This window comes from Mirounga angustirostris, unplaced genomic scaffold (genome assembly GCF_029215605.1).
Source record: "Mirounga angustirostris isolate CCGP_5_RB_7025 unplaced genomic scaffold, mMirAng1.0.hap1 SCAF_3, whole genome shotgun sequence".
NCBI classification, from domain to species: domain Eukaryota; kingdom Metazoa; phylum Chordata; class Mammalia; order Carnivora; family Phocidae; genus Mirounga; species Mirounga angustirostris.
This window is the reverse complement of record NW_026991711.1, coordinates 43,802,001-43,874,089: the sequence shown is the minus strand read 5'-3', so window position 1 is coordinate 43,874,089 and position 72,089 is coordinate 43,802,001. Positions and strand designations below refer to the sequence as shown.

Sequence of the window (72,089 nt, the reverse complement as noted above, 5' to 3'; positions counted from 1 at the left end):
AGCTCATTTGCATTCAGGGTAACTATTGAAAGATATGAATTTAGTGCCATTGTATTGCCTGTAAGGTGTCTGTTACTGTATATTGTCTGTGTTCCTTTCTGGTCTATGTTGCTTTTAGGCTCTCTCTTTGCTTAGAGGACCCCTTTCAATATTTCTTGTAGGGCTGGTTTCGTGTTTGCAAATTCCTTTAGTTTTTGTTTGTCCTGGAAGCATTTTATCTCTCCTTCTATTTTCAGTGACAGCCTAGCTGTCACTGACAGCAGTATTCTTGGCTGCATATTTTTCTCATTTAGTGCTCTGAATATATCCTGCCAGTCCTTTCTGGCCTGCCAGGTCTCTGTGGATAGGTCTGTTGCCAATCTAATGTTTCTACCATTGTAGGTTACAGAACTCTTCTCCCGAGCTGCTTTCAGGATTTTCTCTTTGTCTATGAGACTCGTAAGTTTTACTATTAGATGTCGGGGTGTTGACCTATTTCTATTCATTTTGAGAGGGGTTCTCTGTGCCTCCTGGATTTTGATGCCTGTTTCCTTCCCCAAATTAGGGAAGTTCTCTGCTATAATTTGCTCCAGTATACCTTCTGCCCGTCTCTCTCTTTCTTCTTCTTCTGGGATCCCAATTATTCTAATGTTGTTTCGTCTTATGGTATCGCTTATCTCTCGAATTCTGCCCTCATGATCCAGTAGTTGTTTCTCTCTCTTTTTCTCAGCTTCTTTATTTTCCATCATTTGGTCTTCTGTATCACTGATTCTCTCTTCTGCCTCATTTATCCTAGCAGTGACCGCCCCCATTTTTGATTGCACCTCATTAATAGCCTTTTTGATTTCGACTTGGTTAGATTTTAGTTCTTTTATTTCTCCAGAAAGGGTTTCTCTCAATCTCCCGTGCTTTTTTCAAGCCCAGCTAGTATCTTTAAAGTGATGATTCTAAACTCTAGATCTGACATCGTACTAATGTCCTTATTGAGTAGGTCTTTGGCAATTGGTACTACCTCTTGTTCTTTTTGTTGAGGTGATTTTTTTCCATCTTGTCATTTTGTGCAGAGGAGAATCGATTAATGAGAGAACAAAATGCTAACAGGGTAACAACGTCCCCAGAAAATATACTCTAAACAAATCAGAAAAGATCTTAAGCTTGGGGAAAAGAAAGGGAAAGAAAGAAAAAAGAAAAAGAAAAAAACAAAAGAAGAAGATAAAAACAAACAAAAACAGAACAACAACAAAAAAATAGAATATGATCAAATATGATCAGGCTGGTGCATACATCAGTGCCACACACTAGATTTGGGGTGTATTTTGGTCTGTTAGAAAAAAGTGCCTCCCAAAATTTTAAAGAAAGAAAAGCTTATATATGTACAAAAATAAGGGTTGATATGATGAAGGGATGGAATATGACTGTAAAGATGAAAATTATAAAAAATTTTATTTTTTTATAAATAAGTAGTTGTTTGAAAAAAGAAAGAAGAATATTAAAAAAAAAAAAACGGAGAGAATGTGATCAGGCAGGAGAGTAGAACAAAACCATACACTAGAGATTTAGGGTATATTTTGATCTGTTAGAAGAAACTATCTCAAAATTTTAAAGAGAGAACAACTTATATATATATATGCCAAAAATATGGGTAACTACTATGAAGGGATAGAATATGACTCTAAAAATGAAAAATAAAAATGTTTTTTAAAAAAGGGATTGATAAGATGTTGGTTTAAAAAGGGAAAAAGAACAATTCAAAAAAAAAAGTTAAAAAAAATTAACTTTGAAAGACTAAAGAATCATGTTAAAAAAGCCATGGATTCTATGTGCATTATTCCCCTAGCGCTGGAGTTCTGTCGTTCTCATTGATCGGTAAACTTGGTCTTGGCTGGCTGTTCTCGCTGATCTTCTGGAGGAGGGGCCTGTTGCCGTGGTTCCCAAATGTCTTTGCCGGAGGCAGAATTGCCCTGCCCTTGCCCACTTACGGCTAAGTAATCTGTTCGGGTTTGCTCTCGGGAGCTTTTGTTCCCTGCAAGCTCTCCATGCAGCTTTGGAGGAGGAGAGTGAAAATGGCGGCCTCCCAATTTCCGCCTTGGAGGAGCTGAGAACTTGGGGCCCTGTTCCTCAGTGAGCCCCCAGAGAAAAGCAGTCAATCACTCCCGTCTCCCTGGTCTCCGGCCGCACTCTGTGCTCACCCGGCCTGTGACTGAGCGTTTCTATCTCTGACACATGACCCTGTGTGGAGTCTCCAAACCCAGCAGATCCCCTGCGGTGTCCTCCCGCGCCGCTCCTCCCGGGGGAGGAAGGGAAGTCTCCCTGGATCTGCCACTTGTTGGGTCCCTGCTGGAAGAGCAGTGGCCCTACTGTGCTGCAGACCACGGTTTATGGCAACCCCGAGCTGAGACCCCGCACCTCGGTTCCATCTCTGCAGCCGGCTTCCCTGCTCGGATACCTGGGAGCTCTGCCGCACTCAGGCACCCCCAGTCTTTCTGTGACCCTGAGGGTTCTGAGACCGCGCTGTCCCAGCGAGGGTTCCACCCCATGCTTAGCCACTGGAGCAATGTCCCTCAGCGGAGCCAACTTCTAAAAGTTCTGATTTTGTGCTCCGTGGCTCTATCACTTGTCAGAAGTGGCCGAAGGAGACCCCTCCCCCACCGTCTATCTTCCCGAATATCGCCTCGGATTCACTTCTCCACACGTCCTACCTTCCAGAAAGTGGTCGCTTTTCTGTTCAGAGAGTTGTTGCTATTCTTTTCTTTGATTTCCTGTTGAGTTTGTAGGTGTTCAGAATGGTTTGATGCCTATCCAGCTGATTTCCTGAGACCAGACGAAATCCAGGTCTCCTACTCCTCTGCCATCTTGCTCTGCTATGCACCTAGTATTGAGCTGGCTGCTTTATAGTATATTCTCTAGGTAAAAATTTAAAAATCAATTTTATAAGGAAGAAACTTGGAATACAGTTATGTAGATGAGAAATTCATATCTGACTGGAATAGTACTGATTTCTAAGCTGAAATACTAAAAGTGTTCTAGACCTTTTGGAGCTTTATCATTTCTGCTCTCTCATTTGAAATCATATCTTTGTGTAGTAACTAATAGAGATTTCAGTAGCCCCGAGTAATAGCTGAGACAACAAAGCTTTAAATAAGTTGTGATTTCCACTTTCTCTTAGTTACTGTTGGAGCTAGGACTTAAATTCAGCTGTTTTAACTTATTTTCCATTTTCTTTCACTCTACCATTCTTTTTCAGTGTGTTTATGATAACTTAGTTACATTAATAACTATAGAAATATCGTTTAAGGGTAATGTTGAATGATTTTTCTCTGTTTCTCTGGAGGTCAGGATAAGAGGGTACATTTATAAAGTAGTAGAGTTTGGGATAAAAATTTTGCTTAACGGCTGTGCAACATTGTAATGGAACCATTGAGGGTGATTTCCTGAAGATTTGGAAGTATGGAAAAGATATGACTATGTATGGACGAAGATGTGATAAGAATGGGCTAAAATATTCATTCAAGATATTTTTCTGGCTTGAGATGGTAGGATTTTACACCATGTATATTTACACTCTCCTATAAACTTCTCTCCATACCATGAAAACAGATTTTATTTGCCCTCTTTCCCCCACACACCACCCAAACTCAAGCACCTGCACACTACACCGCAGACACACACACACAGAGCCTTGTTTTCCTGGATAATGGTAAGCCATCGCAGCTCCTCGACTTTCAGTCCTGGGTTAGTGATATTTGTCTATTACTCGGAACAGTGCTCTCTGATGGAAAGATGATAAAACAGATGAGCAAAGTGGGTAGAAACAAACTGTACTGCTCAGGTACTTAGAGAATGAACTTAATAAACCCAGTACTTTTGTTGTTATTCTACAGACTATACTAGCAGCTGAAGCAGGAGCTGGCCATTTTGCTTTTCTCTTCAGTACCATCAGGTAGAGATTCTAACTTCTTGGCAAACACATACTGGGGAATTGAACCACTTGAGATTTTCACAGGTGAAATGGAATGGAAGCTTCTATCACTGTCATCCTTAGGTTGTCCTTTACTCTGCATGTTATGAACTGAAGCCAATAATTTTCTAAAAAAGTTGTGAGTGTAGTTATTATTCTCTTAATAACTTGTCTTATCTCTGGAATCAGTTAACTTAAACCTACCTTAAGCGTGATTGTTAAATTTTCCTATACTGATCAGTTTATTTGGAAGATACTGTTTGGGAGTTTAGAAAGGACTGTGGACTTTTTTTTTTTTAAGTAAGCTGTATGCCCAGTGTGGGGGCTTGAACTGACAATTCCAAGATCAGGAGTCGCATGCTTTACTGACTGAGCCAGCCAGGCACCCCAGGGCTGTGGGCATTTTAAAGGTGTTGTTTGACTACCTAGAAAAAATTTCCGTGTATTGGGATAATAGCATATTTATTATAAATATATTTATAAATATAAATATTATATAAATATTATAAATATTTATTATAACAAATGGAAACTATAAAATACAAAGAGGGGTGATTAATCTGGCAATATTGTACGTTAAGTGCTATTTTCTGTTCAGATGGCCATTAGTTAGAGACTAGGGTTGTGGTATTCTCAGTGCCTATAGGATCTGCTCAGATTCTCTAGTAAGTAGAAATTTATGGCATTTAACTATTACATGCCAAAAAGAGCTTTTGCAAAAATAAAAACTGAATATCTTTTGTTTCATAGATGTGTCTGTTCTTGAGCTGTGACTTTTCACAGGAAGGAATGTTCACATTACCTTTAGTTAACTGTACCTTTGAAATTTACTTATAATTCAGGGTATAATGCTTGGTAATGATTATGCCCAGAGTTTCCTGGAGCTTAATATGATTTTAAAAATGCTCCCTCCTACTCTTAATCTGAAGTATTTAATTGATCACTCATTCCTCCTTGTCAAACCTGATACAAATCCTATCTGATAGAGAGAAATCTGCATAATGATGATCTCAATAGACATTAAAGAATACAAATATCTTTCTGATTATTTTTCCCCTGGTAAAATCTGCTCTGTTCATTATAATTTCAATATGACAATTAATTTCTTTTTTGTTATTTTGTTTTATTGAGCTAAATGTATACACATGCCCTTTCTGTGTTTGTTCTTTTAGCCTTACTTTGTTCTCAGTTGCTTTTTGTTTATTGAGCATTTAATGTACTGCAGGTCAACATGATTTGTTTGCTTTCTGTAATTTTGAGCCTGATGAGATCCATACTTACATAAGGGAGTACAGTCTATGAAAAGGTATTGAGAGATTCTAACTTAGAGAAGACCTTAGATGACTTTTACCAACAAGGCTCTCAGCTACCACAAATGACTTCAACTCAAGTCACCTTAATTCACTCATTTAATTCACTTAATTTAACTCAAGACATAGTTGGATTCTATTGGATCCCTTAGAGGGAGTCTATAATATTTCAGTTTTTAAAGAAGGAATAACTGGGGGCGCCTGGGTGGCTCAGTCATTAAGTGTCTGCCTTCGGCTCAGGTCATGATCCCAGGGTCCTGGGATCGAGTCCCACATCGGGCTCCCTGCTTAGCGGGAAGCCTGCTTCTCCCTCTCCCACACCCCCTGCTTGTGTTCCTGCTCTTGCTATCTCTCTCTCTGTCAAATAAATAAAATGTTTAAAAAATAAATAAATAAAAAAGAAGGAATAATTGTCTTTAGATTAGATACCATTTTTTAAAGAATTGTAATGCATTTCCAAAGAGCCTCCATCATTCAGAGATTATTCACCCTGTGGTAGCTTACTGAAATCGTATGTCAGTGTCATATAGGTAACTTGGCATTAAAATGACAGCACTGCTGTTACCGCTGGGTATATGTATGCAGAGTGAATGTAACTAGGAAATGTGCACTCTAAGTGATGTTCTCAAATGCAGAACTAAGAAATATTGTCCTGCAAGCTTGTCAGTAGTGGGCAGGATGGAGTCTCATTTTTCTAATTTATGATGCTGGTCTACAGCTTACATTGACGTTGACAGTATATATTTAAGAGAGTAAAACATGAAACAGTAAGCTTTCTCTTTACAGAAACAATTTTATTCTGACTTTTTAGGTGGTATTAAGTCCTGAACAGGAACAGGACAAAATTACACATAGTCAAGCTGTGAAAATCTGAGATTTTGCCATACTTGTAAGCTAACAAGTTAGCCTGTCACAATTTCATGGACACTGACAGAAGACATGAGACTCCTTGGTCAGAGATAAAGGACTTCATTACTCACAGTAATAGCAGGGGTCAGAGTGTCAGCATTTTTTGTGCTACTCTGCTGAGACCCACTTTCCACAAGAAGATATGAAGAGGGCCAGGTGACACATGTACATGTAGTGTGTTGTGTTATGGGAGATAAATCCCAAACGTAGGGAATCCAGATATAAGGGTCGGAAGCACACCTTTTGCTATGGAAAGAGATACTCTTTCTACTTTCCAAGGCTGTTGGATATACACACACCCTTGAAAAAAAGTCTGGGATATAGGGCAGTCAGTGTCTCTGTTTTTAAGACATGTAGAAATGCAAGAGACCCATGGAGAATTGACACCTCCAAAGATAAGACCATGAGTCCTTATCCAGAAGAGTATCTAATTCTTGCCTTAGGTTTATTAATTCCGGTATCTCATCCGAGAAAAATATCTCTTCCTCTAAATGGCACCTGGTAAAAGAACCCCCTCTCATTTCCCCATTCCAGCTTCCTCCTTAACCCATTTCTGTCTGGAGCTAATTTTACTTACACCAGAAATTGCCTTTTTGAGGATGGACATGTCAAGTTTCATCTTTCTTGGTCTCTCAGCAGTTGATGCTACAAATTACGTCTTCCTTTTTAAAATGAAGTTGTTTTTTTGGCTTTTGTAAAACGATACCTACATCTCCACTGCCACCTCTCAATTGCCTCTGTGGTTATTTCTCCCCTTAAAAAATTGATGTCCTTTGAAGTTCTGTTCTTTTGTTTACACACTCCGTTTTTGTGACATCACAAACTCAATAGTGCTGGTTGCTGTCATATTTATGTCTCAAACCTAGACTGTTTTCTGAGCTCCTGACCCACATTACCACCTGCTTTTTGAATATCTTTATTCAGATGCCTTACTGGCATCTTCACTTATGAGTTTACAACACAACTTACCATTTTTCTTGGCCCCCTAAACCTACATGTTCTCTTGTGCTACTCTCTCATTAATTGATACCACCATTTTCCCAGCTTTCCAATTCAGGTGGGTGCCCTCTTTGCCTCCGCTTCTCCTGTATCTTCTGTGTATATATTTGTTCATGTCCTGCTGATCTTGCCATCCAGTTACCTCTCCATATATCTCTGTCATCCTTACCATAACTACTTTAGTTCAAGCCACCCTCATTTATTGATGCTAATTATGTATGTTGATTCCTCATACCTAATCTTTTTGACTCCAGAGTCACCTTCTTCAAATTTACTCTCTAACCAGAGGGATAAAATGCCAATTTGATCTTGTCAACCTGATTAGAATACTTTCTTGAGTCCACTAGCCCTTGAGAGAAAATTGAAACATCACATCATGGGGTAAAAGAACTTCAGATTTGGCCTGCTGCTCTGTTCTGCCTTGTTTCTGACCACATTTTAGTCTAGCCATATCTACATTTTCTCTCCGTTCCTAGAAGTCACTTTCTGTTTTACCTTGGGACTTTTTACACATGCTGATCATTTTGCTGGAAACTATCCCATTTGCCTTTTCAACCAGATATCAAATCCATAGGGAAATATTTTCAAATCTATCTTTATTTTGACCTAGGTGCTCCCTGAGCACCCTTTACTTCCCCTCTCTGAGCGATTATCCTCATGAACAGCAGTTGCTGATTTCATACTGACTCTCCCTTTGCACTGTTAGCTTTATGAAAGCAGGACTGTTTTTTGTCTTGTATATTGTATTCTCTAGGACTGCATGCTATTCTGTGCTGATCAGGGGTTTTCAATAACTATTTTTGAATATATGAATAAATGAAAGTAAGATCTAGGTCTCTTTGTGGTGAATTATATCTGTATCTTGACAGGCACAGATATCTCTTTTTAATATAATGAAATAATGATACCATTTATATAACAGGAATTACACACATATAATAATGGAGGGTATTTTTTCACAGAGTTTTATATATTTGTTATATATTTGTATGTGTAAGTGTTTTAGTCAGAGCTGAACAATACCAGTAATATATTCTGGCATCCTGGCACATGGAAGGTTCTCAGTAAATATAATTTTTAATGAATGAATGAAAATGAGAACTAGATCTGTCACAGTGAATTATGCCTTTTTTTTTAATGACAAAGCCAATTGTATCTATTTCTTACACAATGCAATAATAATAGCATTTCTAAAATAGGAGTTTCACACATATAACGATGGGAGCCATTTTCCCACAGGATTTTGTGTATGTGCCTATGCTTTCCTCAGAGCTGCATAGACCAGTGATAGAATTAGGAGTCATATAGATGGATAAGTGGATATTATCCAGGTTAGCCCAGGGGTGGGTATTAAAAAGGGCACGAATTAAATGGAGCATTGGGTGTTATATGCAAACAATGAATCATGGACCACTACATCAAACACTAATGATGTAATGTATGGTGACTCACATAACATAATAAAATAAAATTAATAATAATAAAAAAAGCATGTAACCTTTTTTTCTTTGAAGATATTCTTATACATTCTTAATGGAAGTTTGTTTCTTCAGGATGGACTCTGCTAGAATGGGTGCATTCCTAAGTAAAAGGCACATTTTCCTCTTAGGATACATTCTCAGTTCCTCACAGAATGGAGTGTAAGTCAGAGGTGTTAGGAATCTCATTTTACAGCTGCCAGTGCCTTCTCTGTCTGATGACTCAGTTGCTCTTACAGCATCCTTATGAGTAGGGTAGAGAAGTAGCAAGCTTTCATCGAAACTAATTAATACTTCTTTTTCTCCCTTGTTAAAGAGCAGCCATAGCTGGAGAGATGGAGGGGAGAAAGCGGGACTGCAAAACCTGTGGGAGTAGGAGGTGAGGTGTTCTCCTGAGAGGCAGCTCTTAATGCTCATAAGAAATTGCCCTATAGTAAATGAAATACTGATATAACAGGTTATCATTATGTCCATAGCACACTGGAGAAGTCCTTTGAGATTATACCAATTAAGTGAGCCCTTGGCTAGCTAGTCTCAGTGGTTGGAATAGATGTGATCTCTTTGTCATATTTTCTTGGGTGTATTTTATACTTTCTTGTGTATGTTGACTACTGTGTATTTCTTGGGAAGTGTGCCTTGCAGTTTCAGAGAATTTGTATATTTTGTTTGGTGCTATTCCACAGCACATGCTGTGCTTTCCTTTATAGACACAGTGACAGTGCTTGTTACATTTGATTATTACTGCTTTGTAGATGTGGTTGGTTCAAACTCTAAAAAATATATACTATTATTGGCTCCCAACTTTATTTTTAGCTTCTTAACAATGTGCCTGCATGTTGCTTAAAGCTGCTTTTCAGTGCACAGGCTTATATAATGTTAAAAGGCAAAAAAAGCCGAAAAGCTCCTCATGATACTCTTTTTTGTTTGTTTGTTTATATCTGCTATTAAAAGAATGTAATTGCTATTAAAGGAGTAAAGTATCTTTGGATAATGTGCATATAAGAAAACCTATTGATTATCTGAGGAGGCTATCACAGATAAGATTTTTAAATATCATTAAACAAATCTGTAGAGATTACATAAATAAAAATACTTTTCTTCATCCCTAAAACAGTTCTTGCTCTTTTTATTATAAAAATTACATTTTACCAAAAAATATGTATTTATTAAATTTTGCTTTTTGGGGCGCCTGGGTGGCTCAGTTGGTTAAGCGACTGCCTTCGGCTCAGGTCATGATCCTGGAGTCCCGGGATCGAGTCCCGCATCGGGCTCCCCGCTCTGCAGGGAGTCTGCTCCTCCCTCTGACCCTCCCCCCTCTCATGTGCTCTCTCTCTCTCTCTCTCAAATAAATAAATAAAAAAATCTTTAAAAAAAAATTTTTGCTTTTTATATATATATTTTTTCACCTGGACCTATCTTTTTCTTGGCTTCAAGCTAACTTTGTAGCTTGAAATTACTTGCTACTGTCCCTCTAGATTAGTGATTGTATATTTTGGCTTTAGAATCTGGATTAGACTGGTACAAAGGACAGACTGATTTTATCTGTCCATACCTCCAGTATGGAATCACTTCTGAAGATTGTTTTTATGGGAGGATGTTAACTTAAATTTTTATTTATTTTAAAAGTACCAGAGAATACAAAGTTTATTAAGAAGCAGTTTCTTTCTCATTTAGTTTTTTCTCTGCATTTTATTGAATTTATAATTGATAAGGAGCTTGCCTCTTGAGCTCTGGTTTATAATTATACTTATTCAGCTTGTATTCTCCAGAGTAGTAAAGAGTAGTCAGACAGCTACTCCTAATGATAAGTGAAGAAACAGCAAACAAATAGTAATATTAATAATAGCAGTACTTAAGCATGTAATATTCCCTGGCTTACATATATTATCTCAGACTTAAAAAGACAGGTATTATCTCCACTTCATAGACAAAGATACTGAGGTGCGGTGAAGTGACGTTCCTAAGTGCAGAGAGCTACTTGAGTGGTGGTATGAAGGATGGTGGAGACGATAACTAAAGCATCACACTTCTTGATCTAGCATGAGAGCTTGTCCACAGTCTAATGATAGTCTAGATTCTTTCTAAGGAGCAGAAATTACATAGTATCTATGTATGTATGTATTTATTTTTTAAAGATTTTATTTATTCATTTGAGACACAGAGATAGAGCATGAGCAGGGAGAGAGGCAGAGGGAGAAGAAGAAGCAGGCCCCCTGCTGAGCCAGGAGCCCAATGTGGGTCTCAATCCCAGTACCCTGGGATCATGACCTAAGCCAAAGGCAGATGCTTAACCATCTGAGCTACCCAGGCACCCCAGTATTTATTTTTTTTAAAAAAGGATGTGTAACTGCAAAATTTTCAGTTGTAATAGAAATAAATATGACCAGTTGTACCGAGTATGAAACTTAGCAAAATATCTTTGAATGATAGTGACACAACTAAAACATGAAGCAATCTTTTTGAGGGCAACTATTTAAATATTACAGAAGTTCAAAAATTTAAATGTGACATGCCTGGTTTCCTATACAAACTCAGAGCATCTTTCTGTTTGGCTTAAACTCTCAAATATGTTAATGCGTTTAACCCTCACGTGTGTTTTTCAGCCTATCCCATTCTCCATTCCCTACTAGCTTTAATTCATCCTTAACCTTCAGCACTCCTTTGTCTTTATTTCTCCTTCATTTACTTTGGTAACAAGAGGCCCGGTTGAAAAGACATTGCCTGACATCCTAGCACTCTCGTGCGGCTTTTTCCTTTATGCATTATGGAACAATTTTGATACTGGGGGGAAAAAAGGACACAATAACAAAGCCAGTTTGGATACCTTTGCACTTATTTATTGTAGTGATGCTTGTCTTATGAATTGGAAGACATCTTTGTTAATAAAATAAGAGAAACTACAGAAGTACTCTTGCAAATTTTGCCTTTTTAAATAACTGGAAAAGAGGGGTTTGGGAAGGAAGGTTGTTGTTATAATAGAGAACTAATACATTAGCTACTAGAGTGGCTTGGCTGGTCAATTTCTGATAATTGATTAGAGTAACAATGCTGGATTTAAAAACATAAACAATTGCATTAAACTGATCAAATAGACTAATTTTGGGAAGACACTTAGATTTAGCTATAGAGAGAGAAATAAAAAAATACCTAATCATATCATATCTTATATAGTATTTAGTCATATGTGCACTAACTCCCTAAGCAAATCATAATCCCCTCGAAGATAGGAATTATATTTCAGTGTCTATCAAGTATAGGTCTTTCATACAATATTCTCCCAATGCATGTACAATGAATAAATGAATTCTTGAATCTAGCCAGAAAACCTTCAACTTAAAAGCTGTTGGAATGATAGGATTAATCCTAAAGGATTCTGTTTAAAAAGATTTATCAAGTACCTAATAAACACCAGGTATAACACTAGGTATAGGCAGGATTTTCTATTTATTTTCTCCTTTGAATCTCACAATAACCCTACAGTGAAAGCACTGTTATCATCATTTTATATATTGGAACACTGAGGCTCAGAGAGGTTAAACAATCTGCCCAGGGCCAACACTTGAAAGGAAAAAAGCTGACATTTTTCCACAGGTCTTTGGCTCCAAAGCTCTGTCCTCTCAGTGAGTGAAAAAATAGTACAACAATATAGCCCTCTAGAGGCATTCTGTGTGTGTGTGTGTGTGTGTGTTTCTAATAAATGCTAATGACAAATTCACTTTGGCAGGTCAACAAAATCTAATTTAGTTGAGTCAATCAAGTATTATTCTCATTTGCTAATTAACAATTCCTTTGCTTTTTAGACAGCAGAGCCAAAGCAGTGACTAGAAAGTTATTGGTCTAGAATAGACCTGGGCATGGTTGTCAACAGCTTTCACTTTGAACACAAAGGACAATTATGGTGAATTTGTCCCTATCTAATTAACAAAGTTTTACAAAATGCATCCCTCTCAGTATTGCAGCATCAACAATCACTTCACGAAAGAATGAAAGTATTTCAAACACATTTAAAAAATTCTGAGTAGGTAAACAAAGTTTTATTTTTAACTTTCTGCATTACGTATTCATTTACTGCTAGACATTCATTCACTCATTGATTTATTCAGCAAATATTATTGTCTGCTTACTAAATATGTGTTTAATTTGCTACTTATTTGTTCAGAGGCTTGATTAGATAGAAAAAGAAAAAGTATAATAGTGAAGCAGATATAGTAAAAATTACTTCTCTAGAAAAGACTACTTTGAGGAAGATTACTAACTCCACAACAGAATTGAGGAAACTGAACAGTCATCAGTCTTTTCTTGATTTTAATTTATTTTCTATGAATTAATTCCTGCTTGCCAACGCATGCACACACACACACACATGCTTACCGTATCAAATTCTGATTGAGGCTGTTTTTATATGATTTTTTTCCCCTTCCTTTCCCCTGTCTTTTTTTTTTTTTTTACTCCCTCTGTGTGTCCTTTTCACTCTCCCCTCACATTACTAATGTTTATTCGGTGCTGCTCTTTCCTAGGCACTATGGTAAGTATTGGGGTCATACAAATGAATAATAATGCTCCTCTTGTCAAAGGGTTCAGCATTCCTTTGGAAAGACTGATGGGTGAGCAGATAATTACAATGCAATACAGAAAGTAGTTAATACTGGGGCGCCTGGGTGGCTCAGTTGGTTAAGCGACTGCCTTCGGCTCAGGTCATGATCCTGGAGTCCCGGGATCGAGTCCCGCATCGGGCTCCCTGCTCGGCGGGGAGTCTGCTTCTCCCTCTGACCCTCCTCCCTCTCATGCTCTCTCTATCTCATTCTCTCTCTCAAATAAATAAATAAAATCTTTAAAAAAAAAAAGTAGTTAATACTGATGTGAAAAGTTATGAATGGTTTTCTGTGGGAGAACAGAGAAGACACCTACTCTACTTTGGGGAGATGGACACCAGTTATGCTTATGATGAATCTTGAAACTGAGGGATACTTCCTTAGGAAAAGAAAGATAACATCAGTCTGCATGAAGAAAGATGTGTCATTAGAAAACAAGCCTATTATTAAAAAGCATATATTGTCATTATCGGTAGTAATTTTAGTGATTCCTTAAAGAGAAGTTTGAAAATTCAAACCTGTTCCCAGGTCAACTCATTCCCATTGTGCTTCACAAATAAAGGGTAATAACAAACAATGACACCTCATCCAAGTGTAGAAATTTTTTTCACAGATCAAATTAAAATGAGTTTTCCAATTTTCATAGATAATAGCATGCTTGTGGAAGCTGTCAATAATCATGTGATTGTGAAAGCTGATGACATAGAACTTTAACTGACATGGGTGTTCATGAGAGAACAAATGCATTGACTGAATTGTTAACAGCATAACAATTCCAAGTATAAAAAGTAACATCCAATCCAATCCAGATTTCAGGTTAAAACAGGTTTAGACTAGGAATTCTGAATACAGACTCTCTGAGCATTTTACTAAGACCTCCTGAAAATTGATGAAAACTTAAAAATAAGATTTTTTAAAAATTTGCAATATAACCTACTATAACAGCTTGCTTGTGGCCAGCCTTGGAAGGTTTACAGACTAGAGATTAGAGACCATAAATAGAAAGCAACAAACCAAACATCATCATAATCAATACCACACACAGAGAAAACAATAAAACAAAAAACCAATCTATGATCTATGCACACTTTGTTCTGTGAAATGAAACGGTGCATCCATTCAGGAAGTTGGTATAAAAGACACTGCATCTTTCTGCCTTCTTCCCTTAGCTTGTTGGAACCCAGCAGAAGACAAGCAATGCCAGTAGTTCCCACTTGAGCTAATATTGACTTTTGCCTCATGACAATCTCGTGTGGTTACTTTTAACCATGGCACTTTTCATTACTCTCCGCCTCCCCACCCTCACCCTATGACCATCTCTTGAATGTTTCCCTCACTTCTTTCATTCCCCAAATAAAAATATAGTTAGGTTCTGGTAATAAAGTGATGAATAAAGCAGACATTCTGATTGCTATCCTTATAGAGCTAACAGCAGAGTGAGAGAGACATAATAAGCAAGTGGACATGTTAAGAAATATGTAAATGATCTGTAGTCAAAACATTTGGTGAAAGGAAATGGGAGTGATTATTTTTTATGGTGAAAGAAGTTAACCTGTAATAGTCCTGAAATATTTACATAAATGATTAATAAAAATTATATAGGCCACTTTTTGTGACCAGAATACAATAAAACTGGAGATAATTGAAAGTCAAATTAGCAATACATAAATTATAAAAATTAAAAAAATTGTTCTCAAATCAAAGCATATAATCAAATATGCAATGAACATTAACATGAAATCAAAGTATCTCATAACCAAAACAGTTCTTAAATTATTTATTATAGAAGAACTTTTTTTGAAGTGACTTTTTTTAAAGATTTTATTTATTCATGAGAAAGAGAGAGAGAGGCAGAGGGAGAAGCAGGCTCCTCACTGAGCAGGGAGCCCAATGTGGGACTCAATCCCAGGACCCCAGGATCATGACCTGAGCCGAAGGCACATGCTTAACCATCTGAGCCACCCATTTGCCCAATATAAAAGATCTTTTTTTCAGAATGACAGAAAACTTACAAATTTTACTTTCAAACTAAGGGTGTAGAAAAGGAACAACTACAGGGCTCAAAGAGAAAAGGAAGGATGAAACTATAAAATTAGAGCTGAAATGAATGAATTAGAAAACAGCAAAAAGAATAGGTTGAATAAATACATATCAGACCAAGTCATCTGGGAGATTAATCAAATAGAGTTATATTAATAATATAAAAATTAAAAAAAATTTCTTACCAGGGGTAATAAAATAGATTTCAGTTCATAAAATGAGATACCATGTTCACTCACCAGATCAGCAAAATAAAAATGGAGGTATGTATAAAGCTGATGCTTTGGTAGATGGTGTTAGGGAGGAAAAATTATCCTTTACCCTTTAAGATTCTTCTGGCTAGTCTAAGAATCAAATTGACATGAGACCAATTAACAGAAGAAGATCAAATTTAATTTTGTACATATGAGTTCGTGTAAACATGAGATTCCAAAGACTTCAGGCAAAATGAGGTATATACATCATCCTGAACTAAAGAATAAGGGGTTAGGGATCTGGGGCTTCAAAGGAAAAGAGGGCAATTCACAGGAAGAATGGAAAGAGTAAAGTTTGGTAAACAAATATTTGCTGGGCCATCTAGAAACAATAGGACAAAAAGAAGACTTTGATCAAACAAGCTTTGCTAGATTTCTCCTGTCTACCATACCTAGTTCATATTATAGTGTTATCTATGGTGAGAGTGCACTTCCTGCAGCTGGTCTTCTATGTAAATTCTTTTAGGCAGTTGGGAGAAGGTCAAAGTTTCTTCCTGGGTCTTTAGGGCTTTGATTGTTTTCAGCTTGAAATAATCAGCATGCCAAAGTAGCACATCTTGGGGCAACTTGTTCTGAACCCTACAGAGTGTTTTTTACATTCCCAATGAGAATGTTCAATGGCACACACCCTTTCTAGAACATAGTTTTAAAATATATCATAAGACTTAAAGGCAAAAATGTTAGTTGCTTGGTTTATTAATTTCACACTTCTAAAGACAAAATCAGAAAGGAGGATCATTTCCTATATTCAAGGTGCCCACCGCAGTTTTATTTACAGCAATGAAAAATTATGAATTTGGTGTTCAAGAATAATGAAAAAACTTTCCACAGTTTGGCTATTGAGGATATTGCTGCTATGAACATTGGGTGCATATGGCCCTTCTTTTCACTACATCTGTGTCTTTGGGGTAGATACCCAGGAGTGCAATTGCTGGGTCATAGGGTAGCTCTATTTTTAATTTTTTGAGACACCTCCACATTGTTTTCCAAAGTGGCTGTACCAACTTGCATTCCCACCAACAGTGTAAGAGGGTTCCCCTTTCTCCACAACCTATCCAACATTTGATGTTTCTTGCCCTGTCAATTTTTGCCATTCTAACTAGCATAAGGTGGTATCTCAATGTGGTTTTGATTTGAATTTCCCTGATGGCTAATGATTATATAGGCAAACTGTGGAAAGAGCCGAGATGCCCTTCAACAGATGAATGGATAAAGAAGATGTGGTCCATATATACAATGGAATATTACTCAGCCATCAGAAAGGATGAATACCCAACTTTTATATCAACATGGATGGGACTGGAGGAGATTATGCTAAGTGAAATAAGTCAACCAGAGAAAGTCAATTATCATATGGTTTCACTTATTTATGGAACATAAGGAATAGCATGGAGGACATTAGGAGAAGGAAGGGAAAAATGAAGGGAGGGAAATCAGAGGGAGAGATGAACCATGAGAGACAATGGACTCTGAGAAACAAACTGAGGGTTCTAGAGGGGAGGGGGGTGGGGGGGATGGGTTAGCCTGGTGATGGGTATTAAGGAGGGCACATACTGCATGGAGCACTGGGTGTTATACAAAAACAATGAATCGTGGATTGCCACGTCAAAAACTAATGATGTATTGTATGGTGACTAACATAACATAATAAAATAAAATTTAAAAAAAAGAATAATGAAAAAACTAAATAAAATATGTTATTTTCATACAATGGAATATGATGATGGCATTCACATTTTTTGAATATTTTTTATTTAAATTCAATTAATTAACATATAATGTATTGTTTTAGGGGTACAGGTCTGCGATTCATCAGTCTTATATAATACCTAGAGTGCTCATTATAGCACATACCCTCCCCAATGTCCATCACCCAGTTACCCCATCCCTCCACGCCCCTCCCCTCCAGCAACCCTCAGTTTGTTTCCTATGATGAAGAGTCTCTTACGGTTTGTCTCCCTCTCTGGTTTCATCTTGTTTTATTTTTTCCTCTCTTCCCTTATCCTCTGCCTTGTTTCTTAAATTCTACATATCAGTGAGATCATACAAGAATTGTCTTTCTTAGATTGACTTATTTCACTTAGCATAATACCCTCTGGTTCCATCCACGTCATTACAAATGGCAAGATTTCCTTTTTTTTTTTTTTTTTTTTGATAACTGCGTAATATCCCATTGTATATGTATACCACCTCTTCTTTATCCACTCATCTGTCAATGGACATCTGGGCTCTTTCCATATTTTGGCTGGCATTCACATTATTTTTACAAGAAAGTTTAATCATCTGAAAAATACATTATATTTGTAGTGAAGAATGCAGAAAAGTAGACAGACTGCGATTTCAAGTATATGTGGGAGTCTTAAAGCCATATGAAATAATTTCTTATTGGTGAGATCATTAATAATGGCTTTAAAAATCTTTTCACTTTTTTAGTATTTTTTCAGAAATTTTTTATTAAGAATTATTGACAACTTTCTTTATTGTGGGGAAGTAATATACAATGAGGTTACATCCCCTTAAAATTTCTTCATAATTCAGAGAGGATGCAAAGTTTCACTCCACCTGGATAAGAACCTAGCAAATGCCAGGTGTTTAATATATCAGATTCAGTGATAAGGTCAGAAGAAATGGTCCAGGCTAAGTCTGCACAGTGGCCAGACCATGATTACTTGTCATATAGTCTTATCTGCACAAGAACTGGAAACGGCCCACCAGGAATTTGTTTGGCATTAATTAAATCTTCTGGAGAACTGAGGTGAGTAGTTTTAAGACAACAGGGGAAATGATATGTCATACTAAAATATCCCATCTGCCATTCTGTTCTCTGTCCTGGACTGAGTAACTCAGTCTTATAATGAGGAGTCTACTATTAAAGTGAGAAAAATCAAACAAGTTTTTATAGTTTCTTTAATCTCCATGGGGCAGAAAGATCAAGTTGACAGGATAGACTTTGGTGACAGTATTGGCAGAATTGGTGGTGGTGGCAGCATATTGGCTAATGAAAGATGGCCATTGTGTAATTTCAGTCAATCCTCTGAACTATTTTGCTATACAGCCTCATAGTTATGTTTTCACTCTGTTAGCAAAATGAGTATAGACACATTCTTTCCATGATAAGGTATGTGCACTTGAGATAGAAAAAATATGGTATTCCGTATTTTGCTGTTTTGATAATGATACCACTAAGAAATAACACTAAGATTCAGTATTTAATCTGTGACTAATCATTCCATAGATCGGAGGGTTTCAAATTGATATTTATTGTCATTTATTAACATAGCAACAGCAACTGCAAATATTGCTGTTTCTGAGAAGCTGGTCTGATTGCTTCTTTTTCTTTAGATGTTTCTTTATATGTTTTTCTTTTAAAGCAGATTTCCTAAAATATCTACAATCCAGTGTGTATTGGTCATAGACATTAAATATTAATTTTGCAAAGTACAGAAATAATACTGCAACTTCTATAAATGTCAGTGCTTCTCTTTCCTCTTTTGGAAATTCATTGTTCTAATATTTTGGAAACAGTTGCATATACTTTAGGATCACAGACTCTAGAGCTGGATTGCCTGGGTTTTAATTCAGATGACACCAGTAACTTATTGTGGAACTTGAACAAGCCACTTAAATCACTGTCCTTCTGTTCCCGCATCTGTATAAAGGGAATTTAGTTATTAGTATTACAGAGTTTTTATAAGGATTACATGAATTAAGCTATGGAGAACATTTGGAAAACTGACATATATTAATATTAACTATTATTATTATAGTTATTGTTATTATCCAGTGAAATGAAATTGTTGTGTTGCCAAGCTAATTTTTAAATTTATATTATCTGAACTTTGATGATTTTTTTCTAAATAATATGTATTCTCTGCTTTCCTGATAAGTGTGTTTGACATTCATGTGCTCTTTCTATTCCACTTATACCCGTGACATTGGCAGAAATCGTGAGAGTATCAGATGGATTTGAATATTCATTCATAAGAGCTTTGGCCTTGCCTTGAATTAAAAAAGTAGCTTCTCTGTATTGATCTACTAAGTTGGCTGTCCCTGATGAAACTACTTCTTTCCGAGTGGATCAACTTACCTGTTTGCACTCTATCCAGTTCTCAAGCCACTATACTTTGGTGGGATGCATGTAAACCCTGTCTCCTGGGAAGTACATGCTCATGTGGGACCACATGCCTCTGTAATCATATCAGTAATGCTAGTAACGATGCTTCAGTTAACAAAGAATAACTCAAATGTCAAGTGCCTGGAGTGGGAGTAGGAATTGAAGAGAGAGAGGGAAAGTCACACAAAACTCTTTGATCATAAGATTCCGGATTCTTTATTAAATAACAGTACACATGTCAGGAAGCTCTGCATTGAGCTGTTATATAAGAAGTAAGCTTTGGGACGCCTGGGTGGCAAAGATGGTTAAGCATCTGCCTTCAGCTTAGGTCATGATCCCAGGGTCCTGGGATGGAGCCCCACATCGGGCTCTGTGCTCAGCAGGGAGCCTGCTTCTCCCTCTCCCTCTGCCTGCCTGTCTGCCTACTTGTGATCTCTCTCTCTCTCTGTCAAATAAATAAATAAAATCTTTAAAAAAAAAGCAAGCTTTTATTTTGTTTATTTACTGTAATTTAGGGGTTTGCTACAGCAGCTGGCATTACTCTAAATTATGACTCACAGTATTTAGAACCATGGAGTTGGATGTAAACATGTATAGAATGAGTGTAGGTACAGAAGAGAAGAGGTCTAAGGGCTGAGTCTGGGGAACTCCAGCATTAGGAAATAGGGAAAGGAAGACAGTTCAGTACAGGAGGCCAAGAAGGAGCTGCCAGTACCTGGAAATAAGTGTCTTAGGTGACAGGGAAGTCAAGTGAGGAAGGTGTTTTAAGGATGAGGATATAATCACCTCTATCAAATTCTGTTGAGCAGTCAAGAAAGAGGAGGACAGGGAAGTGTCCATTAGGTTTGAAAAATTAATGGTCACTAGTGACATAGACAAGGGAAGTGATGGGGATTAAAACCTTCACTGGAGTGGACTCAAGAGAAAACAAGAAGTAAGGAAGTAGGAAAAAAAAGTGAGCAGAGAAATGGGGTGATTGCTGGAGGAATGTGAGAGCAAGGGAAGTTTTATATACATGGTATACAATTTGTCATGTTAGGATGCTGATGGAAGTAATATGTTAAAGAGAAAAAAGCTGATACAGAGGAGAGAACCAAAATATTTCTCATGTGTTAGAGGCTACACTGCTGTGGGGTCATATGGTTCCTTTTGAGAGGGAAAACATTGGATAGCATTCATTCCTAACTCAGTTTAACTAAAGGAAAATATATCCATGTATGGTACTGTGTTTTTTATTTCTTTCAACTGCCCTCTCTAATTTATATATAAATAATATATATTTTCTATAAAGAAAAAAAGTATAAGTCTATCTGACTTCTCCAGACACTTAATATTACTTTACAAAGATAATTTTTGTTGACAATGTATTGTGTGTTCTTCCTTGTTTTTCACTATGCATGTATGTAAACATATGTTTTATTTATATATTTTTGCATGCATGCACACACACACACCCCTCATAGAATTAAAAATATAACTCCAGTCTTTTATACATTGTGTTCTATGGATTGCTTTTCGTTTATATTGTGAGCATTTTTCCTTATACATATAAATATGACACTTTTTTGTTCATAGACTAATATTCCATATCATGCATATTCTGTGTTAATTTAAACACAGAATGACCTACTATGGATTATTCATACTTTTGAACCAGTGCTTTCTATTGAGTTAAGTGTATTTTCTCATTGTTTATTTTCTTTATAACACTATTGTTCTCAACTCCAAAACCAAGGTAATTGTGAGCTGCATACATGAGTGTATCATTTTAGTAATTTTGAATTTTGAAGGTTTTCTCCCCTCTTCTGCCATTAGAAATTATTGAATGCTTTGATAGGGTAGTAAATCCTCTAGTTCGTTATTTTCTGTGAAACAAGAGACTTCATTTTATTCACCATCTTTACCCAACATATCTCTTTAATGGGTTACTTTTCTACTGTTACATCTTCATGAACCTCAGATTGAATTTCCTGACACAGGTACATGAAATATAGTAAACAGAACCCTCTTACTGGAAGAAGGTAGTTACAGGAAAATCCAAACAAGGTAGTGTGCTCGGGGAAAGGAAAAATGAAGGTGAGGACAAAGTAAGGATTCAGTAAAGCTTATTAGCAGCTGCTGTGCCATCCCAACTGGGAGAACTTTTCCCTAGATGCTCTCAAGGAAGAAGGTACCAGAAATACTAGGATGATAAATGCTTTGAGGTGCCGATATCACTTTCCTTTAATTGATTACTGCCAAAGATGGGAGTTGGGGTTATCCACGTTGGATCATGGAGAGAAGGAATTTTTCCAGTCTCAGGACCTGATGTATATTGCCCAGAGAGAACAGTGACAAGATGAATAAACACTGGGGCTGTACATTATTGTCCATAATAAAAGTTCATGCTGGTAAAATGCCTCGATTAGGATTTCCAAGAACTCAGAGATTGTCATTTATTTCTTGTAATACACAGGGGCTAGTGATTTAGTCACTCGCTTTCTTTATTATTTTATTAATTTCCATGATTCTGAGTGCACCTGAGATAAATGAGGGGCTTGTGTCTAGGAGATGTGGCTGCCTTCTGCTCAGCTCTCACTGATGCTGCTAACATGGGCCATGTCTCTGAAGAATTACAAAGATGGTGAAAAGGACTGAGAGGGGCTTCCCATGCCTCTCACCAGTTTCTATCAGTTAATCAACTAATACTTACCAAGCACCTATCACATGCAAGGGGCAGTTTCAATCAGGCAAACTGAAGATGTGCAAGATATCATGCAGCCCTGCTCTCAGTGGCTTGTGGGAGTGTAAGGCACAAAATGAAAAACTAGGGCATGCATGCTGCAAGCAATAATGAGGCAATCCCCATGAGTTTATAGAGATTTGCTTAGAGCTTCTGGACTGTTCTAAAGAAAAGATTCACAATAGCTGTTTTCAGTTTCAAAGGGGAAAAAACACTTTATTGATATTATAAAGTAAAAACCTAGTAGAAATAGAAGAAAAGAGAAATCTATGCATAGATGACGGCAATAGCAAGCAGTAAAGGAGAATAAGACAAAGTTACATCAAATCAGGTACTTACAACATCCAACCTCATTAGTTGGGGAAGTGCTGTGGAGACAGCCAAACTGGAGTCCCAGTTGAGAGACTGGGGTGGAGTGTTCTCCCCTCAGGGAGACTTCCAACTGACCATCTCCATAATGGTCATATTTACAGGGCAAATGATGAGGTCTGAAGTTAACCATGTGTTTGCCTACATGTGCAGTATGGAGCTAGCTGCATTCCTATGTTATCGTGTCTTTACCTCTTCAGGGAGTCTGGGCCATATGTGCTTGCCTCCCCTCTGAGATTCCATTCCGGGGGCCAGCCTAACTTGGAGCCAGAGGGGATGCAAAGCAAGATTTACAGCTTTGTTTGTCCAGACCAGAAGGGCCAGTTCTGACCTGGAAGCCAGCTAATGTCAACTCACCAGGCTCCCAAGGTCACTAAAGCAACACAAGTCTCACACACAACATTCTTTAGCCTGCCTGCGTATGTGCAGATTGGGGTGGTCAGTTATGGAGGACAAATCACGGAAACCTCCATCCATACAGTACATGGATATGGCAAGATTCCTGACAACCGAGCAGAACATGGACAGTTTTCTGAGGAGGTAAAATTGGTATTAGCTTGAAGCCTGGGTCAGTTTCCTTAGATAGAGACTGTGTTTCTGAAACAGCATTTACTTAAACTCCTTTCTTTTTTTGGTATCTGTATATTTAAAAACTTACGAAGGTAATACAGGCACACTTAAAAAGTTAAATAACACAGAAGTGTATATAATAAAGAGGGAAAATTGTATTCATCCCACACTTTCCTAAGGAAACCATTTACAGTGGAGAGTGTAGTCTTCTGAAAATTTCTGTATGTATCAAAGAAGATGAAATCCTTCTCCCCAGCCTCCTATTTCTGTCCCCTTCCTTCTCCCATTACCCTACCCCACCATCTGTGCTTTTTAGAAACAACATGCTTGAGGTTAAGGGGTGAGTTTTTAGACCCACCTGCTCTCTAGTCTAGTTCTATCTGAGAATTTAAGGAGACAAATTAGCACAGCTTTTCTCCAGAGGCTTTGCCCCTTCTCAAAACCAGTTCTCTTAGGGCCTTCAACTTTTCACCGAAACTAACTTTACCCAACTAGTGTGTACCACCTTCTTGCTCTGGGGAGATTCTGCAGAATCTGCTGAGGCAGAAAACTAGAAGAAAACCTGGCTAAACTTGAGCCAGACACATAAAGAGCTTCTCAGTTAACAACTGAGAGGTAAATCAAAGGCTCTCCCCTGTCTCATCAGACAGTTGCACCGTTTCTAGAGAAATGTAGCAAGGAAAGAAGGGAGAGACTGGATGAAGTGCTTACTCCCATATTGCTCCCTTGAGAGTAGAAGGAAGTTTCCTGTCTTCTGTGGATATAGGAATGGAATAGAGAATGAGGGTTTCACCATAACCGTGCTGGGGAGGATAAGTGAAGGCAGCTGGCCTGTGAACCATTCCCTCCCTTCTCTTGGGAAGTATTGACCTTAGAGGAAGGAAAAGAAAACAGGTGATGTGGTTGAACCCATTTGTCAACTGGACCTCCAGGTAAATAGACTGATATTTGCTAGGAGGGAGAGACTTTATCTAGATAATGCTCCTGCTGGGATGTCTCTAGCTAAGGCTTTCTTACAGTTAATAAATACAGAATGTTTGGGTTTATGAGACATCATTCCCTCCAGAATATCATCTAAACTGTATAACTCTCTGAGTGTAAAGTAGAGATGTTTCATAATTGAAATGTTCTCGACAGAGTGGTAGTAACCCACAAATTCCATCTTAGAGGACTCTATATTAAAAAAGAAAAAAAAATTTCATTTATTATTCTGGTCCAGAGAGTGTGTGTTCAGTGTGGTAAAAAAGGATGTAAGGGATCATGAGGTATGTCCCAGACTTTAGTATGCTTTTTTCACTTGTGTTATTAGTAAAGCTTGATGCCAGGAAATATCTTTGATTCCTGTGGGTCTGACTTGAAATTTTATCTTATGTAGCTCACCTGGACATATGCTTCTGCAATTTTCATCTTTCACTAAACACTGTATAGTCATGTTACTTACATGTATAGACCTGTATCATGGGGCTTCTTAGATATGCAGAATTTCAGAGCTACAGAATATATAAGCTGGTAGCAAGAGTCCCAGGTGATTTGTATGCATACCAAAGTATAAGAAGCACTGGCACAGTGAAGCTCTCCCTCCAGCTATTGTCCAATTTTTTGGTGGCAAAACTTCTTGACAGTATTACTTATTGGTATCTAACCACTTTCTTATCTTCCATTTTCTTTCCAGCAAACTGCGGTCTGGATGTGGTTTCTTCTCGTCAAAGTCATCTAGTTCAAATTTTTAGCATAATTTGGCCCAATTGAGTGCTTTTTAAAAAAATCACTTTTTCTTTTTTTTTTTGTTTTTCGTGACGTTTCATTTGTCTGCTTCTCTTCCTACCTTTTTGTCTTCTTTCTCTCACCTTTTTATCTGCAAGGTATATTGATATTGCAGTGTCTCTAGGATTAGGCTTGGATCCTCTTCTCTATTTTCCCTCTGTATCTCTGGATGATTTCATTTTGCTATATAGCCTTATAAACTACTTAAATATTGATTTTTTTCCAAATTCATATCTCTAGCCTAAACCTCTCTTCTGAACTCTAGGCAGTTTCTTCAGCTGTCAAATTTGACATATCCACATGGATTTCTAATTGGCACCTCAGTCCAGCACACCCAAAATGAATCTCATCACCCCTACTACATACTTTTATCCTAGTATCCCTTCTCCCAGTTAGTGGCAACAATATCATTCATCCAGTTAGTTGCTCATTGTATCTTTGAAACCCCATCTACCTGACCTCCTATATTCATTCCACTCACATGTATAGTCAGTTACACTTCCAAAATATATCTCACGTCTGTCTACTTTTCTCCATTATCTCAGCCACCATATCTCTCACATGAGCAACCACAAGAAGCTTCCTAAGCAGTTTCCCTGATTCTAGAACAATAGTTGCCCAGTTGCCATGGTAATATTCTAAAAATGTAAATTGGATGTGTCACTCTCCTGCTAATAATTCATCAGAGGCTTCACTTTGAACAAAATCTAGCCTTTTCTTTTTTACTTATTCTTTTTTCATGTCTTACATTCTGCATGACTGGCCTCTGCTTGCATCTCAGACGCCATGTTCTCTACTAATTTCTCTGGATCAGTAACCTCCAGCTTCCCAGGGCCTGCTCTGTTCTCCAGGAACACCATTTTCTCCTATCCCAATGCCTTTGAGTTTCTTTCTCCTTCTCACAGGAATGTTTCCTACTGCTTTATCTACCAATACACACACACACACAATCACAGACACACATACATGTCTATATAAGCATACCTATATATGTATGTAGATGTACATACACAGACATACACGCATACACAAACTCACATACACACACACATGCATGCCCACACACCCCTAGTCAGATTCTTACCCTTCACGTCTCATTTCCAATGTCAGATCCCTAGAGATGTTATCTTTGACAGCCTAGTTCTAACAATTTTTCAGTTGATTTGCTTGGCTTTTCTAGGGAGAAAATGATTCATCAACAAATAAAGACGATGTGGTCTTTCTTCCAGTGTTCATATTACATTTCATTTTTAAAATCTAAATCCTCTAGCTGAGATCTCCAGAAAAATATTGAATAATGGTTATGATAATATATCTCTCTTCCTGATTTTAAAGAAAATGTCTGTACTGTTTTTGCAAAATATGGTATTTTGATCTTGCTTTTTGACAGATACACTTTCTCAAAGTCCAGAGTGCTTTCTTTTAATGCTATTTTACTTTTATTTGAAATAAAAATTGAGTTTTATTAAACACTTTCTGGACATCTATGAAGGTTATTATAAAGTTTTCCCTTTTTATTAAAGTGTTTTCTAATTTCAGAGCATTTTTACATTCTTGAAGTATATTTTCTTGAGGATTTATCATCAGTATTTATTGGGGAGATTAGATTTCATTACCACTACCACCTCTGTTGCTACTACTACTACTAACCATTGCTATCCTCTTGTACTTGAGATTCTGACAGTCTTATAGAACTAAAGGGGAATCTCTCTGACTTTAATCATGTGCTGGGGCAGATTAATTCCTGTATTCCTTGAGATGTTTTAGAACCCATCTGGAATTTTTTTGCAATGGGTTTTTAACTGTCTTTTTAATTTCTTCTATTGTGATCAGTATATTGAAATCTTTTATATCTTTGTGTCAATATTGATCATTTTTTCCTGAAAATTATTCACTATGTATTTCCACATTTAATGAAATAAAGTTGTACAGAGCATTTTTCTAAAATGTGTTATGCTTCTTAGTATCTGTGGTTATGTTCCCATTTTCATCCCTACTGTCTATTCTATTGTATTTTCCCACGAATGTTCTTTATCATACTTTCCAGAGTGTTGCGTTTTTTTATTGGTCTTTTTAGAGAACTTTCTTTTGGTTTTATTGAGTCACTTGGTTTTGTTGTTCTCTATTTTATTAATTTCTAATTTTATCTCAATTCCTTAATCCATTTGCTTCCTTTATGTTTATTCTATTGTTCTCTAACTGTTATGGATTGAATTTGCACTTCATTTATATTCATTCATGTTTTCTGACAAACAGAATGTTGTACTATTTACATTGGGCATTCTTCTGGCTGAAATATTCTTATTTTTATTTTTGAATGATCTATAATTTCAATTTTTATTAGGGAAACAATTTGTTACTGCTACATCATCAAATTTATTGAGTTACTTATTCTCTAAGTTAATATTTGTCAATTTACCTAAAGCCCCAGTATATATTCCACTTCTTAAATAGAAAACTTCTTGGGGCACCTGGGTGGCTCAGTCGTTAAACATCTGCCTTCAGCTCAGGTCATGATCCCAGGTTCCTGGGATTGGGCCCACATCAGGCTCCTTGCTTGGCGGGAAGCCTGCTTCTCCCTCTCCCAGTCCCCCTGTTTGTGTTCCCTCTCTTGCTGTGTCTCTCTCTGTCAAATAAATAAATAAAATCTTAAAAAAAAAAAAAAGAAAACTTCTTGACTGGGGTCTGGGGGAGAGGACACAGCTGCCAGTCATTGGGCGAGAGTAACTTGTGCAGGACATCTTTCACAAGTTACCTATGACAACTCTTATTTTTGTTCTCAAATCCATTTACATTCTCAAATCCTAGTGACTCTGATTCTCCACCCTCTATTATCTTTTGGGGAAATTAGAACTTATTTCATTACCCACATTGGGTTGTGGCATCCTCAAATCTGCTTTATTCCACCATCTGCTTTAGGTGTTTTAGAAATTTGACAATGTGTCTATGTTATTTCCTTTAATTTCCCAGTTTATAATAACTGTCCTCTCCTACTCTACCATTCTCTATCTCTCCCTGTCCTCTTTCTCACCTTCAGCTAAAGAGTACCTCTTCTTCTGTATCTTTTCCTTGAATGTGTTTTATTTGAAAATAATGAAAAATATGAATAGTGAAAATTACCTATAAGGAAGAAGTAAAATTATCCATTCTACATCTCCAAGCCACCTTTCTGAAAGTGATCACTACTAATATATTGGTGATTATCTTTTCCAATTTTTCCGTATATGTATTGTCATAGGTATATATATGAATAGCTTTATGTAGGATTTTTTTTCAAAATGTTCATCTGGTAGTTTGTTCTTTTTACTAAGATTTACTAATAAATCAGGAATGGTGTGCTTTTACTTCACATTTTATCTTTCTCTTGTCATTTTGTAATTTGGGCAGCAAACAGAAATAATCATGAGCTCACTCACTACAAGAAACTCTCCTCACTTCCCTCAAGGCTATTTGTGTCTTTTGTTGAATTAAAATATTTTCCAAACCTTCTGAGAGTTGCTAAATACAATCACACAAGTCTCATAAATAAATAAATAAATAAATAAATAAATAAATAAATAAATAAATAAATAAATAAAAGAATTGCAAAACCAAACACCATAACTTTCAGTCTTTCAATCTGAAAATGAAGTATAGCTTGCATGTAATTAGGAGTAAAGAGCTAAAGGCTTTTTATCATCCCTCAGATCTGAAGACCAACGATTGCATTACACATGCCTGGAAATTCTTGAAAGTGAGATTTCAGAAAATGACAAACACCCTGATCATTTTATCTTGTGATGAATCTTTCCTTAGAGAAACCTGTCAAACTTCCTAAGTGAAAAGTTAATTTAAGACTTTTTCATCTGATGGCATAAGTGAAATTGACTTATAATTTTGTTTCCAAATTTTTGTCTTGTTTTTGTCTTAACTAGGAATCAGGGTTTAAATGACCCATAAAATGAAATGAGGTGTTTATTGTTCTAGTTTCTAGAACATTTTGTGAAATTTATACATTCTTTTTTGCTTTGGAGGTTGTTAAAAGTCAACTATAAAGCCATCTAGCCTGGGCTCTTTTGTGGGGATGGGGGATTTCTCACTTGGATTCCAGTTATTAAATGATATTTAATCTGTTTTGGCCTTTTATATTCAGTGTTCTTTTCATTTACATTTTCAAATTTCATTATAAAATTGTTTAAAGTACTTAAGAATTTTAAAAAATCTCTACTGTGCCTATAGTCTGTGCCTTTTTCATTGCTAATATTGTTTATCTTTGACTTCCCTCTTAATCAGTCTTGCCTTAAGCTTATTATGTTTTATTAATTTTTGCAGAGAAAAAAATAATTTTTATTTCCTCATTAATCATTATTTGCTTTTAATCTCTTGCTATATATTCTTAGGTTTCAAACCAAATCATGGGATATTTTCTTTTAAGTATTAAAAATCTTATTTGAGCTATAACTTTACTCGTTAGCCATATTCCATCTTTTAATACATAGTATTTTCATTGTAATTATTAAGCAGACCTATATTTGTAATTTCCACTTTTAAATGCATAGGTTTCTTTTAGCTATAATTTTGTTATTTACTTTAATTGTATTATGTTGTGACCAGAGAATGTGGAGTTTGTTGAGACTAACTTTGTGGCCTACTTAACACATGGACCATGTCCACACATACATTTCAAAAAAATGTGTATTCTCTTTGTTGATTACAGTTTTACTAGCTATTAGATTGACCTCTTGTTTTTTTCTCCTTTTTTTATCGAAATATAATTGACAAAGCATTGAATTAGTTTTGGGTATACAATAGTGATTTGATATATGTATATATTGTGTCATGTTTTTTAAAAATCAGTCCTTAATATTCTTATTTAATTTTTGTTTTTATGTCTATAAATTTCAAAATCTCCCACAATGATAATAAATTTCTTCCTATGTTTATGTTTTAGCTTTCTATATGTAATACGATGTTATAATTTAAGTGTTAACTAGGCACACAGAGAGTTACAAAATTTTAATTCTAAATTACAATATAAGGATTTTAAAAATCTGTTCTATGACTTTTGAGCCTCCTCATCTACTTCTAAGATATCTAAGAGGACTGAGAAAGTGGAGAAAAGGGAATTTTGTAAGCAGATGCCTTTGGAGAAAGCTCAGAGTTCTCTCCTACCTCTGATGTTGCTGATAAGAGTAGGTGGGGAGGTCTGGTGAGGGCTTCCCATGGCCCCATTCAGTAATTATGAATCATGTTCTCAGCTAGTGAGTGATAGCAAAACAAATGCCTGAGGAGGCTCAAGCCAATTGTTGTGCTGAGATCTGTCTCTTGTCCAGAAAATTTAAAGGGTGGGAAGGTGATGTCTAGCTGCCCGGTTGGGAGCTAGGCCAGTACAGTTGATATCATGTATAGGATTGGCCAGCTCTCCTAAGGGATGCAAGAGAAGTTATTGAGGACCAATATGGCAAGATTAAAAAGAGGCTGAGTTGGAGAGGAGGATGTTCATCAGGTCCAGTAAACTGCATGGAAGTGAGGTAAAGTACCAGATACCTAGAGACTGGGAGAGTTTAGAGTGGCCAAATGAGGACTTCCATGCCCTTAACTCACTTTCTTCCTTAGCCCTTCAGAGCCTTTGTTAGAGGCAACAGTAGCTATTAGAAAAAGAGGAAAAATTGAACAAAACCAAGATAAATGGCAGCAAACAGAACAGATTAGACAATGTTAAAATAATTATTTGCAAAGTCATATAGTAGAAAGAGTAGTAAGAATCTGGAGAAACTTCAAAGAAGAGGAAGATCAATATGAAGGAAGAAAGAGGAGGAAAAGGAGCTAATATTTATTAAAACCCGAGTATATTACACATACCGAATACTGTTGTACCCATATTCTTTTTTTTTTTAAAGATTTTATTTTTAATTTGACAGAGACACAGCGAGAGAGGGAACATAAGCAGGGGGAGTGGGAGAAGGAGAAGCACCCTTCCCGCCGAGCAGGGAGCCCAGTGCGGGGCTCGATCCCAGGACCCTGAGATCATGACCTGAGCCGAAGGCACACACTTAATGACTGAGCCACCCAGGCACCCCATACCCATATTCTTTCATTTAACTGTCAGTTTTGCTACCCCCATTATTATAGATAGAAAACTGAGGCTTACAGAATTTGGAAACAGTAGAAACTTGACTAAGACTAACGACAGCAAGTTATTATGAATAACCCAAGGATGTACATGGTAGAAAAGAAAAAAAATTATACAAGAGATTGAGTAAGGGAATTTATAAATATACCCCAAGTAAGTTTCAAAAGTGGACTGGAAGGAGCTGTTCTGTTTTTGTTTTTATTCTTTTTTATCAGAAGTATAGAATTGAGTTAACTGTTCGTCAGCCATGACACTCTAGGATCTCCTTTCTCATTTCTCCATGTGTGATCTATTTTATATTTTGTCTTTGGCTCTCATGCCCACCATCCTTCTTACCTTCCTTCCCATAGGCATCACTGCTAAGCTTTCAGTTAGTCTTTCCAATTCCCCTTTTATACAATCATTTGCTTGGGTGTCTATCTGTGTAAATTCTAAGTGTGTTTTAAAAATAAGTTAATGGCATCATACTATAAATCTCATTCTGTTTCTTGCTGTTTTTAGTCAAGACTAATTTTGGAGCTCTATCCACACTGCTCTAGAAATATCTCATTCAGTCCTTCTGACTGTTGCATAGTAGTTTAAACCTCCACCAGATTTTTTGCTCCGTTTGACAAGTGATGGATATCTAGCTTACTTTACCTCCATGAACCCATTCTTTGATGGTCCTTGAATATGTTTTCTCACGTATCTGTGAATCTATATCCAATACTGAAATTGATCATTGGTCACGGGTCATAAGTCACACTGTATACACATACTGAAATTTTACTAAATACTTTCAGACTTCTCCCTATAATGGCTGTAATAGTTTATCATCTCATTCCTAGATCATGAGAGGTCCATTTTCCCTACATCCTTACGTGCTCTTGATGCTACCTGAATTTCTGTTTTTTTCAATCTGATGAATGTAGTGTGTTGTTTTAATTGACATTCCTTAATTACTAGTAGGATTGAACATTTATTGTTACATTGTCATTTCCTTTTATATTTGCCTAATTATATTTTTTATTCATTTTTCTGCTGAGTTGCTTGTCTTTTTCTTACTGTCAGAAATTCCTTGTGGTTTTAGCTATTAATCAGAAGATACAAAATTTATGATGAGCTTCCAAATGTCTCCTCCAGATAACTTCAAAATGACATGAATTGCTGCCTAATTTATCTTGCCGTAATGTATTATTATTGAACATTTCATTTTTACATATATTTTCTAGTTTCCCTTTGGCTCATACTACTCTGTGATGGAGCTTTCCTTGTCTTGATTAACTTTTCCCAAATGTGCCATGGGACATATTTTTGGGTGGGTACACTCTAAACGTAGCATGGAGAATCCAACCTCTGTGTGTCCATATTTTTGAAATAGTCCTCTCCAGGGTCATTAACACAAAAAGAAAATATGAAAAAGGAGGATCCACTTTGCCCCAAGTTTTTGTCTTTTTTTACTTTCCCCAATATCCTGTTAGCATATAGAATAAAGTCACCTCACAGTCCTACCATGAAGATTCCAATCCTCTATTCTGTCTCTTGCTAATTAATGCACTCTAACTAGACTCTCCCAAGGCTGTTTTTAGTTTATTTTCCTAAACATACTAGGATCTACCTTCATCTGGCATTGCTGCCACCTGTGAAGTATGTGGTCTCTTGGCTTCCTGTTGGTAATCAGAAGCCACCGTATTTCCAGTCTGGCTACTTCAAAGGCATGCATTTTACAGCTGGAGTTCTAGGTCACCTCTGTCGAGGCCTTGATGTGTGTGGTTTGCTCTCTTCCATAGATGATTTAGAAAAACTCAATATAAAGATTCTAGTTCTTGGGATGGTTCAACAGAACGAGCAATTAAGTTCAGAATTTCCGTTTTTTATTTAGAATTTGCTTCTAGTAAATTTGAAGATGTGGTCTTTTCATGATACAGCTTACTTTGGGATTTTATATCCTGTATTTTATGTCTTAATGCCCCATAAAATATCTATAGTGCATTAAAGTTCTTGAAAATAGAAATCATCTTTTAATGACTCTCATATATTAGTGTAAGGCATATGAACTATCTCATATAGTGTATCACCTCATATATCAGATGAACCATATGAAATCCCTGCTTTGGGGTCAAACATGTTCAAATATAAGCAGTTCTATTCCATATGATTATACCTAATATGTAAAATTAAATGCATTATATTTGAGTATATGTGGATTAGAGGACTTGAATGGTTTACTTACCTGTTTCCAGTTAGTAAATAGTGAGCAAGCACTTGCTTGATACCAGTTTCCTGATTCAAGTGTGAAACAGGAGCATCTCAGCACAACTATAGTTAGAATTAATTAGTAGAATCATTTAAGACAGCCTCAGCTTCATTTATAACTACAAGCATGGGATGTTGAGGTGCTTAGCTTGTCATAATTCTTAATTTATGCTATTTTAAGATAAGTAATATATGATATGTTGAAAGAGAGACAGAAGCTTCCTGCTGTTTTGGCATAGGAGAAAACACAACTAACTCTTTAATTTAGAATTTATATTTAAATTATACTCTTCTTTTTGAAGAACCTTTTCCAATAAAGATAACTGAGTTTTAATTACTATTTGTAAAAAGTCCATATCAGTGTCTGGCATTCCAGATATAAGATGGCACAAATGGAGGATTAATTCTGAGTTAATGAGCTCATTTTCTTCTCCTAACTTGCAGAAAAGAGCAATAAATAACAGCTCTATAATGGAAATTGGGAAACTGTGTTGCCCATAGAATTTGAGAATTGCAAGGGAGCTTCAAAGACTATCTAGGTCAGTTTCACCATTTCTCAGATGAGAAAACGGAGGTTTGATTAGCTGTCAAGGCTGGCACAGTAGGAGCAGTTCAGGGACAACTAGCTAGGGCACCCAATTTCCCCATGTTCTCATTCTGAATGAGAATAAAATCCCCATTACATAATGCATTCTTTAAACACTTCATCCTTGAATGAGAAACATGGGCTGGAAGTGGGCATCCTCCTGACCCCTTATTTCAGGCCTTCATCATTTTCCTCCTCATTGCTTACAAGAGCTTTCTATCCATTCCCCTTTCTTCCAGTCTTGGCCTGCTTCAACACATTTTCCACATTAACAAAAGAATAATCTTATTAAGACATGCATTTCATATACCATTTCCCTGTTCAAACATGTCCAGTAGCTTTCAGGAGAAAACACAAACTCCTTAGTGTGACACCAGATTTTTTCTGAACTGATTTTTGCCTGCTGCCATTATTTCATTACTGCTTGGTGATTTCCCCTCAGATACCATGCAGACCCAAGTACTGATAGTTCACAAATGTACCAATCTCTTACATATCTCTGGGGCTTTGCAAAGGCTATTCCTCCTGTCTGATGCACTGCCCCTACCCCATTTTCATCAACACCGTCTTCTCCCCTCCCCTCTCAGGGCCACTTTCCTGGCCTGGACAAGTCTTAGCTGAACTTCAACACTCAGTCACAAAGCTACCTCTTTCAGTGCCTTCCCTGAGTTGTCCTCCATTTTCCTAATTGCTTCCCAAACACCCTGGGTTATCCTGATCCCAGGAGTTGTGATATGTGTTATAATTCTGCATCTTTGGCCATCTCCTTTGGATTTTGACAGTGTCCTTCACAACTGATTCTGGTAGTCCATACAATGTTTTGTAGGCTCTCACAGTACCACTTGCCATCAAGCATATCACACTTAAACTTCAGGCTGCCTCATTTGAACAGGCTCTAGGGAGAAGATCTAGACATGTGTTCATATGGTCAAATGCTTAAAAGCTATTTTTGTCTTCTTTAAAGGAATCTCCCCCCACCCAGAATCAGTTGTTGTCACAAATGACACGATGCCATCATTTTTTATGGCTGCATAGTATTTCATCATGCACATATGCACATGCACCGCATCTTCTTTATCCATTCATCTATCAGTGAATATTTAGGTCACTTCTATATCTTGGCTATTGTAAATAATCCTGCAATAAATACAGAAGTGCATGTATCTTTTCGAATTAGTGTTTTCATTTTCTTTCAGTAAATACCCAGTAGTGGAGTTCTTAGAATATATGGTTATTTCTATTTATAATTTTTTAAGGAACTTCTATAATGTTTTCCACAATGGCTGCCAATTTACATTCCCATCAACAGTGCCCAAGCATTCCTTTTTATCCACATCCTCACTGATACTTGATACTGTATTTTTGATTTTAGCCATTCTGGCAGCTGTGGAGGTGGTATTTCCTTGAGGTTTGATATGCATTTCCCTGATGATGAGTGATTTTGAACATCTTTTCATATGTCTGTTGACCATCTTGTGTCTTCTTTGGAAAAATGTCTAAGTCGCCTGCCCATTTTTAATTGGATCGTTTGTGTCTTTGGTGTTGAGTTGTTTAAGTTCTTTATATATTTTGGATATTGAGTCCTTATAAGATACGTCATTTGCAGATTTCTTCTTCCATTCGGCAGGTTGTCTTTTTGTTTCTTGATGGTTTCCTTTGCCATGCAAAAGCTTTTTATTTTGATGTAATACCAAGAGTTTAATTTACTTTTGTTTCCCTTGCTTGAGGAAACATACCTAGAAAAATGTTTCAATGGCCAATGGCAAGGAAATTACCACTTATGTTCTCTTCTGGGATTTTTATGGTTTCAAGCCTCACATTTAGGTCTATAATCCATTTTGAGTTTATTTTTGTGTATGGTGTTAAAAAGTGTTTCTAGTTTCCAGTGTTTTCCAGTTTTATTCTTTTGCATGTAGCTGTCTAGTTTCCCCAGCATCATTAATTGAAGAAACTATCTTTTCCCCATTGTAAATTCTTGCCTCCTTTGTCATAGATTAATTGACCACATAAGCATGGGTTTATTTCCGGACTCTCTGTTCTGTTGGTCTATATGTCTGTTTTTGTGCCAGTACCATCCTGTATTGATCACTACAGTTTTGTAGTATATCTTGATACCTGGAATTATGATACCTCCAGGTTTGTTCTTGTTTCTCAGGATTTCTTTGGCTGTTCAGAGTCTTCTGTATTCCATACAAATTTTATATTACTTGATCTAGTTCTGTGAAAAACACTGTTGGTATTTGGTAGGGATTGCATTGAATCTGTAGATTGCCTTAGGTAGTATGGACATTTTAACAATATCAGTTCTTCCAATTCATGAGCATGGATGGAATAGCTTTCTATTTGTTTGTGTTGTCTTCAGTTTCTTTCATCAGCATTTTATAGTTTTCAGAGTACAGTTCTTTCATCTCCTTAGTTAAGTTTATTCCTAGGTATTTTATCTCTTTTGGTGCAATAGTAAATGGAATTATTTTCCTAATTTCTCTATTGCTTCATTATTAATGTATAGAAATGCTACCAATTTCTGGGTATTAATTTTGAATCCTGCAACTTTATTGAATTATTACTTATTGTAGTTTTTTTTTAGGGTTTTCTATGTGTAGTATCATATGATCTGCAAGTAGTAAAAATTTAACTTCTTCCTTAACTTCATCCTTCCTATGGATGACTCTTATTTCTTTTTCTTGTCTGATTGCTGTGGCAAGGGCTTCCAGAGCTATGTCGAATAAAAGTAGCAAGAGTGGGCATCCTTGTCTTGTTCCTGACCTTAGAGGAGAAGTTCTGTTTTTTACCATTGAGGATAATGTTAGCTCTGGGTCTTTCACATATAGCCTTTATTATGTTGAGGTATGTTCCCTCTAAACCTACTTTGTTGAGAGTTGTTATCATGAATGGTTATTGAATTTTGTCAAATGCATTTTCTGTATCTATTGAGATGATTATGTGATTTTTATTCTTAGTTTCATTGCTGTGCTTTATCACATTGATTAATTGTTGAAAATGGAATCATCCTTGTATCCTTGGAATAAATCCCACTTGATCATGGCGAATGATTATTTAATGTATTGTTAAATGCAGTTTGCTAATATTTCATTGAGTATTTTTGCATCTGTTGCAAAATATTGGTCAGTAGTTTTCTTTTTTTTGTGGTGTCTTTGTCTGGTTTGGTATGGAGGTAATGCTGGCCTCATAAAATGTATTTCAAACTCTCCTTCCTCTTTTGTTTTTTGGAATAGTTTGAGGAGAATAGGTATTAACTCTTCTTTAAATGTTTGGTAGAATTCACCTATAAATCCCTCTGGTCGTGGACTTTTATTTTTTGGTAGCTTTTTGATTACCTGTTCAATTTTGTTACTAGTAATTGGTCTGTTCAGATTTTCTATTTTTTTCCTCAAATACTCTATTTCTTCTTTTGTTTCTTTCAGTTTGGGAAGATTGTATATTTCTAGAAATGTATCCATTTCTTCTAGGTTAATCAATTTGTTGGCATATAATTTTTCGTAGTATTCTCTAATAATGCTTTGTATTTCTGTGGTGTCGTTCTTACTTCTCCTCTTTCATTTCTGATTTTATTTATTTGAGTCCTTTCTCCTTTTTTCTTGAAAAGTCATTGATCTTTTATATTGTTTGTTTTGTTTTTGTTTTTTGTTTGTTTGGTTTTTTAGTCTCTATGTCATTTATTTCTTCCCTGATCTTTATGATTTCCTTTCTCCTCACTTTGGGCTTTGCTTGTTCATCTTTTTCTAGTTCCTTTAAGTGTAAGGTTAGATTGTTATTTGAGCCTTTTCTTGTTTCTAAGGTAGGACTGTGTCACTATGTATTTCCCCCTTAGGACTGCTTTCACTATGTCCCAAATATTTTAGACTATTGAATTTCATTTTCATTTTTCTCTGTGTATTTTTAAAATTTCTTCTTTGATTTCTTCATTCACCCATTGGTTGTTTTTGCAAGCTATTTAGCCTCCACGTGTTGCTGTTTTCTCTAGTTTTTTTTTTCTTCTTCCTGTGATTGACTTTTAGTTTTATACCATTGTGGTTGGAAAAGATGCAGGCATAATTTTGGTACTCTTAAATTTATGAAACTTGTTTTGTGGCCTAACATCTGATATATCCAGGAGAATATTCCATGTGCACTTGAAAAGAATATGTATTCTGTTGGTTTTAGATGGAATGTTCTGTATATATCTTATGTACATCTGGTCTAATGTATCATTCAGAGACACTGTTTCCTTATTCATTTTCTGCCTGGAAAATCTATTTATTGATATAGTAGGGTGTAAAAGTCCCCTACTATTCTTGTATTAACATCAATTTCTCCCTTTAAATTTATTAATATTTGCTTTATATATTTAGGTGTACTCTAGTTGGGTGCATAGGTATTTATAATTGCTGTATCTTTTTGTGGATTTATCCCTTTGTCATTATGCAATAGCCCTTCTCTGTTTCTTGTTACAGCCTTTGTTTTAAAGTCTATTTTATCTGATATAAGTATTGCTACCCCAGCTTTTTTCCCCCCTATTTGCATGATAAGTATTTTCTCATCCCTTAACTTTTAGTCTGTATGTGTCTTTAGGTCTTAGGTGAGTCTCCTGTAGGGAGCATATTAGATGGGTCTTGCTGTTTTTACCCATTCTGCCATCCTGTGTCTTTTGACTGGAACAGTTAGGCTATTTACATTTAAAGTAATTATTGACAAGTATATACTTATTGCCATTTTGTTAATTGTTTTCTGATTGTTTTTGTAGTTCTCTGTTCCTTTCTTTTCCTGCTCTCTATGTGACTAATGAGTTTCTGTAGTGTTATGTTTGACTTTATTTTTTATGTATCTAATACAGGTTTTGAGTTTGTGCTTAACCAGGAGGTTCATATATAACATCCTAAGCATATAGCAATTTATTTTAAGTTGATGGTCATTTAAGTTCAAATACATTCTATAAAAACTTGTTTTAACTCCCTTGTCCACATTTTATGTATATACTATCATATTTTGCATCTTTTTATTCATTATTGTTTTATGTTAAATATGGCCTTTTCTTTTCCACTTAAAGAAGTCCCTTTTTTGGTGTGTATGTACACATGGAGAAGTTGAGTTTAGGGTCTTCCTATGTCACCATCTTGGACTGGAATGCCCTGTACTTTCAACAGTATGTTATCCTCACATTTCTTAAATGTGAAGATTTATGCTAATATACTTTGTATATTTTTTGCCTTGTCTATAAAAATAAGAGAATGATATTTAGTCTTTGTCTTATTGCAGACCAATTATGTTAATAAAACTTTTAATTACAAGAGTAGAATGGCTGTGGAGCTCATTACAATTTTGTCTAGAGAATTGTGGGTTGGGGACCCAGCTTAACAAGTGATTGTCCCTGAAATGTGGTTTGAAGGCATTTCCCTTGGAGTCACTATGGCTGGGCCATAGTGTCATAAAGGATATAGAGAAGGCAGAGAATTGACTTGCATGCATTTATTTGCTCATTTATCATATATCATAAATACCATATTTACTACGTTATATATATGTATATATATGTATATAAAATCATATAATATGTGTCCATTACTAGAAACTTGAAGCCTAAATTCAAATAAGGGACAACAATAAATAATTAAGCAAATGAGTTCAGATCGAGATCTCAGAAAAGATGGGAGAAAGAAGTACAAATGGCATCATTCAGGGCATTGGAGGTCATAGTTTGGAGGATGTTTTTATTTAGTTGTGTAGAAAGCCATTGGAGGATTTTAGTCAGAGGACTAATGAGTTGTGATCTATTTTTTTTTAATGTAAATTTATTTACTTTAATGAAAATGATTTCATTGTGCATAAGAGTAGAGTATATAAGACCTGCTAATGTGGAACTTCTGGTGAGACAATGAGAGACTGGACTAGGGAGGTGGTAATGGAGATAGTGAAAAGAAAACAGATTTGAGATATATTTTAAAGTAGAACTTTGACAGACTTTGGTAATTGATTAAATATTAGGATTGATGTAAAAGGCGAAAGATTTATGCGATCTGAAGAGAAACCAGAGAATTGATGTAAAGGCACAAATCAACAGTGATTTTTTTTTTCACTTGAAGGACGATGATAATGCCATTTGCTGAGATGAGGAAACAATGAATAGGAGAAATATCAAGACTTCTGTGAGAGTAAAGTAGGTAATGCCTTGTACCAAGTCTGACTCAAGCTGGCAAACTTTCAAAATGTTTTATAAAGCCAACACTCTTGATAGCTCTTCCAGTTTCCTCTCAATTGAACCTACTTCCCATATACCATATGAAATATCCAAAAGGGTGGCTTTTGATGATTTTATCTCTTCCATTTACTTTATTGTCTTGTTAGATAGTAAGTGGTATACTCTGCTACAATTTAGCTGCAATATCTAGCCATTCCACAATCTTTGTATTCTCTCACTTTCCATAGTTTAAGTCCAACATTGTGCCTTGCTGATTCCAAGTTGTCTAATTTATGCATAAGATCAGTGAAATGGGATTCCTATACCAGGCGAGGAAAAGTATTGATAGGGAAGCAGGAGATACATTCTAAATCAATTAGCTGGGTACCAAGGAGAGCCATTATATAAAAAATCCAAGATTTTATCTTTGAGGTATAGCTAATTCTTCATACCAAATATTTGCACATAGACCAATTTAAAACCCCTGGCCCTCACTGAATATGGATATTTGTAGTACAACACATTTGTAAATACACTTATAGCTGTTTATTTATGTCATTCAGTACAATACTCTGATACTCAGATGTCATGCAAGTATAAGACTCTACATATACTACAAAAAATATTAAATTATTTCATGTTGTAAAACGTTATGGTAATGATAAAGGCACTGTGATATGTTAATGATGATGTTGTTGCTGCTAATTTAACAAAAGTTCAAGTTCCCTGATCATACTTTCCTAATAAAGCTTTAGTACTCTTTGAAAACCCCCTTTGCTGCCAATAATATTAGTGCTGCTGCAGAGAAGACAGGTAAAGAAAATGAGAGAGGCAATAGGAAAAAAAAGAAGAAAGAGAAAAGGTGTTGTAAGAGATTAAGTTGGTATCTTTTCAACATTGAAATGTGGTGTGATAGATTAGGGTCTTCTAAGAAAGTGTTGGATTTTCTTCCCATTTCAGAACTTTGTTCTTATCCCTTCAGAAGATTCTGTCTTTGCATATCTCTCTTGGGTCTGTAAGGCATTCAAAGTTATTTATGCAGGATGTTACAAAAGAGACCTAAAGCTGAAAACAGATTCATAGTAGAATGTAGATTATTTCACTATTGCCTGCTATCCTTACCACTTTGATTTGAGTCTGACCATGAATGTAATTTAAGTAGAAATCCCAGCTTTTGCTCTGTCCTATCAATCGAGCATGCTATTGTCTTCTAGCAATTATTTTGGGTTATATTAGTCACAGAACAAGTTAATGATTTCCTTGGAAAGATTCCTGCAATATTTTGGCCCATGCATTTCAAAGTGTTTAATCTAAAACCAGACAAAGCTGTGCTTCCCAGAGCTTTGAGTTCTATTTTATTTGAATATTAGAGAAGCAAAGATGCAGATAATTAAGTCACCATTAGCCAACTTGCCAGTGTTTCTTCCTTTTACTAAACTCACCACAACTTGTTATTTACTTGCTTACAACTTTACTGATTTACTTGTTTATTTCATACTTATTTTAGGAAGATTTAAGAAACTCAGGCATGAAGTTGACATGTTGAACTCGGTTTATACTTTCAATTTTCAACTTATTTTAAATATAAGGAAATAATCTTAATTCTATAAATTGTGGCATTTTAACTTCCTAAATTCCCCCTCTAGTATATAAAGGAAAAATGTATCTTTATAACATACAGCATATTTAGTGAGGGTAGTCCCGTTTAGCTCTTTTATCCACCTCCCCTGATACCTGGTATCCACCAACCTATTTTTCCTCCACTTTTTCTCAGTTCACTTATCCCAAGTCAGACTGCTTCTTACTATAAGGAATCAGGACTGAAACCGGAGTCCATTGCTCTTGGATGAGTTTTTGTACAAATTTTCTGTGCCTTAAAGGTAAACCATCCACGTGTGACTCACTCTTTCTTAATAATCCACCTTTTAGCAATGTCCTTATCAAATGAGGCAGATAAAATTTTGACAGTGACTGCCAGAATGCTCTGGAGAGGGTAAAAATAGATCATGCTCTTCTCCAAAAGAAAGTAGTTGTGTAATTATAGAACCATGTTCCTATTTGTACAATTTCATTCTAAAGAATATTGCTCAAATATGTATTCAAATAGGGTGTTTCATCTAATACTATCTTTATATGTATATTCTAGATATTTTTCATTTCCATTTTTATATACATCAAAATGAAAAGAAATGGATTATGTTTTTGAAGATCTCTACTTTTATGTAATGTTACTATTTAAATTTCACTGAGATTTGTGGTATCTGTATAGAACTTAAAGAAAGTGATCTACTCTGAGGGGGAAGAACAACAATTGATTTCAAAAATATCCCAAATCAGCCAAATAAAGTAGTGTTTTTACAGAAAGAGATGAAACAATAAAATGCAACTTCCCTTTTTAAAAATTCTTCCAACTCCTAACAGTTATCATTGGCATCTCTGCTTAATAAACAAGAAAGAAGAATTTTTAAAACCATTTGGCTCTACGATTTGGAGGTACTGTAGGAACACACTCTTAAGCCTCATTATTTTTTTATATAGTTTATACTTTTGGCATTTGAATGCCATTGACTCCCCCTGCTTCTCACTCCTTTACTGGTCAAAGGTTTCTGCAAGGTTCAACTTGATGTTTAAAAATTTTTAACCAAAGACAGAAGGGGTCAAGCAATTCACTTAGCTCAATAACTACCCAGCATGGCTTACTATTAAAGGAGTATACATTATTTATTTTTAATTAAAGAGAAAAAGTCAAGAAAGATTAAAGCAACAGAGAAATGCTTTTATATGTAAGAGAGAAGGTTACTAGCTGCATAGACTGTTACTCAAGAGATGCTAGTGAGTAAAGGAAAGATTGTGTGGCTCTCTCAGCCCCAGCTAACCCTAGAGAGACATGGGCTTAATATTAGCCCTGGATGTACAGAAGAGACCAGATGACAGATTCAGTGTTTTTGTTTTCAATTTGGACAATGCCAGTGATTTTGATAGTCTTAAGACCGACAGTTGGGGTGCCTGGGTGTTTCAGATGGTTAAGCGTCTGCCTTCAGCTCAGGTCGTGATCTCCAGGTCCTGGGATGAAGCCCTATGTCAGGCTCCCAGCTCAGCGGGGAGTCTGCTTTTCCCTCTCCCTCTGCTTGTGCTCTGTCTCTCAAATGAATAAATCAGATATTTTTAAAAAGGAGAAAAAAAGACCAATGGTCACTGCATACTCATTCTAGTATTGCCTCCATTTCCTCCTACTTCCTACCACACTAGAGAATTATAAAGTGATGACAGAGGATGGAATTAAATAAAGCAGGAATAGGAAAAAAATAGGACCCAAATTCTTCAGAATTTAAATAAAGAACTGAGAGCCAGAGGGATACTTGTCAGCCACCTCTTCTACCTTCTGGCATTCTGCTATGATTCATGACCAGTTAGTATATGAAAACAAGGTTCCATTTAATGTCTTGGGTGGATGAGTCTTGCTCTGATAGAGGGTGCCACTGTGTTGATTGCAGGGAAAATAGATGTAACATAATGGATTTGGGGTTATATCCAAGAGTGGATTTGCACCCATTATATGCATGTGATGATCATCTCACATAACCCTTTTATGGTTATTCTGTAGGTGGTAAAGTTTGGGATCATTGTATGAAGCCCAGCACTAATGGAAAATTAGACTTACTCTTAGGCTTAATTTGAAGCTTAAGAATTCTTGATCAAAACTCTTCAGAGTATAGGGATAGACGGTACATACCTCAAGATCATAAAAGCCATCTATGAAAAACCCACAGCGAATATCATTCTCAATGGGGAAAAACTGAGAGCTTTCCTCCTAAGGTCAGGAACACGGCAGGGATGTACACTATCAACACTGCTATTCAACATAGTATTGGAAGTCCTAGCCACAGCAATCAGACAACAAAAAGAAATAAAAGGCATCCAAATGGGCAAAGAAGAAGTCAAACTCTCACTCTTTGCAGATGATATGATACTTTATGTGGATAATCCAAAAGACTCCACCCCAAAACTGCTAGAACTCATACAGGAATTCAGTAAAGTGGCAGGATATAAAATCAATGACCAGAAATCAGTGACATTCCTATACACCAACAACAAGACAGAAGAAAGAGAAATTAAGGAGTCCATCTCATTTATAATTGCACCGAAAACCATAAGATACCTAGGAATAAATCTAACCAAAGAGGCAAAGAATCTGTACTCAGAAAACTATAAAATACTCATGAAAGAAATGGAGGACGACACAAAGAAATGGAAAAACGTTCCATGCTCATGGATTGGAAAAACAAATATTGAGAAGATGTCAATGCTACCTAGAGCAATCTACACATTTAATGCAATCCCTTTCAAAATACCATCCACTTTTTTCAAAGAAATGGAACAAATAATCCTAAAATTTGTATGGAACCAGAAAAGACCCCGAATAGCTGGAGGAATGTTGAAAAAGAAAAGCAAAGCTGGTGGCATCACAATTCTGGACTTCAAGCTCTATTACAAAGCTGCAATCATCAAGACAGTCTGGTACTGGCACAAAAACAGACACATAGATCAGTGGAACAGAATAGAGAGCCCAGAAATGGACCCTCAACTCTATGGTCAACTCATCTTTGACAAAGCAGGAAAGAATGTCTAATGGAAAAAAGACAGTCTCTTCAACAAATGGTGTTGGGAAAATTGGACAGCCACATGCAGAAGAATGAAACTGGGCCATCTCCTTACACCACACACAAAAATAGACTCAAAATGGTTGAAAGACCTCAATGTGAGACAGGAATCCATCAAAATCCTTGGGGAGAACACAGGCAACAACCTCTTAGACCTCAGCTGCAACAACTTCTTCCTAGAAACACCACCAAAGTCAAGGGAAGCAAGAGCAAAAATGAACTATTGGGACTTCATCAAAATAAAAAGCTTTTGCACAGCAAAGGAAGCAGTCAACAAAACCAAAAGACAACCAACAGAATGGGAGAAGATGTTTGCAAAAGACATATCAGATAAAGGGCTAGTATCCAAAATCTATAAAGAACTCATCAAACTCAACACCCAAAGAACAAAGGATCCAATCACGAAATGGGCAGAAGACATGAACAGACATTTTTCCAAAGAAGACATCCAAATGGCCAAAAGACACAGGAAAAAATTCTCAACATTGCTCAGCATCAGGGAAATCCAAATCAAAACCTCAATGAGATACCACCTCATACCAATCAGAATGGCTAAAATTAACAAGTCAGGAAATGACAGATGTTGGCGGGGATGCAGAGAAAGGGGAACCCTCCTACACTGTTGGTGGGAATGCAAGCTGGTGCAGCCACTCTGGAAAACAGTATGGAGGTTCCTCAAAAAGTTGAAAAAAGAGCTACCATATGATCCAGCAATTGCACTACTGGGTATTTACCCCAAAGATTAAAATGTAGGGATCCGAAGAGGTATGTGCACCCCGATGTTTATAGCAGCAGTGTCCACAATAGCCAAACTATGGAAAGAGCCAAGATGTCCATCGACAGATGAATGGATAAAGAAGATGTGGTATATATACACGATGGAATATTATGCAGCCATCAAAAGGAATGAGATCTTGCCATTTGCAATGACGTGGATGGAACTGGAGGGTAATATTCTGAGCGAAATTAGTCAATCAGAGAAAGACATGTATCATAGGACCTCACTGATATGAGGAATTCTTAATCTCAGGAAACCAACTGAGGGTTGCTGGAGTGGTGGGGGGGTGGGAGGGATGGGGTGGTTGGGTGATAGACATTGGGGAGGGTATGTGCTATGGTGAGCACTGTGAATTGTGTAAGACTGTTGAATCATAGACCTGTACCTCTGAAACAAATAATACAGTATATGTTAAAAAAAAAAAAAAAAAAGAAGATAGCAGGAAGGGAAAAATGAAGGGGGGGAAATCAGAGGGGGAGATGAACCATGAGAGACTATGGACTCTGAGAAACAAACTGAGAGTTCTAGAGGGGAGAGGTGTGGGGGGATGGGTTAGCCTGGTGATGGGTATTAAAGAGGGCACGTACTGAATGGAGCACTGGGTGTTATACATGTACAATGAATCATAGAACACTACATGAAAAACTAATGATGTAAGGTGATTAACATAACATAATAAAATAAAATAAAATAATTAAAAAAAAGAATTCATTACAAATTTCTCTTTTCTTTTTTTTTTTTTTTAAAGATTTTATTTATTTATTTGACAGAGACAGAGATAGCAAGAGCAGGAACACAAGCAGCGGGAGTGGGAGAGGGAGAAGAAGGCTTCCCCTTGAGGAGGGAGCCCGATGTGGTACTCGATCCCAGACCCTGGGATCATGACCTGAGCCAAAGGCAGACGCTTAACGACTGAGCCACCCAGGCGCCCGAAATTTCTCTTTTCTAAGTGCTTTCTGGTCCTACCTAGAAATTTTAAATGGTATCTACATTTAAAATTATGACAGTAATGATAACAATAATGATTATTTTACATTTTTACAGTACCATATAATGTATAAAATACTTCTATTTTATCATTTCCTAAACTCTATGTTACATAAAGATGACTATTTCTTCATGTTTTTCCCGTTAACTATTATAGAGCTGTGAACAAAAACAAGCATTATTTTTCTAACAGGGAAAAGAAGGCAGAGAAAAATAATAATTGATTTGCCTAAGGTTACACAGACCAATAAATCATCAATTCTGGCTACTGTCCTGATTTCATGACCCTAATGACCTCTCTAAGACCTCCAAAGTAGGCAGTTGTCATTTTATTATTCACTGTTTGGTAATCTTCTGATTAATGTATTGATCTGCATGTTTATTCAAATGCTGGGAGAAGATAGTTTCAATTCTTCATTTTTTCATGATAAGGAATCTTTCCCACCCAGTGCTTTGTACTCTTGATTGAATCCTCAGCTTCTGTAAAGAATTGGTGTCTCTGTTGTTTAGAATGGTGGCCACTGGTGTGTGTGTGTGTGTGTGTGTGTGTGTGTGTGTGTGTGAAATTACTGAGTAATGTCTAGGAATTAGAGTCCTAGTGTGAACGTGGTGGCAGAGATGAATGACAGATGAGGATGTTATCAATACAACACAGCAAAACAAATAAACAAAGAAAAAGATAAAACTCTTTTCTTCATGAAATGTCTTTAAATTGTAGTAAAAAGAAGTAGGAATTCTCTTTGTAAATCTGTAAGTATAAATTAAAAGATCTCTTAATTATGGACAAGGGCTAGCCAAGATCTATAAAGAAATTGTCAAACTCAACACCCAAAAAACAAATAATCCAGTCAAGAAATGGGCAGAAGACATGAACAGACACTTCTTCAAAGAAGACATACAAATGGCTAATAGACATATGAAAAAATGTTCAACATCACTAGCCATCAGGGAAATACAAATCAAAACCACAATGAGATATCACCTTACACCAGTTAGAATGGCTAAAATTAACAAGACAGGGAACAACAAATGTTGGTGAGGATGTGGAGAAAAGGGAGCCCTCTTACACTGTTGGTGGGAATGCAAGCTGGTACAGCCACTCTGGAAAACAGTATGGAGGTTCCTCAAGACATTAAAAATAGAGCTACGCTATGACCCAGCAATTGCACTACTGAGTAATTACCCCAAAGATATAGATGTAGTGAAAAGAAGGGGCATATGTACCGCAGTGTTCATAGCAGCAATGTGGAAGGAGCTGAGATGTCCTTCAACAGATGAATCGATGAAGAAGATATGGTTCATATATATAATGGAATATTATTCAGCCATCAGAAAGGATAAATATCTACTATTTCCATCGATATGAATGAAACTGGAGGGTATTATGCTAAGTGAAATAAGTCAAGTAGAGAAAGACAGTTATCATATGGTTTCACTCATATGTGGAATGTAAGGAATAGCACAGAGGACCACAGGGGAAGGGAGGGAAAACTGAATGGGAAGAAATCAGAAAGGGAGACAAACCATGAGAGACTCTGGACTCCAGGAAACAAATTGAGGGTTGCTGGAGAGGAGGTGAGCGGGGGGGATGGGGTAATTGGGTGCTGGGTATTAAAGAGGGCACATGATATGGTGAGCACTGGGTGTTACACGTAACTAATGAATCATTGAACACTATATCAAAAACTAATGATGTTGGCTAATTAATTGAACTTAATAAAAAAATTATGGACAAGGACTGTTATGTGCATATTTCTTACATGAGGTTGATTACTTGCCCTGTTTTGATTTTCCATGAAGATCACTTTTTGAACTGTTTGCCAGGAGAGGTCTCATTAACAGCTGCTGGATAAAACCAGTTTTCAGTTTATTTGGTATCTAGAGCATTAAAATATGACAGTTGGAAGTTATGATGTCAGGAGCTTTTGGAAGATTTGGGATTTTCTTTTTCAATTCAGTGTTCTGTTCTGTTTGGCTACAGTTTGTCTTCATTCCTAGATTTCAGATTGGTTGCGATTCAAAGGAGAGTAGATTTTCAGGCCTGTCATTGGTATAATTTCTCCTACAATTCATGGTCTAATGCTGGGTAAATGAACTATTATTATGCTTTAAGAAATCATGTTGCTCATACTTCTTAGAAATCACCTTATTGATCAGTCTCTTACCAAAAGTATCAATTACTTTGAAATGTGAAACTTTAGGTTATCAACTTTATTTGGAGTTAACAAATTTGGAAAAAGTTTGTTGCTGTTTCCTTTTACTTTCGTTACAAACTACAGATTTATTTTAGTGTTTGAAAATAGCTAATTATTTCAGTCTTGTCTTTTTAAAGATAGTAAAGCTCAAAGGGATTAAGAGTCTTCTCAAGGTTGCATAACTAATTGATAGCAGACCTAGGGCTTAGCATATCCAATTATACAAGCATTGCTTTCTTAGATACATTGTATATAGAGTGATGTCTTTTCAAATATGCACAAGAGAGTATTTCCCATATTCTCTGAATGTCCTCAGGGCAGGGACTATGTCTTGTTAAATTCTATACATTTAATGCACAAACTTGTGCTGCTGTATAATAGATGATTGCTTAACATTTGTGGAATAAATGAATGAATACATGTTGAATATATACTTATGTCCTCCTGATATCTTTGAATTTTATTAATTAAAGTATGTTTTTTTTAGTGTTTAATTCATATTCTCTTCCTTTTTTTCTTTTTTTAAATTTATTGTTATGTTAATCACCATACATTTCATTAGTTTTTGATGTAGTGTTCCATGATTCATTGTCTGTGCATAACACCCAGTACTCCATGCCGAACGTGCCCTCCCCAATACTCATCACCAGGCTAACCCATCCTCCCACCTCCCTCCCCTCTAGAACCCTCAGTTTGTTTCTCAGAGTCCATAGTCTCTCATGGTTCATCTCCCCCTCTGATTCCCCCCCGTTCATTCTTCCCCTCCTGCTATCTTCTTCTTTTTTTTTTTTTCTTAACATATATTGCATTATTTGTTTCAGAGGTACAGGTCTATGATTCAACAGTCTTGCACAATTCACAGCACTCACCATAGCACATACCCTCCCCAATGTCTGTCACCCAGCCACCCCATCCCTCCCACCCCCCACCACTCCAGCAACCCTCAGTTTGTTTCCTGAGATTAAGAGTTCCTCATATCAGTGAGGTTCTATGATACATGTCTTTCTCTGATTGACTAATTTTGCTCAGAATAATACCCTCCAGTTCTATCCACCTCGTTGCAAATGGCAAGATCTCATTCCTTTTGATGGCTGCATAATATTCCATTGTATATATATACCACATCTTCTTTATCCATTCATCTGTTGATGGACATCTTGGCTCTTTCCATTATTTGGCTATTGTGGACATTGCTGCTATAAACATCGGGGTGCACGTACCCCTTCAGATCCCTACATTTTAAACTTTGGGGTAAATACCCAGTAGTGCAATTGCTGGATCATACGGCAGCTCTATTTTCAAATTTTTGAGGAACCTCCATACTGTTTTCCAGAGTGCCTGCACCAGCTTGCATTCCCACCAGCAGCGTAGGAGGGTTCCCCTTTCTCTGTATCCCTGCCAACATCTATCTTTCGTGACTTGTTAATTTTAGCCATTCTGATTGGTATGAGGTGGTATCTCACTGAGGTTTTGATTTGGATTTCCCTGATGCCAAGTGATATTGAGCACTTTTTCATGTGTCTGTTGGCCATTTGGAAGTCTTCTTTGGAAAAATGTCTGTTCATGTCTTCTTAAAGTATGTTTTTTAGACTGGAGTTTCTTATAAGGTTTAATATATACCTCCTGGTTATGATTCAGCATTTCCTCCCTTAGGTATTTACCAAAAAGAAATGGAAACAAAAAAGTCCACAGAAAGACTTGTACATGAATGTTCATCATAGCTTTAATCATAATATCCCCAAACTAAAAACAACCCAAATGTTTATCAACAGATGTTGATATATATATCAATGTAAATATATTCTAGATCTCCATTAAGGCAGTTGTTTCATGTTGTACACATTTGTTAAATCTCATTGAACTGTACATTTAAAAAATGATGATGTATTATTGTATGCATATGGAATCTCAAAAAAAGTTGAATTAAAAATTAAAAATGTAATTTTCTGTATCTGTTTTTAACAACTTTAAAATTACAGGGAGTAATTGATATCTATCTATTAATAGCTTCTATTTATATCTCATTCTACAGTTTATGTGTGAAATCTGTTAACCCAAACCAATGAAGATGAGATCTTTTGGAAATATTCTTTCCAACAAGCTTAGTTACACCTAATAAGCATATCAGCTAATACATATAAATGAGGTATCAGTATAATGTTTATTCTAAAATATTACTCATTAAATCATATCCATGGCATTCCTTCTGGTGTGCTCTTGCTTTGATGATGTGCTTTGTTGCTAAAAACAGGTAAAGATAGTTACTCTTTCCTTATCTAAGAGATTGTTATCTGAAAACTTCAAAGCTTCCTGTGCCTATCTTTTTCAATGTAGGCCCATTATCTACTTCACCGGCAGTGCCCCAAATTTCCCTACAAAGTAAATACAACACTTCACTTGGCTAATGATAATCTTTCAGGTTTGAAAGTCAAGGAACAAACTAATGATACATATTTTTTTCTAAATTGTGTGAGAGATTGTCAGTTATTAAAACAAAATCCTAAATACATTTATCTGCTATATTTAACAGAGCACTTAAGCTCGGAATTGACAACCTGAGTGAGAACCAGTGACTCAGAGAAGTATTATATTGACAACAAATGCCTCAACAGAGAGTTCATGAGAGGACACACTTTTTCTTTATAATATGAATTTTAAAGGTTAACTACATCCAGTTTGTCTTGGTAAAAAATTTAAGATTTTACTACTTGTAAATATAATCAACCCTTTAAAAATAAAATGCATTCTTATTTCTATCATCATATCTCTGGATGATGAACTTTATCTTTTTTTAAAGATTATATTTATTTATTTGTCGGAGAGAGAAGTGAGTACAAGGAGGGGGAGTGGCAGGCAGAGGGAGAAGCAGGCTCCCCGCTGAGCAAGGAGCCCAATATGGGACTTGATCCCAGGATACTGCGATGGTGACCTGAGCCGAAGGCAGATGCTTAACGATCTGAGCCACCCAAGCATCCCTCGATGATGAACTTTAAAACTTGAGCACCTGTAACTAATACTTTATTTTAAATGTATGATTAAAAAAAACCCAACTACCTATTTTGGATTTAAAGTCTACCTTTTTCAAAAGATATGAAATTATCATGAAGCATTTTGTTTGTTCTGAAAGGGTAATGAAGTTTTAATATGCAGATTTTATTTTTAAATGGAAAAAGGGAGGAAGGAGAAGAGGAAGAGGAAGAAGAAGTAGTAGAAGAAGAAACTTTGAATTATTCAGGAACCCAGCAGGTTTTGGCAGGGCCTGATAGCAGATTTAGGACATTATCTGTAATATTTAGAGCAGATTAAGCAATTTTCCTCAGTAATGCCTGGCTTTGCCTCCTGTGTGCAAATGGGTTTATTCTTAAAGCAAGGCCAATGGAAATCTTAAAACCTGCAGAATTCATCTTTTTCTCTACTTCAGTTCCTTCCACTTCTGAGTGCCTGTGATATGCCTAGCACTTCAAGAGGCCTCAGGATACAGCAGTGAACAAGACATGATTTCTAACCTCATGCCTCTAAAGAACTCATATACTATGTTGGAAAAAAGATACTTATATAATCATCAATGTGATAAATACGATACTAACATAAACAGAGTTTCTTATGAGTGCAGAGGAGGAAATATTCCTTTGAGGAAGACATCTTAGAGCCTTGAGAAGATGAGAAGGTATTCACCCAGGCAGTTCAGCCCATTCACTTAATCATTCAGTAATGCTCTGTGATGACTCCCATATATGGCATTGGGTTTGCAATGGTGATCAAAGACCAGCTTCATCCCTTCCTTCCAGGCTTTGCAGTCACATAAGTAACTGTATAATTGTACACCATGGCAGATGCTACATATAAAAGGTTCAGGGTATGATGAGAATATATAGGAGACCTGACTCTTTTGGGGGAACTTAGAGGATGCAGGCCAAGGAAGACTTTCTGAGGAAGTGACTCTGGTGCTGAGATCCAAAGATAAATTAGAGTTAATTTAGGCAGTGGCAAGGAATGGGGAAGAGTGTACCAGGCAGAGGGAGCAGGCTGTACAAAGGCTGTGGGAGGAGGGTGGGAGGAGTATTTGCACAGTGGAAACAGTGTGGTGTGGCTGGAGAGCAGAATGCAGTGGAGAGGAATGCGAGAGGCCAGACATGGCTGCAGGGAGCAGATCACCCGGGGCCCTGTAAGCCAGATTAGAGATGTTGTTCAACCTTTTCTCAAGAGATTTAAAGCAGAGAAAATACCTAATTAGAATGTTTTAAAAAATGCTTTTGCTTCAGTTTAGATAGTAAGTTTCAGGAAACCCTAGTCAGGAAGCTATAGCAATAGGTCTACATGATAGACTGTAGTAACCCGGACCCAGTAAAGATAGAAATGAGGAATGGAAAGATTTCAATTTATGAAGTAAAATCAACAAAATTTAGTGATGTATTGGCTATGGAGAAGGAGGAAGAGAGTCAAGGATGCCTTTTGGGGTTCTGGCTTGAAGAATTGGATGGATGAGCATGCTGTTCGATAGTGAACAATGGGAGAACAGACTGGGAAGGAGGTCAGGAGTTTGGCTTTAAACTGGCTGTTTAGGGTATCTCTGGAACATGCAAGTGAGAACACTGTGAATTGAATATATCAACCCAAACTGAGAAGCCTGCTAGAGATTTATATGTAAAAGTCACAAAAATATGCCTGGGACCTGAAGACCATTGGAAGAATATATGCACAGGAATGTACAGAATGAAAAGCGACAAGGACTGAAGAATATGCCTTAAAGGGCATTTGACATTTGAGGATTGTTTTGTGAAAGCTGAGTCAGTAAAGAAGAAAGAGCAGGAGCAGCCAGAAAAAGAGAGGACATCCCAGGAGGATGTGATATAGAAGTAAGGGAGGAGAGTGTTGAAACAAAGATGGAGTAACCAACTGGGTTTAGCATTGTTGAAACTCAAGTAAGATCAGGGCTAAAGTTGCACATTGATTTAGATTACTTAGAAATGTCACAGGTGACCTGATGAAGAATTGTCACAGTGAGGTCATGGGATTGCAAGCTAAACAGGAGTGGTTTGAGTAGTAAATGGAGATTGAAGAATTGGTAAAGTAAGTGTTAGCTAATTTGGGCAAGGAAGGATTTGTGTAAATAGCGAGTAAAGGAGAGCTTTCATAAATTGCTGAGATGAATTTGGGGCCGTATTGTGAAATTTAATTCACCAATAATACCTAATTAAATTTTATGATGATTTTTCATTTATGAAATAGATTTACATGTTGTTTTTACTCCTATAATCTGTTCAGTTTCAACTTGCGTATGGCATTTTGGTACCTTCTCTCTGTTCCTCTCAATTCATACTTCTGCTTATCATACCATGACAAATTGTTGCCATTGTGTTTGCCTAAGATTCTGTCCCTCCATTCCAGCTTAACTGGTCTTTTCTACCTGGTTAGAGTACTTGTCTGTATCTTGTACCTTTGTATATCCAACTCAGTTTGACCTTCTTTTGGCTTCTGTTTTTCATGCCTTGATTGATTGAACCCATCAGTCATGCATAATGACCTCCTGGTTTTCCGGGGTCTTCTGAGCTTTGGCACAGGAGCCATGCCAGCTGAGACATATAAGTGCATGACTAGTCTGTCATTAATGTTAGACATTCCATAATAAGAGTTTAATAACTTTAGGTAAGCAACTGTTCCCTTCCAAAAAGTCAAATATCTCTAAACATGGTATTGAGAATCATCACCATGATGATTCTCATGGTGAAAAGAGTTCCCCTTTTCATTTTTTTCAAACAAATTTTTATTACACAAAGGTTGTCACATAAATGGATATTTCTCTACTTTGTACACAGTTAATCTTAAATGCTCCACAGAAAGGCTGCTTCTTAACTTTTCATCTGGTGATGGCAAGCACTCAAATCCTGATTTTAACAGAATAGTAGTACAAATGCCTCAGTGATTTAAGTTGAAAGCAGTATTTTGCTACCTCGCTCTTGCATTCAGTTATCAGGAATGTACAAGTGTCTTATTCAAAAATACAAAATAAATTGTCTTTAGGCATGGACAGTGACAGCAGTCAACCGTTATATGTTGTCAACTGAAACCAGTAACTGATGGTTGTAGTGATTTTCTTAAACATCAGCCAGCCTTTTCTTCAGTCATTTCCTTCAGCTGACTTCTCTGAAGTTATTGTTGAGGAGCTCTGTCTTGAACTTCCTCTCCCAGTTCATGAATAATGGTAAAGCACTATTCTAGGAATCAGAACCTGCCGCCTCCCATACCACCTCCCATTCCACCCATTCTGCCCATTCCTGGGTCCTTCCCTTCTTTAGGAATTTCAGTGACTACAGCTTCTGCTGTAGTTAACAGAGAGGCCAATCCAGCAGCATCCAGAAAGTTCTTACTACCTTAGTTGGATCAATGATTCCTTTTTCCACCATATTCACAAAATTTCCAAATATAGCATCATAACCAACTTCTGAAGAACTCTGCATAATTTTCTCAACTATCAGTGATCCTTCAACACCTGCATTCTTAGCAGTGGTCACTGCAGGAATTTTGAGTGTTCTCTTAATAATTTCTATACTGATTGTTTGATCTTCATTAGTTGGAGTTACTGAATCTAAGGCTGGAACACACCGAAGCAGGGCACAACCCCCTCCCAGAACACTGCTTTCTTCAACAGCAGCTTGTGTAGCATTGCATCTGTAATGCTTTTCATTCACTTCAACATCACTTGTCCCACCAAACTTCAGCACAGCTACCCCATCTGAGAGTTTTCCAGAAGTTCATTCAGCTTTTCCTTTTCATATTCACTAGTTGTGATGTCTAACTGCTCAATGACTTCTTGAATATGTTTTACAACTTGAGCTTTGTCACCTTTTCCTTTTAAGAGCATAGCATTATCTTTGGTCACAATGACCTCTCCAGCTTTTCCTAAGTCAATGAGGCTGAACATCTTCAAGATTTAGAGTCAATTCTTCTTCTCCAAACATTGCACCACCCGTAGCAAAAGCCATGTCTTTAAGCCTGTTCTTTCTATTGTCACCAAAAGCTGGAGCTTAGACTGCTGCAGCCTAAAGATCAATTTTTAGCCTACTCAAAACAAGTGTACTCAGAGCTTCTCCATGAACATCTTCAGCAATTACGACCAAGGGCTCACAGTGAGCATTGGCAATTTCAAGAGCAGGTACAATGGACTGGACACTAGAAATTTTCTTTTCACTCAGTAGAATATAGGCATCTTGGAATTCACATTTCTGAACTTTTGATGTATTAATAAAGAGAAATATAACCTTGATTGAACTTCATGCCTTCAGTAACTTCTAGTTCATCATTTAGTGTTTTTCCATCCTTTCCTGTGATGACACCCTTTCTTCCAAACTTTTTCATTGCATCAGTAAGGATTTTCCCAATTTCTTTGTCACCATTTGCAGAAATCTTAGCATCCTGAGCAATTTTTTCAGGGATCATCATAGGTTTAGACTGCTGCTTAAGTTCAACTATTACAACATAAACATCGAACATCACACCTCTCCTGATTTCCACAGGATTAGCACCTTTGCTAATCTTTTCAAAGCCTCTTGACAATAGAATGTGCCAAGACAGAGGTAATGGTGCCATCCCCAGCCCATTCATTTGTGTTATTGGCAACATCTTGAACAAGTTTGGCGCCAATACTTTTATTTTTATCTTTTAAGTCAATTGACTTTGCAACAGTCACGCCATCTTTTGTTACTTTCCCAATTGGACTTTCCCAATTTTGTTCAATAATTGCTGTTCTTCCCTTTGGCCCTATAGTAACAGCTAGGGCATCAGCTAAAACATTAAGGCTCGGGCATCTGCACCAAATTTTAGATCTTTGGCATAGGCCCGAGTGAGATGAGGAGCCAGTGCCCCAGACACTGGCCTAATTTGACGAAGGACTACAGGTAATCCAAACATTTCTGCAGGGTGGTGGTAGGGCATGCCGGTGACAAGGCAGGTCTTTGGAGGCCAGTGAGGTTTCAGTTCCATTTTTCAAATGAAAGCTAGCCAACTGTGCCTTCCTTCAGAAGTTGGCAGGTGGAAATAAAATTTTTTATTTTTTTTATTAAGATTTTATTTATTTGACAGAGAGAGATAGCAAGAGCAGGAACACAAGCAAAGGGAGTGGGAGACAGAGAAGCAGGCCTCCCGCGAAGCAGGGAGCCCGATGCGGGGCTCAATCCCAGGACCCTGGGATCATGACCTGAGCCGAAGGCAGACGCCCAATGACTGAGCCACCCAGGCGCCCCGGAAATAAAGTTTTTATCAAGGGAGAAGTAAGAGAGGGTTCAGAGACTTGACTCTGTCCCTTCTCTGATACCTCCATATTCTTATTTATAAAATGAAGAAAATAATTTTTCCACATTGATTTTAAGAAGATTAATTGATGTAAAGTTAAACCATAGTTAATTATCTGTAAGTTGAATGGAATTGGATATTTTGAGTTAAGGTATGGCAATTCATATCATATCAATATTGTTTTCTTTGCTTTTGAAACTTCTAACTGGACATGACAGGACTACTTTATTTACAATTTCTTTGCCAATCAGTGTATCTTGCCATATTATGCCATGTAAATGGCAAATAAGTGGCATAAGCTAAATATAATGGAAGTGAGAACCTAGTTACTTTTCCTGAGAGTGTTAGGTCATATGATAGACATTCCTGGTAAATAAAATAGAAAGAGATCATGTTCTTCCTGAAACTCATGTAATAGTGCTGATCTTGAAATAGTCCATGAAAACAATAGTTTGCTTATATAGCAAGTTACTTAATATAAGACAGTCTTACCTATAATATCTCATCCTAAAAATGACCATTTGTGATTAATATGATTTTATAAATGTGTAGACAAAGACTCAGTTTGGTTATAAATTTTGCCTAAAGTCACACTGTAAGTAGCAAAGTGAAAAATAAAACCAAGATTTCCTTTGTTCAATTTCTCAGGTCTGTGGAATGTTTTTTCACAGGGCTGAGTAAAGAGTAGTCATAAGCATACATCGGTCACCTGTGAATTGGGGGGCGGTGGTAATCTAATCTGGGGACTGGGAAGACATGCTCAGTTGTGATATATGTTCAGAGACGAGCTTGCAGAATTTTTTTTTAACTCCAGATGTGATTTAGCCAAATAGATTAAACTAATAGAGGGCTCACTATTTAATTCTCCTTCACTCTATTTTGCATAGAGTAAATGTGTGATAGAACAATTCCACATCACTGTTCTCAGATGATGCTAACATAGAACACCTGTGTTTGGCAAGTGGACCAGAGTGTTACACTGCCAAAAAACAATGGGAGTCTTTTCTATTTTCAAGAAGGTTAATTTTCTTAGTTATAAATTTCTTAGTTATAAAGAAGTTATAATTTTCTTAGTTATAAAGAAGTTATTTCTTATTTATGAGTTTGCAGATAATAAATTAACTTTCCAGATTTTCTTTTTACTTCAGTGTTTTCCAAAAACTTTTGCTACAACTTATTTGCTAATGAATGTTAATGGATGGCAAAAGCCAAGTGAAAACAAAAAAGGAACATTAATACTAACAATTTAGGAATAGTCGATTACTTCCAAAACTTTTTGTCTTTGATGGACAAGATAGCTTGTGGTTGTGATTTTATATTGCATATTAATAACAGTTGAAGTTCCTATTGTGAAAATTATTATTATTTTTAAAGATTATTTATTTATTTATTTGACAGAGAGAGAGATAGCTAGAGCAGGAACACAAGCAGGGGGAGTGGGAGAGGGAGAAGCAGGCTTCCTGCAGAGCAGGGAGCCCGATGTGGGACTCGTTTCCAGGACCCTGGGATCATGACCTGAGCTGAAGGCAGATGCTTAACGACTGAGCCACCCAGGCACCCGTGAAAATTATTTCTTGTTCTTAGCAAATCTTTTTATCATCTCATAGCATTCTTCAAAGGATGTGATAGACCATAAAAAATAACAGTATTTCAGGAACTTTACCATCTCAGCCTTGGATCATTGTTTTTATGCATTAAAGTATAATCTTACAACATTGTATCTCAGGGCAGTTAGTTGTTGTTTTACAGCTGGCTTTGAATGTCTTAAGGAAATGATTTAAGTTGCTTCTATTATTTATTGTTGCTGCATAACAAATAGCCCCAAAATTTAGTTGCATAAAACGAAAGTCATTTTATTACTGTAGGGGTTTTAAGGGATTTGGGGGAATGATCCAAGGAATGACATATGATCACAGGTGACAGTAGCCTATAAATGCTTTATTGGGCTGTTCTGACAGGTTTGCATGTGGGCAGATCCCTCAAAGCAAGAGTCTGTCCAGAGGCTTCTGTGGGGGTTTACTTGTCTAGGAGATCTAGGTAATGTTGATCACCAGCATGGGAGAAGTCTTTGAGTCAGAAGGCTCTGAAGAACAGTGGCAACTTGGAGTCTTTGAACCACTGGCTTATTTTATCTGTGGCTGGCAGATGTTGGGTGAGGCTTCTCAGGATATGCAAAGTAAGCAGTCCTTAAATGGCCAAAAATCTGCTTGTTTGAGCTATTTCTAAGACAATAGGATGTGTAAAAATTTGTGTTTGGCATTGGAGGGATTTTGAGGTAACAGGTCTCAGTCTGCAGTGAAGAATAAAAAACCTGGAGGCCAAATCACAGAGGCCTTCTTTTAAACTCATTTCCATAGCAATTACGCTTACAACTCTGTGAGTTGGGTCAGAGATTACGTCAGAATATAGTGAGAATGGCTCAAGTCTTCTTGTTTTCTGAGGTCTTATCTGAGATAACTGGGGCTTGGGTGGTGAGAGATGGTTGGATGAGTCAACTGGAGCCTGACATCTGGAGCCTCAGTTATGGCTGTTTGCCCTATTTCTGGGTTCTTCTCTACATGATATGTCCTGGGACTGAAATGTCTAAGAAGGTGTCTTTATTGACATAACTGATGCTTGGATTTGGATGCTTAAAAAACTGAGGGCTAGCCAACCATCTCTCTCTCTGTCTCTCTGATTCTCTCATTTTGGATTTTTCACAGCATGCTGGCTTCAAGGTGTTGTGGTTTGGGAATATAGGTGAGATTTGGTGGGGTGGGGTCTGAAGTTGGCAGACAAGAAAGAATTTTTGAGATGTCTTTGGTGCAAAAACATAGTTTTATTGAAGCACAGGGACAGGATCTGTGGGCAGAAAGAGCTGCTGCACTGGGGTTGTGAGGGGGTGGCTGATTATATACTTGGGAGCTGGGGGAGGTAAGGAAAAGGAAGGTTTCAAAAGGATTTTCATATGTTAAAGACTCACAGGATACTGGAAACCTTGCCATTGTCAAGTTAAGGTTGTTTTCTCCTCTAGCAAGGCATTAACATTAAGACAGATGGGAGCTTCCTGGAGGATATCACACATATCCCATCCAGGAGGGGGCTGGGGATGTTGCAGGGTGTCATTTGTGCTTTGTCCTCAGCTAGCCTTCTGCTCCCGCATCAAAGGCAGTTTGGCTTCTTATAAGGTGGGGCTGGCATCTCCTACCGCAAACATTTCGAGAGATCTAGGTTTAAGCTACAGGATTTTTTTATGATGTTAACTTGGAAATAACACAGAGACACTTACACTGTCTTTGATAGTTCAAAGGCAAATTGTGGTGTTAGCCCATACTCAAGTAAACTTCAGCTTATATTTAAGGGAATGAATAGTCCATTGGGGATTAGGGGACCATATTTGGAGATTACTACCACAAAGATAAATTTCTTTTTATTACAATTAACATGTTTCTTTAAATTTAATACCTTGTTTTTCCTTTTAAAAAATTAGTTGGTTAATATATGATTTTCTAACTCTAATAATGTACATGGGAAAACAATTAATCTTTACTAAGACTCCCCTATTTTTCATGAGCTAGATTGAAAATTTAGTTTGATCTGAAATTGAATCAGGTATCAGCCTATCAGCAGCATAAATGTATAGTTAAATGTATAGTTAAGAAAAAATCTGAATATTCAAGTAGTTTTAATTAAGGGTTTTCTTAATTTTCACTTCTTTATTGTGCAATGACCACAGTTACCTTCAAACAACAGGGAAAACATAATGTACTGTGTTAATAACCAGAATATCCTAAAGGTATCCCTATTTATATTGGAAATTGTGCTGTTGGCTGAATGAAAATAAAATAGGATTAGAGAAATTATGAATTCTTTAGAATGGAAATTATTTGGAATTGAGTATTGAATGTTCATATTGTATTTGGTATTATTCATTCACTTTAGATATATTTCCAATTACTTTCTCTTTCGGTTTTTGTATTTCTTTCTTTTTTTTTTTTTAAGATTTTATTTATTTATTTGACAGAGAGAGAGAGAGAGCGCGAGAGCAGGAACACAAGCAGGGGGAGTGGGAGAGGGAGAAGCAGGCTTCCCGCCGAGCGGGGAGCCCGATGCGGGGCTCGATCCCAGGACCCTGGGATCATGACCTGAGCCAAAGGCAGACGCTTAACAACTGAGCCACCCAGGCGCCCTCGGTTTTTGTATTTCTGTGAAAATTGTATTAAGTGCAAAACTATTAAATAGAACATTTATATCAAGACTTATTAGAATTCCTAAAAATTGTTTTCTACCTTGATATGCATGGAAATTCTTACCATAGGCACATAAAAGGACATAATCAAGTGAACTATCACAAATTAGAAGTAAATCCAAATTAGTTATAGAAAAATGAAACAAGGGATGCCTGGGTGGCTCAGTCAGTTGAGTGTCTGCCTTCAGTTCGGGTCATGATCCCAGGACTGGGATCGAGTTCCATGTTGGGCTCCTTGCTCAGTGGAGAACCTGCTTCTCCCTCTGTCCACCACTTCTCCTGCTTGTGCTCTCTTTCTCTCTCTGACAAATAAATAAATAAAATCTTTAAAAATAGAAAAAATTTAAAAAAAAGAAGAAATGAGAGGGCACCTGGGTGACTTAGTTAAGTGCCTAATGAAGAGGAAAATTACCCAGAGCAGGCCTAAGCCACAGGCCCTAGAAGATGGAAAGTTACTAGCAATAGCAAGAGATAACCGGAAGCCCCACTGGGATCAAGAGATAACCAGCCCTTTCTGCTTCTGTAAACAGGCTTCCCACCATGAGCTTCCTGCGCTGCCCTAACCACTGCCCTAACCGATGTTCCTGCCTAAAGCAACCTCCCTCCCAATTTAAACCCACACAGTCAGCACATCCCTTGGAACCTGACCCCCTTCACTGTCCTATAAAAGCTCCGTAACCTCACTGCCCCGGGCCCAGAATTTCGAGTGTGAGCTTGTCTGGGTCTACCGGTATAAACTAAACCCAAGTTTTCCTATTTCTCGGAGTGTCACATGGTTTCTCACCGGTCTGATTTTTATTTTCCACAACACTACCTTTGGCTCAGATCATGATCCCAGAGTCCTGGGATTGAGTCCCGTGGGGCTCCCTGCTCAGCAGAGAGTCTGCTTCTCCCTCTGCCCCTCCTTCCACTCATTCTCTCAATCTCTCTCTCTCTCAGATAAATAAAATCTTAAAAAAAAAAAGAAAAATGGAACAAGAAATTTTGTGACCATTATGCTTAAATAAACAAACTCTAACCTGCCTTCTAGATATGTATACATCTATTTCCCATGTGTTATGTTGTACCATGAAAATATACTAGACTGTTTTTAAAACTAAAAAAAATAGCATTCAAAATAAAACAGGATATGCACTAGTGAGTGTTCAGGCACTTATGAAAAGATGTGGCATGACATCTCAAAGAAAGAGTAGAATTTAGTTAAGAATTAATTTTACCTTGCAAAATGATCAATAATATTTTCTTCTTAACTACTCCCTTGCTGATTCAGGCAAGTGTGACTAAGAATAATCTGCGTGAGAAGTAGAATTTAATGTTGACTCCCAGAATAATGGGTGAAACCAAAAAAGACTCTATTCTGTCATATTTAGTTGTGTGGAGATATGCAGCTGAATCTAAAAATGTCAACCTTCATGAATGTATGTATTTAACAAGTTACTTATGACATGGATTTTGGCCAGGATTATCCAAGAGTGTGTGTGAGGGTGTGGATGTGTATGTATGGGTGTGTGTGTTGTCTCAGAAAACATAATGAACAAAATAAATATTGAAAAAAATAGAATGAAATCACCTGAGAAGAAGCTGTGATATGGGAGAAACTTAGAATGAATTATCAAGGTTTGAGTATATGCTTTACCATATCCATGTGTTCTTGGATATTGTAACTCCAACTTTTTTTTTTAAGTTTGTATTTAAATTCTGGTTATTAACATACAGTCTAATATTAGTAATATTAGTTTCAGGTGTACAATATAGTGATTCATCACTTCCATACAACATCCATTGCTCATTACAAGTGTGCCCCTTAATCCCTATTACTTCTTTCACCTATCCCCCACCCCCACATTGCCTCTGGTTACTATTGGCTTATTCTCTATAGTTAAATCTGTTTCTTCGTTTGTTTCTCTATTTTTTTCCCCTTTGCCCGTTTGTTTCTTAAATTCCACATATGAGTGAAATATTTCTTTCTCTGACTTATTTTGCTTAGCATAATACTTTCTAGTTTCATCCATGTCATTGTAAATGCTGAGATTTCATTCTTTTTATGGCTGAGTAATATTCCATTGTATATGTATACCACATCTTTATCCATTCATCAGTTGATGGACACTTGGGCTGTTTCCATAATTTGGGTATTGTGGATAATGCTATTATAAACATTGGGGTGCATATGCTCCTTTGAATTAGAATTTTTGTATTCTTTAGGTAAAATATTCAGAACTCCCCCAACTTTTAGTTTCTCTATCTCTAAAATGGGGATAACAATCCATTACAGAGTTATGATGAAGAATCAATGAATAAGGAAAGAGAAAATTCTTTAAAAATTCTGAGCACTAATAAAAATTTTGGTAAGGAATTCAATTTAAACTTTCATCTACCATATAGAACAGTAAAGATGTTTATTATACCAGAAACTGCTGAGAAACTGAGTTTGCATTAGTCTGTTAACATGAGAAACATTGTGTATCAGTCAATTTTCTTGTTACTGAGAGTTTGTAATGCTGGTTTCTATTAGGAGAACACTATTTTATCGCTGAGGGAAAAGCCTTTATTTCTATATGTATATAGCTGTTATCTTAATAAAGTTGTTATTGCATTGGGTTATTTGTATCAATTCAGGTTGCCTAGAATTTCCATTATGTAAATTTAGTCCCTACACAAAATACTTTGTTTGGTAGTTGCTTTCTCAATTTAAAAGTTTGTCTCACTTTAATACCCCTCCCCAAGCTTCAATTTTTTTTTCTTTTATTAACTTTACACACTTGCAGTTTGTTACTTATATAACCGCTGGGATTTGAATGATATATATGGGTGACTCAGCTGTTCTTTGGATCTGGACAAGAGATATTATCATTTAATTCCTAGAGACTAGGCAAATTTATTAAAGCTCAGTTTATGAAATTACTTGGTAATACATCTCTGTAAAAAGACAATCCAGTAAGTTAATATTGAGCTCAAAGTCTGGAAAATTCTTTTCTGTGAGACAAAAGAGAAAGAAAAATCATGATGCAATTTGTTCATCCCAAGAGCAAGGAGATGCTTTACCTTCTAAACCCGTTTCCAGTGAAACTCTAATTGCTTTATTTTCTTATGGAATATGGATCAGCAAAAATGACCTGCACTCACTTCTAGATGAAGGAAGGTAAAATGAGTAAGAATTAAAGAATTTTTTGAGAGAACTTTAGAAATCCAGTATTTTTCAGACTTATTTGAAACATCAGAAGGCTCTCCTCCAATGAAATCGTGTATTGGAGAGCTGGAAAATAGAGGTGCTCTATCAGTGCTTCTTGAACTTTAATGAAATCACCTGAGAGTCTTGTTAACATGTTGATTGTGGTCTGGAGCGGGCCCAAGATCCTGCCTTTCCAACCAGCTCCCAGTGGTTGCTGCTGCCGCAGGTCCATGGACAACATGTGAGCAGCAGTAGTTGATTGGTTCTAAATTTAGCTGAACGTTGGACACATCAGGGGATCTTTAGAAATACTGATGCCACATCCCTTCCCTCTCCCACCTGGGATTTTGATTTAATTGATATGGATGTATCCTGGGTATTAGGATTTTAAAAGCCCCCAGGGCTATTCTAATGTACAGCCAAGTTTGAGAACAACTGTTCTAGTAAAAAATTTGCATGTGAGTGTGTGTGTATGTGTGTTGGGAGGAATGTGTGTTACAGATCTTATTTATCCTTCCTGATATCTCTCTCCTACACCGTGATAAAAATACACTTAAAATTAGACTGTTGCTAAAACTATTCAGAACTTTTTAATATAAATACATTTAAAAATGTATTGTGAGTAGAATTTCTGTTCTGTATTTCATTTAATAATACACCATAGGCGAACAAACACAGAATAGCACCACCATTTTTAATGATTATGAAATATGAATGTTCTATGGTTTGTTTTACTAATCCTATAATATTAGACATTTAGGATAGTTTTTTTAATATTAATGAGTAGGGTGATGAATATTATTCATCAAATATTTTTGCACACAAATATTTTATTTCCTTATAGTAGAGTACCAAGGTTAGGAAGTAGAGGCAGTTCAACTTGGTGGGGAGGAGTATTTAAATCACACATTGTTTCAAATTGCCTGTGCATGGTGATAATAAAAGCAAACTGGCTTTTAGTCAGCTTTATTATTGTTATAAATTCTCTATACACAATGCCCCGCCTTATTGCCAGCACCCTGGGCATACTGTTCCCACCACCATGCCTTTGGAATGAGTTTGAAGCCAGTGCCTCATAATTAATTTTCACAATCACTGTGTGGAAAGATATGAGCTTTCCTAGGGTTAGAGATATATATCTCCCTATTTTATGCAGAAGGTCATACGGTATCTCCAATAGCAAAATCTAAATATACATACAAGAATGTTTATTTCAAACATTGAGTATTAGTACATTTAATATTTGACAGTTTTGCAAAATTTCTATATATTTTTCTGCTAGAGAGACTAAATATTTGTCATGTCTGGTAACCATTTGAATTTCTTCTTTTGTGATTATGTCCTTTGACTGTTTTTCTAATTGTGTTTATATTTTCTTATTGATATGGAAAAACAAGTTAGCAAAGCTGTCATTTGTTTTCCATAAAATATAACTAATTTCTTTGTTTTTGTCATTTTAATTTCTTTTTGTTTTTGAGGTGATTTCTTTCTTTCTTTCTTTTTTTTTGGTGTGAAAGTTTACATTTTTATGTAGTTGGATTCATTGATCTTTTCCTTCTGGTTTCTTCAGAGGTCTTAAGGCCTCTCCCACACCAAGTATATGTAATTAGCCACCTAAGTTTTTATCCAGAATTTTTAATGTTAATATTTTCTTTTAGCTTTTTAATTGATCAGAAATAATTTATTGATTAACATTATATAGGGAAATAATTATTATTTTGTTCCCAAATGTTTAGTTGACAAAATAACCATTTACTACTTTGTTCATCTATTACCCAATTACCTGATACTATATTATCTAACACATTAAAATATACTTATATATGTTCCTGAATTATCTGTTCTGTTTTCATCAATTTCTTGTACTAGTATTATGAGTTTCCATTATTTTAGCTTTAGAATACCCTTTAATATTTAGCAACAAAATTCTTTTTCAGATAATCTATTTTCCTGTGATCATTTTTTCAGAAAAATGTGCAATACTTTATTCAGTTTAAATAATAGTGTTTTGTAACTTTTATTTATAATCACTACATTTATAAATTAATATATGTGGGCATTGGCAACTATATAGCAGAAGTCTTTCTATCCAGTAACTTTTTATACATTTCATTTATTTAAGAATTATTTTCTGATATTCAGGAGAATCAGTTTTGTCTTTTTTATATTTATGCTTATGTATTCTTAATTTTATATATGTAAGATCATATGTGTGTATATATGTGGATTTGATATGTGTGTGAGTGTGTGTGTGTGAGGTGTTGCTATCTAGTCTATGATAGGCTTCTAAAAAACATCAGGAAACCAACCCCCCCTTTTTTTCATTTTGCTAGAGCTATACTAATAGCCTAGTCCCAAACCCTATATAAGACAGAGAAAAATAAAAATCAAATGATTTTAAGAACAAAATATATGCATGCCACAGAGATGAGTAATTTGAAGTCCAAAGAGACTATCTTGCTTAAAATCATAAAGTTAGTTAAATATCAAAACTAGGAATAGGGATGTTGGCTGACTCATGCAACTCTTGATCTTGGGGGTTGTGAGTTTGAGCCCCATGCAACTCTTGATCTTGGGGGTTGTGAGTTTGAGCCCCACATTGGATGTAGAGATTACTTAAATAAGAAAAACTTAGAAAAAACAAACTAGGAATAGAATTAAAGTCAATGGGCTAAACCATACTAATTGCAAAGAACTTGTAATCTAGTTTAGAATATAAAATGAACACAAATGAAAGATTCAGGCCAAAACCTAAGAAAGTGCATGGTGAAAGATAACCAGATATAATAGAAATTCAGCAGTATTGAACTTAGAAATGTGTATCAATATATTAGTTATCATTTACTAAGTAATTTTATTTGTCCAGAGTTCATTATAATAGTAAGCAGAACCAGGAGGATGTGCTTGGTTAGTTCAGTTTTGTGACAGAGTGCCAAGGTCGATTTTTATCAACAAAGAAGTGAAACAGAACTGTCTAATAGTCCAGTTTAATGCACTCATTTTATTCAGCTATGCTTAGGAATACAAATAGAAATCTGCAGTTGATCTCCTGGAAACTCTTCCAGCTGAGCAATCTGTGAACAATATCAAAGGACCTTGAAACAAGTATTCAATAACTTTGTATTAAAGAAAGCTAATTTCACTGTATTTTTTTTAGTTTTTATTTCTCTGTGTGTACTCAGACACACATAGACCACTGCCGCCGCCCCCGGCACACACACCCACAAATCACACAGATTCAGGATCATTAAATATTTAGTTTTGTAACCTGCTTTTTCTTTTCATAACATTCATGTTTTTTCTTACTTTCTATATCTTTATACTTGGTTTTCATAGCTTTTTATTTATTTTCACCTTTTTTATATAGAATTATATAAAATTATTTAAAAAATTCTAGGATATTGATTTTACTTGTTTGGAAGACTTAAATTCTCATTTTTAGTACTAATAATTTTACTCAAGAATAGAAATAAATTTTTATCCTAAAATAATGAATGGGAAGAGGGTCTACATTTTCCAGGTCCACATTTTCCCTCCATCAAAATCAACAAAACAGGTGGAAAAAATATATGAAACAACTATTTTTAGAAATTAAACTGAAGTCACAAAGAAAAGGAGGGAGGGAGAGAGGGAGAAAGGAAAGGAAGGAAGGAAGGAAGGAAGGAAGGAAGGAAGGAAGGAAGGAAGGAAGGAAGGAAGGAAGGAAAAGGAAACGAAAATCAACATAGGACTGTGATTCCTGAGGAAAGGAAAATAAGTGATTTAAGTCCCACATTCTTCTTAGGAAAGGAATCCCAAGAGGAACTTAGCTGGGTTGAGGGAATGGAGATCAAAGTCTGGGGAGGCCAAGGTGGCTAAAATTTGGGTCAGAATAGTTGAGAGAGATACATGGAGAAAGAGCTCTAGAAATCCACAGAGGGTTCTTAGGTCTTTGGCTCTATACCAGTCTATGCAATGAATAGGGTGAAACTTGCATAGCCAGTGAAAAGTTTATGGGGAAGAAAAAGTTACCAGGGAATTATAAGTCCAATTTCCAGAGCTTACTCAGGGCTAGTTGCCTGTGTTTCTGTGAGTCAGAGTGAAGAGATCTCGAAGAAAACAGGAGACATGCAGCGGAGATTCCAGAAGTACATCCCGTAGTAGTGGGGCTAAAATAGCACTGTAGGAAAGACTCATTAAGACTGATCTCTTACATGAAAAAAAATCAAGATTTCAAAGGATTAAACTGATTCATAAGTAACTTAATTGCCTGCCAGAACAAGCTCGAATACTCAATAAAACTACAGCAGTATGTAGCACTCAACAATGTAAAATTTAAAATGTTTGAAATCCATTAAAAATTATTAATATGTAAAGAAACAGGGATTCGTGTTCCATAACCAGTAGAAAAATCAGTTAATAGAAACAGAAATGACAGAGATGATAAACGTAGCAAAGACATTAAGTGAACTATTAAAATATGCTCAGTATGCTCAGAATTTATAGAAAAATATGAACCAAAAGGAAATTTTAAAAATGAAAACATTAAATTTATGAAATGTAAATTGTACTGGATTGGTTTAATAGCTGATCAAACATTGAAGAATTAAATGTAAGAACAATATAAGAATAAAATGTTAGTGAACTTGAAAAAATAGTAACAGAATTACACAAAATGAAGCACAGAGAAAAATAAAGACTCAGTGAACTGCGGGAGTATATCAAGCACTTTAATGTATGAATAATTAGAGTTCCAGGGAGAGAAGGTGCAGAAAAAAAAATATTCGAAAAATAGTGGTTGAGGTTTTTCCAAATCTGGGAAAATTAGAAGCTCATAGATCCAAAAGTTTAATGAATCTGAAGCAGGATATTAACGAGGAAGACCACACCAAGCACATCATTATCAAATTTCTGAAAACCTAGGAAACCTAGGAAAAACAGAAAATCTTAATAATACCTACATAGGTGCAAAAATAATCACCATAGATTTCTCATCAGAAACTGAGAGCCAAAGACAAAAGAGTGACAACTTTATTTTTTTTAAGATTTTATTTATTTGTTTGACAGAGACACAGAGAAAGAGAGGGAACACAAGCAGGGGGAGTGGGAGAGGGAGAAGCAGACTTCCCGTGGAGCAGGGAGCCTAATGCGGGGCTCAATCCCAGGGTCCGGGGCCGAAAGCAGACGCTTAACGACTGAGCCACCCAGGCGCCCAAGAGTGACAACTTTAAAATGCTGAATGGTAATAAAGGAAAATATGTCAATACCACATTCTATACCAGCAAAATTATCTTTCAAAAATTAAAGTGAAAATAAAGGTATTTTTTCAGGCAAAAAAAAAAAAAAAATGAGAGAAGAAAAATGATTTTAGACATAAGCCAAGAAATGAAAAGTATTGAAAATGGTAAATATCTGTAATTTTAAAAAAATTGTTTCATCCTTTAATTTTATTCAAAGGTGCTTGACCATTTTTTTTAAAAGATTTATTTATTAGAGAGAGAGAGAGACAGAGAGCAAGGGGAGGAGCAGAGGAAGAGGGAGAGAGAATCCTCAAGCCGACTCCCCGCTGAGTGTGGAGCCTGACGTGGGCTCGATCCCAGGATCTTGAGATCAGGACCTGAGCTGAAACCAAGAGTCAGTTGGTCACTTAACCCCCTGAGCCACCCAGGTGCCCCCAAAGTTGTTTGCCCATTTAAAGCAAAAATGGAACGATATATTATGGAGTTTCTAACATGTGCCAAAAAAAAAACAAATGCACAAAAGATGGAAAGAGGGATATATACATTTTTTATACTATCAGTAAATTGGTATAACATAATTGGAAGTAGACTATGATCATTAAAAATGGATATTATAAACCCTAGAGAAATAAATGGGAAATAAAAGAGGCATAGCTACTAAGCCAATAAGTGTATATAACACAAAGTCATTAAAACTTCACAATTTAAAAAATCCAAGGAACAAAAAAAAGGAATAAATACCACTGAAACCATTAGGACGCAAAAACCAAGACAATAGATTTAAATCAGTCATATCAATAATTACATTAAGTGTAAATGATCTGAACACTCCCATTAAAAAACAGATTAACAAATTGGATTAAAAAGAAAAAGTGGGGCGCCTGGGTGGAATCCGTTGAGCATCCTACTCTTGGTCTTGGCTTGGGTAGAGATCTGAGGATCCTGAGACTGAGCCCCATGTGGGGTGCTGCACTCAGTGTGGAGTCTGCTTAAGACTTTCTCTCCCTCTGCCCCTCCCCCCATGCTCTTTCTCTCTCTCTCTGAAATAAATAAATAAATCTTTAAAAAAAAGAAAAAATGAACAATATGCTTTCTACAAAAAATAATAACACAAAGACACACATAACTGAGAGAAAAAGTGGAGAATTATATGCCATAGAATTACTAGTCTTTATAAGAAAGCTAGCATGGCTATATTAATATCAGAAAAGTAGACATCAAAATGATGAATATTACCAGGAATAAAGATAATCATTTCATAATGATAAAGGGGTCAATCATCAAGAAGACATAACAGTCTAAAATATGTATGTATCTGATAGTACAACTTCAAAATACATTAAGCAAAAATTGACCTAAGTGAAAAGAAGAAATAGATAAATCCACAATTTTGATTGGAGATTTCAGTACTCCTCTCTTGATGTTCATAAGACAAGAAATTGAAAATCAATAAGGATAATAAAAAATTAAACATTACATTCAATTTAATTTGATTCAATTCACATATATACAGCATCCTTACCCAACAACTGCAGCATGTGCACAAAAAGATGACATTAAATACAAAATAAATAAAAGCAAAGAAATAATGAAGGCAAAGCAGTCAATAGATCCTGAGGTGTTTTACAAAATTAGAACAGAAATACTAACTCGTTGAAGACACCTGAGTTTGTACATCCAATAATACACTAGAAACTTACAGAGGCCCAAGATCTTAATCAAGAAAATTCTTTCAGGCAAGAACAATGTTATTTTTATCTCTCAATCTCTTACAACACCTGGGATGTGTTGTGTACATAGTGACAGCTCAATACTGTTAAATTGAGTAGTTTTGCATCATTATCTGTATTTTACTAATGCCATCTCTGAACCCATCAATTTTGGACACTGACTATTGGAACTTCTGTTTTAGGAATTAAAAAGCCAAATAGTGTGTGCTATCAACACCAGTAAGCTTTCAGTAACCTTTAAAACTTCAGAATTAGAGTTTCTAGAAATGTCCCATCAGCTATATGTGTGCCAAAAATGATTTAAAATACACACAAGCAAAAATCAACTATGTGATCATGAAGGCTCACCACTGAAGTTACCATGACTAATTCTCACCTTCATGGGAAGAAGACATAAGTGAAGGGTGGTTGGCAGGGAGTTAATCAATAGCTTCTTACCCATGATCTGAAAGGCAACTATTTGAAATGGACTTGGTTCATTTATCTTCTGGTTGCAATTACTTCAGTGAAAAATGATTAATTATTTTGAGCGTTCTTTAAGTACAAGTTCATGTAGTTCTGCCATTGGGGAACATGGGGTAGTCAGGGTTAGTAAATGGGAGAAGAGAGAGAGGCTTGAATTTGAGATCAAGTTTTTGGTAAATGATACTCGTTTTGCTGAGGA

The 72,089-nt window shown here is 36.3% G+C and overlaps 1 pseudogene; it reads right to left on the bottom strand.

Annotated features, from left to right (window-relative positions):
• Window positions 1–55,009: 55,009 nt before the first annotated feature.
• On the bottom strand, window positions 55,010–56,695 carry LOC123838616 (60 kDa heat shock protein, mitochondrial-like; annotated as a pseudogene).
• Window positions 56,696–72,089: the final 15,394 nt, after the last annotated feature.